Raw genomic sequence first — 72,089 nt, 5'->3', positions numbered from 1 at the left:
AACTTCTAGAAATGATAAACAAATTTCAGGATGTGAAAGGACACAGAATCACCCTCCACAAATCAGCAGCGTTTAATACATGAGCAACAAACATACAAAGGAGATTAGGGACACAAGGACATGCACAATATCCTTAAAGGATCTAGGAATAAAACAAATCAAGGAAGCACAGGACCTCTGAAGAAAGAGAGTAGCAAATGGAAAGATACTCATCCCATTCTCATGTCTAGACGTTAAAATGACCATTCTTCCAAGAACTATTTACACATATGAAATCCCACTCAATATCCTGATCTCATTCCTTATAAAGGTTTTAAAAAAACTACCTTGAAATTCATATGGAGCCATAAAAGACACCAGATAGGCAATGCAATCATGTGAAATAAGGACCAATGTTGGAAGCATTTAAACTCCAGACCTTGTGATACATTACAGAGAGAAGTCAGACAAACACTGCCCCTGCCCTTGAGGACCCCAGGGAGGCAGGCCAGACACCACTACAAAGAACAGTATGTGATACAGAGGGAGGAGAGCTAGAAAAATGGAGAAGGGCATGAGCTATGGAGAGAGGTAGAACTGGAGACTGATGGTCGGAGGAATGGTAATCAGCATCCTGGAGTTTATGCAGATGGAGACCGGAACCACTGAACCTGCCATCTGGCCATGAGATCCCCCTGACTCTGGGCAACAACAAAGGTCGCAGATGAAGGAAGCTTCACTCTTCTGGATTAGACCTCCTTAAAAGACCGCTGTGGACTGAAATGCCACTGTAAGTCATGTTAGTGTCACAGGTACAGGCTGCTTCCCTGGGCTGTGTTGAAGCCTACGTGGACATACACAGTCTGTACTGCTGCCTGATGCCTTGGTAATGCCCTCGGGCTTAGCTGCTCGGGTCACCAAGTTGAAATGAGTTACTTGTGTAATTGCCTGAGGCCATGCAGAGGCTGGTGACCCATGCAGCAACTAAGGACCATGAGTGGGTCAGTAGTCCCCTATAAAACACAGGGCCTTATTGATGTCTATACCCCATGTTACCACCCAAGCCCATGAGAACCCTGTGGCCTGGGCTAGCACCTGGATTCATATCCATGTGAATGGGGGAACTCGCCCAACTCCTGGTGGGAGAACTGGCCCTGCCTTTGTCGCTGCAAACTGGTGCAGGCATCATGGAAATCGGTGTGAAAATTCTCGGATATGTAAAGTTAAAGCTTCCACACAAACTGTCTTTACCACTCTTTGTCATATGCCCAAAGAACTCACCATCATTCTCCAAAGATACAGCTCAGCCATATTTATTACTGCTCTAGTCGCAATAGCAAGGAAATGGAAGCAACCTAATGGTCCTACAACTGATGAATGGATGACAAAAATGTGGACATATGCACTTTGGAACATTATTCATCTGCAAATAAAAATAAAATCATGAATTTTTCAGGTAAATGGATGGAACTAGAAAAGATCATATTCAATGAATGAGGTAACCCAGTTCCAAAAGACAAATGTCTCGTATTTTCTTTTATTGGAGGTTCCTAGCTCAAATCCTCTGAAGAGGTCCCTGATTAGGTGCTGAGGAGTTCCATCTGGACGGGTGAGTGTGTGCTATCCAGGGGCAGATTGTCCCGGAGGAGAGCACAAACCCCACTCCCCCAGCTCCTTCTGCAGGGCTGTCTTTCTTGCACACGAACTTGCCCCCAAGCCTGCGCTGTTTGCAAGGTCCTTTGCTCAGGAACAGTTTTCTGCTCCTACACTAAGGCTACACACCCAGAACGGTGAGTGCCTGCCTATCGGCCAGGCCTCTAGGACCCCCCGCAAAAGAGCCCGGGCACCTTTACCTTGTGCTGCAAGGAGTCCTGAGCTCTACTCGACCCCGCCCTGTCCCCAAAGTTCACCCTTTTGTTCACGGGTCATTGGACTACCAGGCGTCCATGTTTCGGTGGTGAGGAGTTCCATCTGCACAGAACGGTTCCTGCTTCTACACTGAGGAGATACACCCAGAGAGTCAGTCACAGCAAAGACTGGACCAAGACACCAGGCCTCTCCTGTCTCCATTTGAAGGAAGAGATGGGAAGGCGTCAACGCAAGAATTCCTCTAACAACCTGAAAGGCAACATGACATCACCAGAATCCATGGATCCCAAAATAAGAAGAATTGTACACCCTACAATAGAAGAATTAGAAGAAAGCGACTCAAAAGTGAATTATATGAAAATAATAGAGGACCGTAAACAGGAGGTGAAAAACTGCCATAAACAATTAGAGATTACAAACAAAAAGGAAGAGGAAATGAATAAATTGCTCAAAGATACCCAAGAAAACCAAGAGAAACAAGAAAAAGCAATCAAACAGGTAAGGGAAGCAGTTCAAGACTTGAAGAATGAAATGGAAGTAATGAAGAAAACACAAACAGAGGGAAGGATGGAGATGGAAAATCTGGGTAAATGAACAGGAACTACAGAGACAAGTACTAACAACAGATTACAAGAGATAGAAAAAAGAATGTCAGACACTGAAGATACCATAGAGAAAAAAAAACACATTGATCAAAGAAAACAGCAAAACCAACAAATTCTCATCACAAAACATTCAGGAAATCTGGGATACAATAAAAAGACCAAACCTAAGAGTAATAGGGGTAGAAGAAGGAGAAGTACAGCTCAATGGTCCAGAAAATATATTTAATAAAATTATAGAGGAAAACTTTCCCAACCTAAAGAAAGATATTCCTTTGAAGGTTCAAGAAGCATACAGAACACCGAATAGACTGAACCCCCAAAAAAAAATCTCCTTGGCATATAATAATCAAAACACAAAACATACAGAATAAAGAAAGAATACTAAGAGCTGCAAAGGAAAAAGGTCAAGTTACTTATAAAGGTAAACTTACACCTGACTTCTCTATGGAAACCACGAAGCCAGAAGGTCTGGATAGATGTACTGCAGGAATTAAGAGACCGTGGATGCAAGCCCAGACTACTTTACCCAGCCAAGCTTTCATTCACTATAAATGGAGAAAACAAAATTTTCCAGGATAAAAACAAATTTAAACAATACATAGCCACAAATCCAGCCTTACAGAAAGTAATAGAAGGAAAATCACAACCCAAGGAGTCCAACAATGCCCATAATAACTCAGACATCTAATGACCCTGCACCAGCACAACTCGAAAAAGGGAAACACACAAACTCTAATACCAAAAAAAAGAAAGAAAAAATGACCGGAGTTAACAACCACTGGTCATTAATATCACTTAATGTTAATGGGCTCAATTCACCTATAAAAAGGCACAGGCTAAGAGATTGGATCCAACATTCTACTGTTTACAAGAAACACACCTCAACCACAAAGACAGGCACCTACTCAGAATAAAGGGCTGGGAAAAGGCTTATCAAGCAAATGGACCTAAGAAACAAGCAGGTGTGGCCATACTAATTTCAAACAAAGTTGACGTCAAACTAAAATCAATCAGAAGAGACATTTTTTACACATAAAAGGAACAATTAAACAGGACAAAGTCTCAATCCTGAATATCTATGCCCCTAATATAAAAGCACCCACGTATGTAAAAGAAACATTACTAAAACTCAAGGCAGTCATCAAACCACACACACTAATAGTAGGAGACTTCAACACTCCTCTCTCACCAATGGACAGGTCAATCAGAAAGAAACCTAACAGAGAAATAAGAGGATTAAGGGAGGTAATGAAGCAAATGGACTTAACAGACATCTATAGATTATTCCACCCAAAGAGGAAAGAATATACCTTCTTCTCTGAAGCTCATGGAACCTTCTCGAAAATTGACCACATACTCAGTAACAAAGCAAACTTAAACAGTTACAAAAAATATTAGTAACCACCTGTGTCTTATCGGATCACCATGGAATAAAGTTAGAATTCAACAACAATGCTACCCCCAGAAAGCCTACAAACTCATGGAAACTGGACAGTCAACTACTGAACCACACCTGGATCAAAGAAGAAATAAAGAAAGAAATTAAAGTCTTTCTTGTATACAATGAAAATAAAGACTCGACATACTCAAACCTATAAGACACTATGAAAGCAGTGCTAAGAGGAAAGGCACTAAGTGCCCACTTAAAGAAAACAGAGAAAGCACACATTGAAGACCTAACAGCTCACCTGAAAGCTCTAGGAAAAAAAGAAGCAGACTCACCTAGGAGGAGTAGAAGACTGGACATAATCAAACTGAGGACTGAAATCAACAAAATAGAAATACAGAAAACAATCCAAAGAATCAATGAAACAAAAAGCTGGTTCCTGGAGAAAATCAACAAGATTGATAAACTCCTATCCAAACAAATCAAACGGAGGAGAGAGAATATACAAATTAACAAGATCCAAAATGAAAAGGGAGACATAACCACAGACACAGAGGAAATTCAGAAAATCTTTAGATCTTACTACAAAATCCTGTATGCCACAAAATTGGAAAATGTTAAAGAAATGGTACTTACCTTTTTAGATAAGTACCATATACCAAAGTTAGATCAGGACCAGGTGAACAATCTAAATAGACCTGTTAGTTGTGAAGAATTAGAAGCGGTTATCAAAAACCTCCCTACCAAAAAAAGCCTAGGACCAGATGGTTTCAATGCAGAATTTACCAGAACTTCCAAGAAGACCTAATACCTATACTCCTTAATGTATTTCACAATATAGAAACAGAAAAGTAATTGCCAAATTCCTTCTATGAAGCTACAGTTACCCTGATACCAAAACCACACAAAGACTCAACCAAGAAAGAGAATTACAGGCCAATCTCACTCATGAATATCGACGCAAAAATTCTCATCAAAATATTGGCAAACCGAATCCAAGAACACATTAGAAAAATTATCCATTATGATCAAGTAGGCTTCATCTGCCTGGATATGGGAAGTAGACAAGATTGCTGGCCAAAACTGGGAACTTGGGGATGAGGTGTAATGGGGCTAAAAGGAATTGGGGTGAGAAACGTGAGAAGGGGAGGATTGGGGAAGCTTGGGCGAATGGGATGGTTGGGATAAAGGAAGGGTGGACACGGGAGCAGAGCAATATGTATCCTAATTAAGGGAGCCACCTTGGGTTTGGCAAGAGACTTGACTCTAGAGGGGCTCACAGGTGTCCAGGGAGATGTCCCCAGATAGTACCTTGGACAACTGAGGAGAGGGAACCTGAAATGACCCTATCCTATAGCCATACTGATGAATATCTTGCATATCACCTCTGAACCTTCATCTGGCGATGGATAGAGATAGAGACAGAGACCCAAATAGGAGCACCGAACTGAGCTCTTAAGATCCAAATGAGGAGCAGAAGGAGGGAGAACACGAGCAAGGAAGTCAGGACCCACCCACTGTGACAGTGGAACTGATCTATTGGGAGCTCACCAAGGCCAGCGGGACTGGGACTGAATAAGCACGGGATGAAACCGACCTTTCTGAACCTGGCGGACAATGAAGGCTGATGAGAAGCCAAGAACAATGGCACTAGGTTTTGTTTAATACATAAACTGGCTTTTTGGGAGCCTAGCCTGTTTGGATGCTCACCCTTCTGGACCTGGATAGAAGTGGAGGACTTTGGACTTCCCACAAGGCAGGGAATCTGGATTGCTCTTCATTCTAGAGAGGGAGGGGGAATGGAGTGGGGGGAGGGGGAGGGAAGTGGGGGGAGGGGGCAATGTGTGGGAGGAGGGGGAGGGAAATGGGAAATGGGGAGGAGGCGGAAATTTTTTTTCAACAACTAAAAAAAAATAAAATAAAAAAATCTTCTGAAGAGTATAGTCTATTGTAAATACAGAAAACAGGAAAGTAAGACAGGACGGCTGACAGGATGGGGTGCTGGGGAACAATGGAGAGAAGAATACCAGGTACAAGTAATCTGGTCATGAAAATGGGAAAGGGTGACTCCTTAGGAAGAAGGTGGAGTAAATACATAAGGGGGTAAGAATAGGGTTAAAGGGAAAGGCAGGGAACTTGTGATCTGACAAGTGAAGTGAGAAAAGATGGGCTCTTGGGGAATGAGGAGAAGATGGGAGGGAAAGGGAGAATAGCAAGATACAAGTTATCTAACGGTAAAATGGGAGAGGGGACACTTTAAGAAAAAGAAAGAGAAGTAAATGCAGAATAAAGAGGGTGGTGGACAAAATAACAATATAGATGGCTTTAAAGACCACAAAGAACTGTATTATTAACTATTTGCCTAAAAACATAACACATTCAATCCAGTGTATAAGTATATATGTATTGTTGTAATAAACTTTTCTATTCTGGGCCAATAGTGCTCCTGCCAAAAGCCAAAGACATCCTAAAAAAATATCAAACATAAAAAAAAATATCAAACATGAAAAGCCCTCCTTTGAGGTGTTGACCAAGGATTTCTAAGTGACTACCAACAGTAACCTCTTGCTACTGTCCTTGGTTACTTCCCAAAAGTGAAAATCTGGTCTCTACTGCTGAAGATACTGTGCACTTCAGAACCAGGGCCCAGAGACCACTGAACTGGAACTCACCTGAGGGCTCCTCCTTAAGGACTAGCTTTCATGGTACCAGAGAGCACCACGTGATCTTCCAAAGGAACAACACGACCAATAGTTCTACCCAGCTTTGATGCTATAAACCACATCAGTGACCATATCAGCATGGCAGGATAACCCTAAGATGTAGCTATGCCTTGCATTGCCTGTCAGAAACCAACAGGTCTCTGATTAAACTTAAGACCCTCTCAACAAGATGGAGACCACGCCTGGAAATGGAAGCCTAGATAACTCCTCAATGTGAGTGTAGTCATTCAGGGTTATTGGAGGAGAATCTACAACCACAAATTTACTAAACCAGGATAATTGCTAACAGCATTTGCACTAAATATACACACATGTAAGTGTAGTTTTCACTCACATCAAGGAAACTTATATTTGTAGTAAATATAGATTACTCTATTGATGGGGGTCCCATATGCCTTATCAACAGTTGTAACTGGCAACACTAAACAATGCTATTTGTTACAAATCAAGATTCATTAGGTACTACTGAACTAAATGTCTTGGATATCCTTATATTCGTCTCATATAAAGATGACTCATCATCTAACTCTTCACCTCGTAGCCTTCTGCCTCTAACAATTGCCACCTTACACATGGCTCTTCTGACCCAATGCTTTTGGCACTAATGCTAGGAAAGGCATAAAGCCGCAGATTAATGGATGTAAAGGGGTTCCTGACTCTAATTAAATCATGTTTCAGTGAAAGTTTTACCTAACAATTATTCTTTGAGGTTTCTAAGAACATTTCCAAATTTCCTAAATCAGAAACTTTTAAATAAATTCTATAAATCTTTCATTTGACCTATATTTTTATGATTCAGCTACACCATCAACTAGTTCAAAAATTGATTTAACTGAGCCAGTACTTTGAATGAATAAACATGTTAAATGGGAAAAAAGTAGAAAACTTGAACATGGGGATAAATTACGTGAGAATGCCATGAGAAACTCAAATACTCATAAGGACATTGATGCCAGTGTCTTAACCCAACTTTCTAGTCCTCTGTTTTAAAGTTAAGCAGAGATCGGACATGCCATATATTTCCATAGCAATACAACATGTTCCCACCAATTAAAGACCACTGAAAACGGCAGGTGGGCTGAGGACACAGATCATTTGGTACACTACTTTCTCAAAAACTGTTTTGACATGGATTCAGAAAATCATATGATTTCTGTTCCAGAGTTCATTTACTTGATATACTTATGGACTTGCCATATCTCTATAATAAAACAGACTTGATTTGTCAATGATCTTTTTAACATATTATCTGACTTGATTTGAAAGTGTTTTATTGATAATTTCTCCATGTTTGCTTCTTAGGGCAAACTAGCTTACAACTTTTTGCTGTGGTTGTTGTTGATATATCTGACTTTGATATCAAGAAATACTGGCTTCTTAGAAAGAGTTTAGCAGTGTTCTTTCCCTTTCTCATCTGTGAAACCAGTCTGTGAAATATTGGTGTTAGCTCTTCCTTAAAGGTCTGGCAAAATTTATCAGTGAATCTGTGTGAACATGGACATTTTTGGCTGTAAGTTTTTTACCTTCCTTTGATATCTACTCATATGCTAGAGGCCTATTTGGTTATCACATCTTAATTGAATTTTGGGCCCTCTTCTGGTGTAGAAACACATCCACTTCTTATACACTTCCCAGTTTAGGGGACTATAAGTTGTTAAAATGTGGACAAATAGGAATTTTAATAATTTTACTAATTCTTTGAGAATTTCATTTATTTTGATCATATTCACTAGCCTCTACCTATTCCTTCTGGATTACAACCACATTACAACATTAGCCTCATGTTCTCTTTAACCACAGTATTTGCACTTCCCAAATACTCTTGGGTGTGGGGCCTAACCTGAATTGTGTTTGACTTACCCAGGGTCTTACCTATAAAGAATATTAACTTTCCTTCCCTCTGTCAGTTGTCAATAGTTCCTTATTTAGGGGTAGGTCTTTAAGCCAACACTTTCCCACAGATTAGGATTTCATTTGACTTGTTCTTGCACAGGTCTTGTGCAGGCTGTCACAACTGGTGTGAGCTTGTATGTGCAGCTTCCCTGTGTATCCAGAATGTACTTCCTTCTTGTGGTCACTTACAATCTATGGCTCTACAATCTTTCTGTCCTGTCTTCCCTGATACCTCCAAATCTTGGGGCAGAAAGTGTAAGATAAATGTCCCGCTTAGGACTGAGCATGCCACTGTCTCCATTCCCCGTACAATGACTACTTGTGGTTCTCTGTGTTAATTATCATCTGCTTCAGGAAGAAAATTCCCTGATGATAGCGACCTTATTCCTCTGAATCCTCATGAGCTGGGCCTCTACAATCTGTATTACTTTTCACACTGCCCTCTTCCAGGCTCCTACTAGAATGGGTTGTTAAGCACTGCTTATAGCATTCAAATATTTTTCTATTCCAAAGTTCCAAAGTCTTCCATGTCCTCAAAAATCAAAAATGATCAGGTTCCTTACACCAGTACCCAACTCCTGGTACCCAAATCTGTATTCACTGTGTTTCTGTTCCTCTCTCTCTCTCTCTGTCTCTCTGTCTCTGTCTCTCTCTCTCTCTCTCTCTCTCTCTCTCTCTCTCTCTCTCTCTCTCTCTCTCTCTCTCTCTCTCTCTCCAGAGATTTTAAGTGTTCATTGTAGAGGTCTTTCACCTCCTTGGTTAGATTTATTCCTAGATGTTCTATCTTCTTTGATGTTGGGAATGAGAGTGTGGCCATGATCTCTTTATTAACATGTATGTTGTTGGTATATAGAAAGGCTACTGATTTTTGTAAGTTTATTTTAAATACCATAGGTATAATCTAACGCTCAGAGGACATCTCAGAAGAGGGAGAAGAAAGATTGTAAAAGCCTGAAGACCAGTCTGTCTGCCGTTAGAGTGTATCTTTGTTATTAGGAAAAAAATCTACAACCATAGCATCTTAATGATACAGTTACCTAAACAGAACCTACAGAATGGAAATGCCAGTTCATGTAACAATGTGAATGCATAAAATATTAACAAGACTTCACCTATAGATGAAGAGCTATAGGCAATTAGTAATTGCTAAAAGAGAGAAAACATCAGTCTTCTTCAAAAATAAGCCCCCAGTTGGTTATCCAAAACCAAGCGATGATCCAAAAAAAAAAAAACCACATGAGCAACACTAATAGACTCTGCAGATCGCATTTATATATCCACAGCTATGTATATAGGTCACAATAATAATTTAAGGAAAATATAGTTGGGGATTAGAGATGGACATGGAAAGAATTAGGGGAAGGAGTGAGGTATGGATATATATGATAAAATAAGGATATTAAATTCTCAAATAATTAGTAAAAATACTATATTTTTTGGAAAAGAGGAAAGCACAGGTTACCTTAGTGTCAGACAAGCACAGACAAATCTGAAGCCCAGCTGTGAGTATTAGATGAATGCAATTCTTCTTCTCAGGGTGGAAAGATTTTTTTTATTGACTGTATAATAAGCACTTACAGGAGTTATAAGCAGTGTTGTTGGGTGATCAATCAACTAATCAATTATATTATTAATTTGCTTTTAATTAAACTTCTGTAAGAAGCTTGAAACACAAAATATATCACCTTGAACACAAAAAAAGGAAGCATAAATTAAGGCATGCCCCTAAGGAAAGCGAGTGACAAGCAGAGAGCTGTCCCCTGACACTACTCTTCCAGAATCAGTAAATGGATCCTCAAGGGCCTGGAGAAATGATCAACAGACAGGCTCTACTTATAACCCTACACCCTCAGGGAAGGAGCTTAAGGGTCCTCCTTCCCATTGCCATAGCTCATTCTTTTTTCTTTACAAAAAGAAGAAGAAGAAAAACATTGCCATACTCTAAGGAAATAAGAATAAAAAGACAAATTTCTAAGATATTTCAACTTGGATTTCCTTTTCTGATACAGGTAATAAAGTAATATAGTCTTAGAAAATAAAGTATTAATGTAGTTGTAGAATCTAATAGCTTCTATCCACAGTCGTCTGAATTTCTGACATAAAACCAATGTTTCTTTAGCTTCTACTGGTGGGGACTCTGACCAAGAACCTTCCATGGCCTTTTAGATTGCCACAATCATGTCACATTGTGGCTAAGGACATGGTGTTGTGTTCTTATGGCTAATAAAGAAAACCCTTAGCTTCAGGGGTTTTTCTACTAAACATAACTGTGTACTATTAGTCTCAATATGAATAATTATGCTTTTTAAACATCTTTTTAACAAATAGTTACACACATTACAGACATGGCATCCCCTGCTGTGTTTGTACAGGTGAACAAGAGGACACAGTGATTCTGTGACATGACTCTGGATTTGCTATGGGGATGATAGACTTTGGCAATAAGACTTTGAAAAATTAAAATATGCAGTCAATGCTTTTCTTTCCACTGTGTAACAGCCTCACTCATTCATTTAGACTTTACTTCTTTTCTGTGGTTGACTAATTAACAAGGAAAAAAGTCCCCCAAAGAGATACTTAATGTTCCAAATATCCCGAGTTCTTAAATATGATGTCATTCATATCTGTGCTCACAATATCTTTAGACAGTGAAAGGGAATCTGCCAGACTTGTGGAAAGAGTGTGTGAGAGCATCTGTGTGTATGTGTCTCTGTGTATCTGTGCTCGTCTGTGTTTGTCTGTGAATCTGTGTGTGTGTGTGTGTGTGTGTGTGTGTGTGTGTGTGTATTGCTACGGATGCACACTGGTGCCTTGTATACGTTAAGCAAGTACTCTCCACCAAGCTAATCTTCCCCAACCCTAATCTTTTTTATTAATTAGTTCAACATGCATTTAATCACTCCAGCTCAGATCCGTGGTGAGTAAACATCTTCGTCATAGAAAAGCTAAGCAATATAAGCTAAGTAACAACGTGGGCTGACTAAATCAATGTTGGCTAACACAGAATGACTTGCATATCCCATTTCTAAGAAAGTTCTGTAAGAACTAACAGTCTTGTTCTGAAAAGGAACAGGTTGACTCAAAGTCCAAACATGTTTGCGCTTTTGGTTTTTAAACATTATGATGCTATTTAGAAAATTGAAACACAGAAAGGCAAACATAGAGATAAGGGTGCTACTGAAGAAGCAGGAGGGAAAGGGTGAACATGTGAGTTTAGAAAATGACAGTGGGGAAAAAGAGACGAACACAAGTCCTGTTTTCACAATAGAAACAGCAGGACATTGATAGATTTCCTGAGAGAGTCAATAAGGAGAAAGGCATGTAACATTACAATAAGTGTGGGTTCTTGCCCATTAAAGTATTAAAAGAAATACTGAAAATATTTTTTTTTAATTTTTTTTATTGATAAAAGGAGAATAAAGAAAAAAAACAAATTTCCACCTCCTCCCAGCCTCCCATTTCCCTCCCCCTCCTCCCACTCTTCTCCCCCTCCTCCCACCCTTCTCCCCTTCCCCCCACTCCTCTCCCCCTCCCTCTCCGGTCCAAAGAGCAGTCAGGGTTCCCTGCCCTGTGGTTAAGTCCTAGGTCCTCCCCCCTCCGTCCATATCTAGGAAGGTGAACATCCAGTCTGGCTAGCACATTGCGTAGGATCAAAACCGCGTGCCATTGTCCTTGGCGTCTCATCAGCCCTCATTGTTCGCCATGTTCCGAGAGTCCAGTTTTATCCCATGCTTTTTTGGTAACAGTCCAGCTGGCCTTGGTGAGCTCCCAGTAGATCAGCTCCACTGTCTCAGTGGGTGGGTGCACCCCTCGTGGTCCCGACTTCTTTGCTCATGTTCTCCCTCCTTCTGCTCCTCATTGGGACCTTGGGAGCTCAGTCCAGTGCTCCAGTGTGGGTCTCTGTCTCTATCTCCATCCATCACCAGATGAAGGTTCTAGGATGATATGCAAGATATTCGTCAGTATTGCTATAGGATAGGGTCATTTCAGGTTCCCTATCCTCAGCTGCCCAGGGAACTAACTGGGGACCTCAGCTTGGGCACCTGGGAGCCCCTCTAGGGTCAAGTCTCCTGCCCACCCTAAAGTGGGACCCTTAACTAAGAATTGTGGTTCCGTGCTCCCCTATCCAACCTTCCTTTATCCCGATCCTCCTGTTTCCCCAAGTTCCCCCTCCTTCCCTTCTACCTTTTCTCTCCCCATCTCCCCTAACCCCCATCCCACCCCACCCCCAAGACCCCACTTTTCTCCCCGGCAATTTTGTCTACTTCCCTTATCCAAGAGGATGCTCTATCACATGTCAAAAGCATTTGTTCAACTATGTTCATAGCAGTATTATTTGTAATAGCCAGAACCTGGAAACAACCTAGATGCCCTTCAATGGAAGAATGGATGAAGAAAGTATGGAATATATACACATTAGAGTACTACGCTGCGGTAAAAAACAATGACTTCTCGAATTTTGCATGCAAATGGATGGAAATAGAAAACACTATCCTGAGTGAGGTATCCCAGACCCAAAAAGATGAACATGGGATGTACTCACTCATAATTGGTTTCTAGCCATACATAGGGGTCACGGAGTCTACAATAGGCGAATCTAAAGAAGCTAAGTAAGAAGGTGAACCCAAGGAAAAACATATAGTTATCCTCCTGAAAATATTTTTAAATTGTTAGCAAAGCAATTCGTCAAACTATAACTTTTTAGAATATGCTGGAAATTATGCTGCAAGTACCTTGACTAAATATTCAATCATTTGACTTTCAAAGTATTGATTGACTTATCCTGAGTTAATGTTTAACCTGCAAACATAAAAAAATTGATTTAGCCTTATGAATTTTAGAAACAGGATGTTCTGTTCATATGTTATAGCAAGTTTCCCCTTACCTCGGCTCTCCATTCCTTAGCACTCCCATTCAAGAAGCAGAAAGCAGGCAAATGATTTCTTTAAAAAATATTCTTCATCCTGGATAAGAATGGCATAATACAAAGTATAATAGAATTTTTATACTTGTTTTAAATTTACCTTCTAAGGCAATACAGTTTGACAGTTGAAACATTATCTCAGCCTCTAATTATATGTCCTTAAAATCTGAGTGGAAACGACATCCAGCAAACATAACGTAACACAGGGGACAGAACTGTTCTTCCCACGACAAAGGCACTAAAATGAATAAAAACATAAATTAAGATATAAATGGATAAAATATTGGGAAATTTTACTAGTCCCGGAGTCCCGCTGTCCCTAAAGTCAGATAAAATCCAGAAGTGGATAAAGATCAGAGAGAAAAATCTTTCATGTGAATTTTATTAGTTCCAAAATATTGATAAGTTTACTAATCACATTTTTAAAAATTACATTGACGTCCTTCTCTCCTGGTAGTTTGTCTTTCATCTGAAGGCTTACTGTTTTGAAATTTTCGTATAGAATATTGTTAGACTCCTTATATAATTACATCAACATTAAAAGGAAAAATTGTTGTTGAATTATATTATATGGCAAACAATCAAAGGAAGGTATTTTCATATCCTTTGTGCATGCTCTATTTATAAAGTTTAACCAAGTTCAACATCTAAGTTTAGTATTACTAAGCAAAGAGAGTTGGGGCCATTTAATTTAGAGAAACATAAAGCCATTTTGTGGGAGGATAACCATCCACAGTCACTTTGCCTTGAGATACTCCCAAGCATTAATTAGGAGAGAAAGGAGGACAAGGAGGAGGAGGAGGAAGAGAAATAAGAAGAGGAGGAGAAAAAGAGCAAGAAGAGGAAGGGGAGAAAGAGAATGAAATCATCTTCAGGTTTTCAAGGTATTTAAATTAATATTATAGCAAAAGTTACAGAATCCACCTTTCACATGACTGGGCTGGGAGCAGAACTTTGCTGACTTATATTCATAACACAAAGAATCGAATATCTACTTCAGACAATAAAATTAACGCTGATTCTATATTTCAGTTACATGTACTCTTGATGGCTGGAAACATGCTTAACAGAAGTAAAATGCAGCTATTTTGCGTAATTGTCTTAATTAAATGTCTTAATTCCAAAATTGATAGATTGCATTATCAGATAACACGAATCAACATATCAGAAAAGAATATTCATCAAAAAGTTTCTATTCCACATCCACACAATATCAGTCACTGTGAGTTGTGTTCTTGTCCCACAGCCCTCTCCCTCATTGGTTTTTTTTTTTCTGAGTTCTTGTTGCAGGTTTTTTAACAGGCAAAATGTAGATGATTCCAAATGACTTAGAAACAATTAACTTCTCAACGGAATTGAGAAACCCATGGCAACGTTTCCTTATTTATTTATTTATCTTTATTTTATTTTTTTTAATTGAAAAAAAATTTCCGCCTCCTCCCAGCCGCCCATTTCCCTCCCCCTCCTCCCACTCCTCTCTTCATCCCCCCACTCCTCTCTCCCTCCCTCTCCAGTCTGAAGAGCAGTCAGGGTTCCCTCCATCCAGGTCTAGGAAGGTGAGCATCCAAACTGGCTAGGCTCCCACAAAGCCAGAACATGAAGTAGGATCAAAACCCAGTGCCATTGTCCTTGGCTTCTCATCAGCCCTCATTGTTCGCCATGTTCAGAGAGTCCGGTTTTATCCCATGCTTTTTCAGTCCCAGTCCAGCTGGCCTTGGTGAGCTCCCAATAGATCAGCTCCACTGTCTCAGTGGGTAGGTGCACCCCTCGTGGTCCCGACTTCCTTGCTCATGTTCTCCCTCCTTCTGCTCCTCATTGGGACCTTGGGAGCTCAGTCCAGTGCTCCAATGTGGGTCTCTGTCTCTATCTCCATCCATCACCAGATGAAGGTTGTATGGTGATATGCAAGCCATTTCAGGCTCCCTATCCTCAGCTGCCCAAGGAACTAACTGGGGACATTGCCCTGGGCACCTGTGAGCCCCATTGTGCCCTTAAGTAATCTTCTTTGAGAATGGGCTGTATGCAAGAAGTGGGGTTAAGAAGCATCTACTTTAATAAACGGGTGCATATGAGTACCCAGATGGTGAAGAAGCAAGCACAGGACCTGCATGGGGACCCTCTGTGTTTACACTATAGCTCTTAGCTTAGTGTTACTATGGGACTCTTGACTTGGAGAAAGAATAGGATTCTGGCTTTTGCCTGCTCTTGGCACACTTTTCCTCCAGTTAAGTTGCTGTGTCCTACTTCAAAATGAGAGTTTTTGTTTCATCTTATTATATTTTATTTTGTCATGCTTGGCTGTTATTTATTAGAAGCCTGTCCTTTTCTAATGATAGACAGAAAGAGAGAGGATCCAGAGGAAAGGTAATGTGAGAGGAACTGGGAAGAGTAGAGGGAGAGAAAATTATAGTAAGGATATATTGTATGAGAAAATAATTTATTGTCAATAAAAGAAAATGGATTTAAAGATTTTTTTAGAAAACCTAGTTTAAATCATAATACTGATTACAGGCTGATCTCCATAGATACTAAACTTCCCAGAGAGGCTGTAAGATTAAATATGCACTAAAGTTGTCCTCTAAAACATCTGGTGGACAGTTTTCATGATCATTTAGTGAATAATCTTTGTTGAAAGCAAAACATGTTTAATGTGGTCATCTACCTGAAAAAAGTTAGTACTACCAAAAAGAGAGCCACCCAATGTAGCAAAGAAAGAAAAAGAAAATTTGTTAAAGCACAGACTCTAACATCGCTCAGGCTGAGGTAGAGCCTTTCACACTAGAGAGGGACAGCGATAGAATTCACATAAACCAGGGGGAGTGGTAGAATATCAGTTCAGTGATGTGTACTCTAAAGATGTGTGACAAAAGAGTCATTAGTCCTGGAAAAGAACTAAATATTCATCCCCCATAGGGTGATTTTAACAAGTGATACTTTATTCCTGTAAGATATAGAGCCATGAAAATATCATAAAGTTACTGAGCAAAAGATACCATCCAAAAGACCAACAGGGTGATTTTATTTGTGGGAAGAACAGAAGCGGGGAAAATGAAGAACAACTTTTTTAAAGTAACAGCTTTTAAATGGTATTAAATTATCAGGAAAGAGGAAAAAATTGTCATAAACAAACACATGACAGCAGTAGGGGATAGTCTATGTATTTACAGTTGTGTTTTCTTTATGATTTACTAAATTAAATATTAGTTACATCTTGTACCTAGTTCACTCATTACACAAAAAGAAAACTTCTGTGACTTTGTATTAATGTTCTCTGACATCATTGGTCTTCTACAAACCAAAACTATGCCAAACATGAGGCTTCAGGTTTAAACAAAACAGTGACAATGGATAAGTAAATGTTTGCATTTCCCAAAGATGACAAACACATTTCTTCATGCTAATTTCTCTTTAAACTGTCATTTGACAGTTTCTAGTGACTTTACAGCTCACCGACAGATGAAAACCCTCAGCAGCCCCAGCAACTCCAGCACCATCTCTGGCTTCATCCTCCTGGGATTCCCCTGCCCCAGGGAAGGGCAGATCCTCCTATTTGTGCTATTCTTTGTTGTCTACCTCCTCACACTCATGGGCAATGCTTCCATCATCTGTGCTGTGTGCTGGGATCAGAGACTCCACACCCCCATGTACCTCCTGCTGGCCAACTTCTCCTTCCTGGAGATCTGGTATGTCACCTCCACAGTTCCCAACATGCTGGCCAACTTCCTCTCTGACACCAAGGTCATCTCCTTCTCTGGGTGCTTCCTGCAGTTCTATTTCTTCTTCTCCTTGGGTTCTACAGAATGCTTTTTCCTGGCAGTTATGGCCTTTGATCGCTACCTTGCCATCTGCAGGCCTCTACACTATCCTGCTCTTATGACTGGGCGCCTCTGTAACATCCTGGTGATCAGTTGCTGGGTGCTTGGTTTCCTCTGGTTCCCCGTTCCCATCATCATCATCTCCCAGATGTCCTTCTGTGGGTCCAGGATTATAGACCATTTCCTATGTGACCCTGGCCCTCTCTTGGCCCTCAGCTGTGTGAGAGATTCTTTAATAGAGTTGACTAGTTCCACCTTAAGTTCCCTACTTTTATTTGTCCCATTTTTCTTTATCATGGGGTCTTATGCTTTGGTTATGAGAGCTGTGTTGAGGGTTCCTTCAGCGGCTGGACGAAGGAAGGCCTTCTCCACTTGTGGGTCCCATTTGACTGTGGTTTCTCTTTTCTATGGATCGGTGATGGTCATGTACGTGAGCCCAACATCTGAACATACAGCTGGAAAGCAGAAACTTGTGACTCTGTTTTATTCTGTAGTTACTCCACTCATTAATCCTGTGATCTACAGTCTGAGGAACAAAGATATGAAATGTGCAATGAAGAAATTACTGAAAATATAAAACCTGTGCTCTTGTTTTAAAAGACCATCTCATCTTGTCTTATTGACTAAAAACAAAATTCACCAATCATGGTGGTACAGATCTGTAATTCCAGCACTCTAGAGGCTGATGCAGGAGAATTGCCAGTTAGAGGCTAGCTTAATGTCTGTAATGTGAATTTATCTCAAAAATAAAGTGAAGCCAGGCAGTGGTGGCACACACCTTTAATCCCAGAATTCGGGAGGCAGAAGCAGGCAGATCTCTGTGAGTTCGAGGCCAACCTGGTCTACAAAAGCTAGTTCCAGGACAGACTCCAAAGCAACAGAGATACCCTGTCTCTAAACCCCTCCAAAAAAAGTGAAAAGAAAAAAACATAAAGAAAAGAAGCTAATTTCACTTGGGAAATTATTATTTTTTATTTCCTAGAATATGTAAGACTATAAGGGGTCACTAGTATGTCCTCAATCTCCATGATTACTAATGATAAACTACCAATTTAAGAAGCCTGGTTTGTTAGGAAAATGAAAGTATCTCCACAAAGACAGAAAATACTAGAGCAATTTTGTTTCTGAATAAGAATTAAGCCATAATGTGCATCAGAAACAGCTCACTGAATGACTGTAAACACGGAAAGACATCAATGTGCTGCATACCTCTTATCTAGACAAGCAATAATTAGTCCTCTAAGGGATTTAACAACACAGTCTGTGAGCAGAGACTGCCCTACAGTCAGCTGCACTTAGTCTTTGCCATTTCCAATAGCAGTAGACCAAAGCCTTCAGACAAACTTAAAGTTTTCCACCACCTTTTCTACAACAGCAAGTTACCTTTACACTTTTAGCTAAACTTGACTTGTCTTACTCTTCTAAAAAAAAGACTATCACAATAATATTAAATAATAAACAAAAGATTAATATCTTTGAAATATATAAATGGCCAAAACAGTTAGAAAAGGTGCCCTGGTCCAACAGAAAAGATTCAGATACCTAAAATATTTTATTTTAGTTGAAAGAAAAAAATAAAAATAAAAACAGTAAATTTATCACAGAGCCACACAACAAAACTAGCATGGTACTAGTACAGAGATGGGTATCTAGACAGATGGCACAGAACAGAATCCAGAGTTGGAGCCTTGGACCTAGTCAGAAAAGACAGTCTCTCCAACAAATTGATACTAGGAAAACTGAATTTCCATGTAAGAGAATAAAACGGGATCCTATTTCTCACCCTGTTTAAAAGCCAACTTAAAATTAATCAAGGACCTTAATGTATAACCCAACACTCTGAAGCAGAGGGAAACATAGGGAAATATTTCATAGTGAAGAAATAGGACAGTACTTCCTGGATAGGATTCCAAGAGTGCATGAGATAAGGTCAAGAGTTTGCCACGTCCCAACCCCTTTATCTACTGAGATTTCTGACAAAGCAGATATCAAGTCAGCCTTAATCAGAAGAGACAAAAATGTGCTGCATGCTAACAATTAGGACCATACAATAAGAGTTGGCACACCCAGGAAACTCATTCTATGGTGAATGAAACCCAGACAAGATGGATAAGAGCACAGAAAATAAGGAAGGGTACAGATGAATTTCCCTACTGATCATAGACCCCCAACCTCAAGACTCATAATCTTATCTTCAAAGACTGAAGTCACACTAGAAAACTTTTACATCTAAGAAACATTTAAAGCACAGTATCAAGATGCAAAAATGAATATACAAAGATTAGTATCTTTTCCAAACACCAACAAATTTGATAAGAAAGAAGCCAATAATACTACTAATAATAATAATTCCATTTACAATATCCTCTTTCAAAAGTACCCTGGAATAAGAAGTAAAACCCTCTCTAATAAAAATTATAAAATAGTGGGAAAAATTGAAGAGGATATTATATGAAGAAAAATGTTCCATCTTTATAGATAGGCAGAATTAATATTATTAAAATGGTAATATCATAAGAAGTGATATACTGGATCAATAAAAATGGAGGAGGAGTGGATATGGGAGCAGGGAAGTATATATCTTAATTAAGGGAGCCATTTGAGGGTTGGCAAGAGACTGGACACTAGGTTCCCAGGTGTCCAAGGGGATGTCCCCAGCTTGTTCCTTGAGCAGCTGAGGAGAGGGCGCCTGAACTGGCCCAATCCTATAGCCACTCTGATGAATATCTTGCACATCACCATAGAACCTTCATCTGGTGATGGATGGAGATAGAGACAGAGACCCACATTGGAGCACTGGACTGAGCTCCCAAGGTCCAAATGAGGAGCAGAAGGAGGGAGAACATGAGCAAGGAAGTCAAGACCGCAAGGGGGGCACCCACCCACTGAGACGGTGGGGTTGATCTAATGGGAACTCACCAAAGCCAGCTGGACTGGGATTGATGGAGCATATGATCAAGCTGGATTTTCTGAACGTGCCTGACGTGGAGGGCTGACTGAGAAGTCAAGAACAATGGCATTGGGTTTTGATCTGCTCCATGTACTAGCTTTGTGGGAACTTAGTCTGTTTGGATCCTTACCTTCCTAGACCTGGATGGAGGAGGGAGGACCTTGGACTTCCTACATGCAGGGAACCCTGACAGCTCTTTGGACTGGAGAGGGAGGGGCAGGGGGAGGGGGAAGGGAGGGAAATGGGAGGCGGGGAGGAGGTGAAAATTTGTAATAATAATAATAATAATAATAATATCTTTTAAAAAAGAAAATCTCCAATAAAATTACAATGATATTTTTATTTTTTATTTAACATAATTTCTTTATTGGATCTTTTGAAATTTCACATCATGCACCCCAATTCCATCCTCTTCTCAGTCCCTTCATACCTTTCCCTGAACCCTGAAGAACCATCCCAAAAGAAAATTTTTTAAGATCAAAACAAGCAAGAACAAACAAACAAACAACAACAACAACAAAACCTCTTTGCTCCTCCATCTTTCCCACCTCCCCAACACCTTCTCGTTCTTCCTGGTGGCATTGGGAGCCTCTGGTTTCTGCTCCTCCACATTACTGGATCTTCACTGAAACTCCTCACAGATATCCTACGGCTTCTCAAAGTTATGGAGATCCTGCAGGTATTGTTCCACAGGACCAGTCCCTTCACAACCTCCAGCAAGTCCTAAATGGAGTAGATGTTAGGGTGGGCCAACCTAAGACCCAGCTGTGGGCCTAGGTGGCTGAGCTCCTCAGTCCAGGCTACTAGGACTGTTCCATTCAAGTGAGGGGCAGAGTCAGCTTCCCTGTGCCCAAGCCATCAGGGTCAGTTTTGTCTCGTCTGTGGTGAGGAGTGGGGCACCTCTTCTAAGTGCAGGAGGCCAGCTCTCCCATGAGGGTCTACACTTAAAGATGTGTCCCTGCCTAAGGTGCCTTCTGATTGGTTTAATAAAGAGTTGACTGGCCAATAGTAAGACAGGAAAGAATGGGTATGTGTTTAGGGGAAAGCGGAAAGAAGAGGAAAGAAGAATGTAGGACTGCAGGAGACACTAGAGAGATGCTGAAGCAGTCAGACATATAGCACAGAGTAGAAGTAACCAAATCACGGTAGGATTGGTAAGTCACATGCTCGGTAGGTGGCAGGTTAATTTAAGTTAAAAGAGCTAGTGGGACCAGCCTAAGCTAATGACCAAGCGTTCATAGTTAATAAGAAGTCTCTGTGCCATCATTATTTGTGAGCTGGCGGCCAGTGAAAAGCTTGCTACAACTGGGGCCAGCTCTCTTGCTACAGTGTCCAGAGAAGGGCTGTAAATGGCAGGGCCAGCTCAGTATGCCCTCTGATTTCATCATGCATGGTTCCTAAGAACCCCCGAGGTGACATTGGCCACAGGCCCTGGCCCTTAGCAACAACTTGGGAAAAGGCGACATCCTGGGTGGATGCACAGGCCACTCAGATCAGTATGGTGGCAACATGGCTGAGAGACTTCTACATAGACCCCTGCTGTCGAAGGACCACAGACACAGAAATTGTCCTCCACAGCAGCCCAAGTCTCACAAAGTGTGAGCTCTCAGTTACTTCTCCAGAACTCTGCCTGTCTGCCTGTCTGCCTGCCACATGCTCCCTGCCATGATTGTTATGGCAAACTGTAAGCCCAAAATAAACTTTTGGTTCTGTACATTTCCTTGGTCCTGGTGTCCAACCTCAGTGACAGAAAAGTAATTAAGACAGAAATTGGTGCTAGGGAATGGGCTCTTGCTGTGACACATCTGACCATACTGGTTTTGGATGAATGTGGAAGACTTTCATACTTTGGACTAGAAAATTGGTTAAATGCAATAAGTATGGATAATCCAACCTAGTAGAAGTTTGGAAGACAGAAGTGCTAAGAGCCTCATGGACTGTGGACGCCTGGCTCAAGAGATTCTGAAGAACAATAACAGAAACTGGGCTAGAAACCATTCCGTGATATTTTGCTAAAGAATCAAAAGGAATAGAGGCCATAAATTTGAAAAATATCAAGCAATAGTATATGAGAGGGTTTGGAGGAAGGAAGAAACAGAGAAATAATGTGGTTATAATAACAAATAATAAAAGAAATAATTTCTTTAAAAGAATATGACTGCCTTTTGTCATGTCCTAAAAAATATTCCTGGGGCAAAATTGAAAAATAATGGATTAGTTTCCTTGATATTGACTCTGTTGCATGGATACTGGGAACCACTATTATGCAGATCTATCATGAAAATGAAAAAAAATGGAGCAAAAGAAATGCAAAATGTGCAGAATGAGGACAAAAATAGGCACCAGAAACTTAGTGCTAGTGCCAAAGTGTGTGCTTAATGAGATGAGATTAAAGACAAGTCTTTTCCGAAGAAGAATGGAGGAAGGCAAAATTCCACAGAGGAAAATTTACAGCTTTACAAAGGAAGGCCTGAGAAATTTCTGTGTCTAAAAGGCAACTACAATAGAAGCTGTGTGGATGATTCAAGGGGGAGTCCCAGATTCATCCCAGCTAAACTTGGAAGTAACACCTATGTGGTTCTGACTTTAGAGTCATGAAGGATGCAGGAGTAAAGTTGTTTCAGAACCTTCCTCCACACGTTACAGGGGTCATTGTGTAAACCTATAAAATAAAGCCTGGATTATATTTGATTATATTTGAAATCCCAGGGTGTTGGAGGTTCCATTGCCACAGGATGTCCGCCACATAGACCTTCACAAGGAGTGGAACCAGCACATGAGAAAGAAGTGTGTTATAGTCGGCAAAGCTGGAATATTAGAACCATCTAATCTTCTTGACATTAAACATATAACTACAGAATTTGGAGTTTGTCCTGCTAGGTTTCAGTTCCTCTTTGGTCCAGCATGTACTCACTATATTCTTATTTCTCCCTTTTGGAATGGTGTGTTCATTCTGTGCCATTGTATGTTAAAAGTATATAATTTACTTTTGATACTGATTTTAAAGGGGGTTAGTTTTAAGAGATTGCCTTGGAACTCAGGGGAGAACTTAGATTTTGTGCTTTTAAACTATGTTGACCCGGATTTTAACCCACAAACCTATGAACACCTGATTTTCGATAAAGGAGCTAAAAGTATTCAATGGAAGAAAGAAAGCATCTTCAACAAATGGTGCTGGCAGAACTGGTTGTCAACCTGTAGAAGAATGAAAATAGATCCATATCTATCGCCATGCAGAAAACTCAAGTTCAAATGGATTAAAGACCTCAATATCAGGCTGAACACACTGAACCTGATAGAAGAGAAAGTGGGAAGTACTCTACAACATATGGGCACAGGAGATCACTTCCTATGTAAAACCCCATCAGCACAGACATTAAGGACAACATGGAATAAATGGGACATCCTGAAACTGAGAAGCTTCTGTAAAGTAAAGGACACTGTCACTAAGACAAAAAGGCAACCCACTGACTAGAAGAAGATCTTCACCAACCCTGCAACAGACAAAGGTCTGATCTCCAAAATATATAAAGAACTAATGAAACTAGACTTTAAAATGCTAATTAACCCAATTAAAAAATGGGGCACTGAACTGAACAGAGAATTCTCAAAAGAAGAAGTTCAAGTGGCCAAAATACACTTAAGGTCATGCTCAACATTCTTGGCGATCAGGGAAATGCAAATCAAAACAACTTTGAGATATCATCTTACACCTGTCAGAATGGCTAAAATCAAAAACACCAAGGATAGCCTTTGCTGGAGAGGTTGTGGAGTAAGGGGCACACTCATCCATTGCTGGTGGGAATGAAACTTGTGCGACGACTTTGAAAATCAGTGTGGCAGTTTCTCAGGAAATTCGGGATCAGCCTACCCCTGAACCCAGCAATACCACTCTTGAGAATATACCCAAGAGATGCCCTATCATACTACAAAAGGGTTTGTTCAACTATGTTCATAGCAACATTATTTGTAATCGCCAGAACCTGGAAACAACCTAGATGCCCTTCAATGGAAGAATGGATGAAGAAAGTGTGGAATATATACATAATAGAGTACTACTCAGCGGTAAAAAAACAATGACATCTTGAATTTTGCATGCAAATGGATGGAAATAGAAAACACTATCCTGAGTGAGGTAACCCTGACCCAAAAAATTGAACATGGGATGTACTCACTCATAATTGGTTTCTAGCCATAAATAAAGGACATTGAGCCTATAATTTGTGATCCTAGAGAAGCTAAATAAGAAGGTGAACCCAAAGAAAAACATATAGTCATCCTCCTGGATATTGGAAGGAGACAAGATTGCCCGGCAAAAATTGGGAACTTGGGGGTGGGGTGGGATGGGAGTAAGGGGAAATGGGGAGAGACAAGTGAGAAGAGGAGGATGGGGGGAGCTTGGGGGAATGGGATGATTGGGATTAAGGAAGGGTGGATATGGGAGCAGGGAAGTATATATCCTAATTAAGGGAGCCATCTTAGGGTTAGCAAGAGACTTGATTCTAGAGGGGCTCCCAGGTGTCCAGAGAGATGTCCCCAGTTAGTTCCTTGGGCAGTTGAGGAGAGGGAGCCTGAAATGGCCCTATCCTATAGCCATACTGATGAATATTTTGCATATTACCATCGAATCTTCATCTGGCAATGGATGGAGATAGAGACAGAGACCCACATTGGAGCACGACTGAGCTTCCAAGGTCCAAATGAGGAGCAGAAGGAGGGAGAACATGAGCAAGGAGGTCAGGACCACGAGGGGTGCACCCACCCACTGTGACAGTGGAACTGATCTATTGGGAGCTCACCAAGGCCAGCTGGACTGGGACTGAAAAAGCATGGGATAAAACTGGCCTCTCTGAACATGGTGGACAATGAGGGCTGATGAGAAGCCAAGGACAATGGCACTAGTTTTCGATCCTACTGCATAAATTGGCTTTGTAGCAGCCTAGCCTGTTTGGATTCTCACCTTCCTAGACCTGGATGGAGGGGGGAGGACCTTGGACTTCCCACAGGCCAGGGAGCCCTGATGACTCTTTCAGACTGGAGAGGGAGAGGGAAATGAGTGGAGGGTGGGGGAGAGGAGTGGGGGAAGGAGGAGAGGAGTGGGAGGAGGAGGAGGGAAATGGGAGCCAGGGAGTAGGCAGAAATTTTTTCATTTAATAAAAAGAAAAAGATAAAAGAAAGCATCTTCAACAAATGGTGCTGCCATGACTGGATGTCAACATTTAGAAGACTGAAAATAGATCCATGTTTATCACTATGTACAGAACTCAAGTCCAAGTGGGTCAAAGACCTCAATATAAATCCAGGCACACTGAACCTAAGAGAAGAGAACGTGGGAAGTAACCTTGAACACATTGGTATAGGAGTTCATTTCCTAAATAGAACACCATTAGCATAGATACAAATAGCAACAATCCATAAATGGAACCTCCTGAAATTGAAAAGCTTTTAAGGCAAAGGACATGGTCAATAAGATGAAAAGCAGCCTACTGAATGTGAAAAGATCTTCACCAACCCCACATTTGACTGAGGACTGATCTCCAATATATACAAAGAAACTAGATGTCAAAATGACATTTAACCCAATTTAGAATGGGGTACAGATCTAAACAGAGAATTCTCCACAGAAGAACCTCAAATGGTTGAAAGACATTTAAGGAATTGTTCGACATCCTTAGTCACCAGGGAAATACAAATCAAAATGACTCTGAGATTCCATCTTACACCTGTCAGAATGACTAAGATCAAAAATACTTATAATAGCTTATGTTGGAGAGGATGTGGAGTAAAGGGAACACTCCTCCACTGCTGGTGGGAGTACAAACTTGCACCAGCCACTTTGGAAATCAACATAGCAATTTTTCAGAAAATTGGGAATTAATCTACCTCAAGACCCAGCAATACCATTTTGGTGCATATAGCCAAGGGATATTCAATCATACCACAAGGACTCAACTATATTCATAGCAGCATTATTTATAATAACCAGAACCTAGAAACAACCTAGATGCCCCTCAACCGAAGAATGGATAAAGAAAATATGGTACATTTACAAAATGGAGTATTATTCAGCTGTAAGAAACACTGACATCATGAAATTTGTAGGCAAATGGATGAACCTAGAAAATACCATCCTGAGTTTGGTAACCCAATCTCAGAAAGGTTAACATAGTATGTACTCACTCATAAGTGGATACTAGATATAAAGCAAAGGATAACCAGAATACAACCCACAGCTCTAGAGAAACTAGGTAAAGACTGATCCTAAGAGGGGCATATATGAATTACTCTGGGAAGGGGAAATAGATGGATCTCCTGGGTAAATTGGAGAGGGGAGCATGAACGGATAGTAATTTAGAACTAGGACTTCTGCATGTCGGTGACAGTTTTGTGGCTTGGTCTGTTTATGAGGCCCCAGCAGTAGGACCAGGATCTATCCCTGGTGCATGAGTTGACTTTTTTTTTAGCCCATTCCCACTGGTGGGATATCTTGCTCAGCTTTGATGTGGGGGAGGAACTTGGTCCTGCCTCAACTTGATGGGCCAGGCTTTGTTGAGTCCCCATGGAAGGCCTTACCCTTTCAGAGGAGTAGTTGGGAGTAGGGTGGAGGGAGGTGGGTATTGTAGGAGGCTGCTTGTTTGTTCTTGGCAGCTCAGACCAAGAAATAATCACACAGAAACTATATTATTTAAATCACTACTTGGCCTATTAGCTTTAGCTTCTTATTGACTAGCTCTTATATCTTAATTTAACCCCTTTCTATTAATCTGTGTATCACCATGTGGCTGTGGCTTACTGACAAGGTTCTATCAGGCATGGAGCTACATGACTTCTCTTGACTCCACCTACTCTCTCTATATATATATAGCCTCACAATTTTCTGTTACGCCTTTGGCCAAGAGCAGCTTCTTTATTCATTAACCAATATAAGCAATACATATACAGAAGGACCTCCCAGACCACTTTACCTTTTCTGTTTATAAAAAGGAAAGTTTTAAATTTAGCATAGTAAAATTACATATAACAAAAGAGTTATCTAGAAAGAATTATAGTTACAATATTTATTTTTTACTTTACCCTTTATCATAACTAAGGAAAACTATAACTGTAACTATCTATTTTTAAATTCCATCAAAGACTCCAGATGGAATCTTAGGTAAGATATAATATTACCTAAGTTAACAGATGTGCATTGCAAGCAACTTCTAAAAGCCTTGAATTGACAGAGACATCTCACTGCCTAGAAAGTCACCCAAATGTTCTTCTCTAACACTGGAGCATCCTATCTTCAGTCTACAGGCCCATAATATCCAGCAAACTTTTCCACAAAGCAGGAAGTTTCGAACACAGTTCTACATATATTGGCAGTTTTCAGTCACATTTTTCTGTGTCCTGCTGAATGTCTAGCAGACACTTTCATGAATCAGGAACTCTGAAGAATCATCTCACCTTTAGGCAAGTTCAGCAGTCATTTCTCTGTGGGTCCTGCAAGTCCAGTTAATACAGCATAGCACCAAGCATTCCAGACAAGAGCAATTTCTTGCCCAAATAGCTAACCAACACCACAAGGAGCCTTTTTGTTGTCCATCATCCTCTTGAAGTAGATTGGTGCTACCAGGAGCAGATGTGTGTCATTGTCATGAAAAGTTCTAACTTCTAAAAATATTTTAAATGCCATATTCTGAAGGTCTCTGAAAGATTTGAACAACACCTATCTAATTGAAATATATCTATACATCTAGAAAACCTGACATTACTACAAGCTTGACTATTATAAACAATTACCTATAAACCTATATTTCTTAATTATAAATTACATTTTAAATGAGCTGCATAAACTCCTTACCTTAATAAAGAGCAGAAGTATACATGTAACAAAATTTATCTTAATTTGTATTAATAAACCAAGATCCAAACCAACAAATAAGCCTATATACTACAGATACCATCTTATCCAGAGAATAGCTCTGGTGAGTGACTGATAAACTTAATAATTGCCTCTCAAAAGACCTCCAGGAAAATAAGAGTCAACAAAATGAATGACTTCCTCTGCACCTGGGTGAAAATGAGAACCAGAAATTAGGACACAATGCCCAGAGGGCAGAGTGAGCAAGGGAATAAGGAGTAGAGAGCTCTGTTCTCAAATAGTTCTCCAGAATAAAAGAGCACAGAGCATGCCCTGCCTAACATCCCAGGATCCTGCAGAAAATTCTCCGCTGATCTTCAGACAACATGTTTTGCACTTTCTCTTCCAGTTGGCTGTTACAAAGTCAGCTACCTCTGTCCTCAGATAATCCTGGAAGAAGTTGTTTAAGATGCTTCTCTTGATAATGTCTCTTCTCAGTCGTGAAAGAAGGTAATGTAATGGTTAGCTAAGGAAAATGGTAAAATATAGTTGATGAATCTATGGCCCTAAAAACAGTTCACGCTTCACTTTGTGAGAGTCTATGAGGTGTGAGATACGGGCGTGTGCCTCCACCTTGTCTATTCACCGCCTCGCTCAGCATACCTCACAGTAACCCTTTCTGGAAGGCATTACTATATTACTGGATATTAGGAGAAATTAATAGAGGTAAATAAGTGCTTTGTAGAATGTTCCTATTTAATTGTCATATCCATGCTGGTGTCTGTCCTTCCACTACAGCACAGCCGTTAGAGGACACAGGTGGACACTCTCCAGATTCTAATTTTATGTAAGTACAATAGGAGTGCTTACTGGATGTCAGGCACTTGACAAAATGTATCTATCTAATTCTCAAAACACACTACAGGGAAAACAAAAAACAAAAAAAAACACACTACAGGGGCAGGATGGCCACTCTCCAATGTCAAGAAGAGGGAACCAATGTATGAAGGAGGCAAAACTTGTCTAACACATACAGCACAGGCTTCGAACCCAAATTATCTAGCTTTGGTATTAGTGCCTTTCTACCAATCCTCCTCAGACCAAAGAGGCCATGGAATATGCTGACATACTTTATTGTCAGAACTGTATATGAAATTATCTAGTGAAAATGACAGTTTAATGTTCTACTTTGTTTCCATGACTTAGCTTTCAAAAGAAAGAAAGAAACCATAAAGTCCCACCCAGAGTATTAAATTATTGCCCAGAAACCCACACAGCCCTGAAATCCTGTCTTCATGTCTAATTTCTTAGGTCACAACACAAAGTGGCTGGGACCAGAAAAAACTGATCAGTTTACAACAATAGGTTAGCAGAGGAAACTGTTGGTATATTTAAGTATAAAATCAAGTAACAGCAGGCTAATGAAGACATTCTTTTCTCAACTCATGTCATATTTATTAACATTAAATACTTTCACAAATTTCCCATTTCCAAGGACAGTTTATAAGGTTTATCCTTGGGAAATTACTCTGAGAGGGAGCTGCTCTAAACAACGTACCAGATTGCACATTGTCAAAACAAAAACGCAGCTCCCACCTCACTGCACATAAGAAATAGTCTACTCCACATGAGTACACATAGCTGAGAAACACAAATGCAGGTCTCCCAAAAGGACATATTACACACTAAAAACAATTACATAATGTTTTAATAATTGTATCATAAAAAAGTCATAAATTGAGACATTTAGCAAACACACTTTCATCAGATGCTATGTGCATGTAAAAGCTGAATAATTTTTGTCCCATAGCATTAGAAAAATTCATGTTTGGTAACATGGGATTGAGAGCAAGGGAAACAGTCTTTCAGAGAGAGAAATAATAAATCCAGTAAGGAATTAGCCTTTGAATTATATAAAATTTACCAGCTTTTATGATCTGGTTCTAATTACTCTTTTATTCCACCCTGATAATTTGACATATTATTTACCTGTGTTATATGTGGAATATTATATCTAAAGTTGAAATAGTAAAGAATATAGTATGGTCTATAGACGTAAAGATAACAGTGGAAGACATTTTGACTGACAAATCATACTCTTTGATTAAATTGTATATTTCTACCTTTGTCTACAGTTATCTGTACTATATAAAATATTTTGATGTTTAAAGAGCCTGAAATAATTTGTTATCCTTTAGTTCTACTTTGCCTTCAAATTCATAAACTCATAAAGAGTTACTGGTCTAATTCTAAGGGAGATTTAGCATAATATCTAAGTTATTGTAATTCTTATTTGTTATTGATAATTTTAAGTATCCTGTTATGTTGGTGGTATACCAGGTATTTGGGGATATTTCAGAAGAATTCAGATAATCATACAAAATTGTCACAACTCATGAAGCAAGGATATACAGACTTATAAATCAAGATTGCCTAGACTTTTGCAACATAAATAAATTTACCTATTACTTTCTCATTAGAAAGGGTAACTGGACTTATTTTGCATTGTTGTTCAATTGTCCTTGCTAGCAAATATTATTATTGAAGTTGTTACTAACAAAAGTATTAAATATTCACTTAAGAAAAACATATGAGTTCTCAAGAAAAGAATGGTCAACATTGCCAATGGAGACTGTACAAAAGAGTTAAACAAACCTGTGAGTATTTCTAAATCAAAGTTACTCTGAGATAAGTCTGCATGTGTCATAGTGTTTTACAAAGCCTTGACTCTTTTGGGGTTTCAGCCACGTTTAACTCAAACAATTTTAACTCACTTTTGTTGTTTTTAATCGTGTGTGTGTTGGGAGATGTGCATCTGAGTGCAGGTTGTTACAGAGGCTGGAAGTGATGGGTTCTCCTGAGGCAGCAGGTAAAGGTGATGCAGAGCCATCTCTCCTACCCCCTCAGATTCACATTTATAGGAGCAATCTGATTGGTTGGACCCAGTTAATATTCTTCTTTATTATGGAAAGTTTGATTTCATTGATAAGAATTTGGATTTAAGAAATATTCCCAAAATTGGATTCATCTTGGTAGATTTTAAATGTCTTTGTCAATTTAGAAATGAGATTTTATTCAAGTTACTTCAAATAATAAGAAAAGGTAGTCAAAACTTGAAACTTTTAAAATATTAAAATGGGTTAAGTAATATGAAAGCACATAATTAGGACAAAAATATCATTGGTGAAAGAACATATACTCATTTATAGATTTATTAAATGTAATGTTATATAGGGCTGAAAAGATGGTTCCATAGCTGAAAGAGCTTGCTGCCAAGCCTGATGACCTGGGGCTGATCCCTGGGGATCTAAATGGAGAAAGGAAAAAGACAACTCATAAAAGTTATGCTCTGATATTCACATGTGTACTGTAGCACGGATGTACTCACACATGGACACTTGCATGCTCATATGTGTATTTACACATAAGTAAATACAGTAATGTAAATTAGAAAACAAAAGTATCATCATTTTTATCAGTTAGGAGCAAAACAAAGAAAATTCAAAATATTTTAGACAGTTTTTTTTGTTTTTTTTTAATTTATTTATTTATTAAAGATTTCTGTCTCTTCCCCGCCACCGCCTCCCATTTCCCTCCCCCTCCCCCAATTAAGTCCCCCCCCAGCCCGAAAAGCAATCAGGGTTCCCTGTCCTGTGGGAAGTCCAAGGAACCCCCACCTACATCCAGGTCTAGTAAGGTGAGCATCCAAACTGCCTAGGCTCCCACAAAGCCAGTACATGCAGTAGGATCAAAAACCCATTGCCATTGTTCTTGAGTTCTCAGTAGTATAAAAGCATTTAAGAATTAAAATAAGAGTTAGTAGAAATGTTGTAAGAGAAGCTTCAACTGTTGGGGTGTTCAGCTGTTGATGGACTTGAAAAAGAATATCACCCAGCTTTACTGAAGTTTATGTAGATATGATATGAAGGCATTGACATAAGTTTATCAAAGAAATACAAATCTAAGGGGTTTTCTCCTGAAATTTCGTAGTGTAGGAAGTGGTTATATGAGCCATAGAGGATTGTTACTGTTACTTGAAGAAAATCTTAAATGTGAGGTATTTTATAATCAATGAAATCGCCTTATGTTAAATTTTATTCATTTAGTTCTTTGATACCCAACAGATCACTGTGGAATTCCTGCAACAAATGCAGAACTTTTATGTTTTATGGCCTCTTATATCAGCACATGCCTTTCTGTAGGTCCTGTATTCCTGTGTTTTATTCTTTTTTTTATTTTTTTATTGATAAAAGGAGAATAAAAAAAAACAAATTTCCACCTCCTCCCAGCCTCCCATTTCCCTCCCCCTCCTCCCACCCTTCTCCCCCTCCTCCCACCCTTCTCCCCCTCCCCCCACTCCTCTCCCCCTCCCTCTCCAGTCCAAAGAGCAGTCAGGGTTCCTGCCCTGTGGTAAGTCCTAGGTCCTCCCCCCTCCGTCCATATCTAGGAAGGTGAACATCCAAACTGGCTAGGCTCCCACCAAGCCAGCACATTGCATAGGATCAAAACCGCGTGCCATTGTCCTTGGCGTCTCATCAGCCCTCATTGTTCGCCATGTTCCGAGAGTCCAGTTTTATCCCATGTTATTTCAGTAACAGTCCAGCTGGCCTTGGGTGAGCTCCCAGTAGATCAGCTCCAAAGTCTCAGTGGGTGGGTGAACCCCTCGTGGTCCCGACTTCTTTGCTCATGTTCTCCCTCCTTCTGCTCCTCATTGGGACCTTGGGATCTCAGTCCAGTGCTCCTGTGTGGGTCTCTGTCTCTATCTCCATCCATCAACAGATGAAGGTTCTATGGTGATATGCAAGATATTCGTCAGTATTGCTCTAGGATAGGGTCATTTCAGGTTCCCTATCCTCAGCTGCCCAAGGAACTCACTGGGGGACCTCAGCTTGGGCACCTGGGAGCCCCTCTAGGGTCAGGTCTCTTGCCAACCCTAAAGTGGCTCCCTTAACTAAGAATTGTGGTTCCGAGCAACCCTATCCAACCGTCCTTTATCCCGATCCTCCTGTTTCCCCAAGTCCCCCCCTCCTTCCCTTCTACCTTTTCTCTCCTCATCTCCCCTTACCCCCATCCCACCCCACCCCCAAGATGCCAATTTTCTCCCCGGCAATTTTGTCTACTTCCCTTAGCCAAGAGGATAACTATATGTTTTTCCTTGGGTTCACCTTCTTACTTAGCTTCTTTAGGTTCACCTATTGTAGACTCCGTGACCCCTATTTATGGCTAGAAACCAATTATGAGTGAATACATCCCATGTTCATCTTTTTGGGTCTGGGATACCTCACTCAGGATTGTTGGGTGAATTCTTGCATTGGCATCTCCCCATCTCTTCCTCCCAATACTCTCCTATGGATCTTCTTTTACAGGATCAGGTCTTCTTGCCCACTGATGTACCTTCCCAGTGATGTTACTCCCCAGTGATGTGTCTCCTGGTGTCCAGATCGGATCTCCTTGCTGCTTGGTTAGCTCACAAACAAAGGGCCCACCCTGCTTGCTGCAGGCAGGCTATGGAGACAAAGGAGCTACCGCCCTCCCCTTTGCCCTCTGCTTCAGGTTTGGTACCAGCACCCAAGCAGGCTGATCTGGGAGGTGCTATGCCGCCAAAGAAGGGAGGGATGGAGGGAGACAGGGGGTGGGGGAATCTGGATGTAAGCTGGATGGGATAGGAAGAGAGAGGAGGTATCGGGCAGTATAGCCCCTGTAGGATGACCAGGAAGTGTAGGCAGGCTGTTCCCGGGTGCTGCAGCACTCACTCACCACAATGATGTTTCACTAGGTGCCCAGATCGAAACTCCATGCTGCTTGGTTAGCTCGCAAACAAAGGGCCCACCCTGCTTGCTGCAGGCAGGCTATGGGGACAAAGGAGACTGTGTTTTATTCTTATAGACCACCAAGTAGTCACTGTGTGAGGAATATCCAGTGTTTTCCAGAAGAGACAGATCTTGGATTCCAACTAATTACAAAACAGTATTAGAGTAAACTCACCAAACTTCGGGCAGTTCTGACTGTACCATCAGTTATTCACTTAACTATAAATATAGAAGTTGGAAGATCAGACACATGCTGAAATTTTGTATAATTTGCAAAATTTGACAAATATGTTTAAGTATTTAAAGTATTTATTAGTTTGTTATTTTGGAGTTTCATACATGCCTATAATGCATTCTTTTCACACTCAGTGCCCCACCTTCTTTTATCCCTTCTCCCTAACAACCTCCTTCTCATCAACAGTCCTCTGCCACCATCATGTGTTTCTGCTGTGTGGCTCACTGGGTTTAACCAGGGCCACCACTGTGGGGATGAGAGCAGAGCTATTGACTGGAACATGAGCTCCATCACCGAGACAAAGAATTTCCCTTCTTCATAATGAGTACATGATATGCAAACTATTCTGCTTCCTGTTTGGGCAGAATTTAACACCCTCAGCTATTTCTAGAATATTCAACCATTTCTGGTGCTTTACAGCTCACAGACAGATGAAAACCCTCAGCAGAGCAAGTAACTCCAGCACCATCTCTGGCTTCATCCTCCTGGGTTTCCCCTGCCCAAGAGAAGGGCAGATCCTCCTCTTTGTGCTATTCTTTGTTGTCTACCTCCTCACACTCATGGGCAATGCTTCCATCATCTGTGCTGTGCGCTGGGATCAGAAACTCCACACCCCCATGTACCTCCTGCTGGCCAACTTCTCCTTCCTGGAGATCTGGTATGTCACCTCCACGGTCCCCAACATGCTGGCCAACTTCCTCTCTGACACCAAGGTCATCTCCTTCTCTGGGTGCTTCCTGCAGTTCTATTTCTTCTTCTCCTTGGGTTCTACAGAATGCTTTTTCCTGGCAGTTATGGCCTTTGATCGCTACCTTGCCATCTGCAGGCCTCTACACTATCCTGCTCTTATGACTGGGCGCCTCTGTAACATCCTGGTGATCAGTTGCTGGGTGCTTGGTTTCCTCTGGTTCCCCGTTCCCATCATCATCATCTCCCAGATGTCCTTCTGTGGGTCCAGGATTATAGACCACTTCCTATGTGACCCTGGTCCTCTGTTAGCCCTTACCTGTTCCAGAGCCCCACTGATGGAATTTTTCTGGGCAATACTAAGTTCTCTGCTCCTCTTTGTTCCTTTTCTCTGCATCATGGGATCTTATATATTGGTCTTGCGAGCTGTGTTCAGATTTCCTTCAAGAGATGGAAGAAGAAAGGCTTTGTCCACTTGTGGACCCCATGTGACAGTAGTTTCACTCTTTTATGGCTCAGTGATGGTCATGTATCTGAGCCCAACATCTGAGCATGAAGCTGGAATGCAGAAACTTGTGACTCTGTTTTATTCCGTGGTTACTCCACTCATTAATCCTGTGATCTACAGTCTGAGAAACAAAGATATGAAACATTCCTTACAGAAGTTTTTGAAAACATAAAATTTTAAATTTAACTAAACAAAATGCATTTGAGTGTGTATCTATACTGTAGAATATTATTCAACCATAAAAGTAATTAAATTGTTTAACTTAGAGCAAGGTGGATAAAATTGGAGAATATTGTGTTAAATAAAATAAGCAGTCATGGGAACTCAAATACTGCATCCTCTCAATTATGTGTAGAAAGTTTGAAATAATGACTAGGATAATTGTTACCAGAAAGGAAAGCAGAAAGAATATGGTTAATGTTTACAAGGGGTACAGTTGGGTAGTTACTAAAATTCTGTGTTTGATAATGAAATAAGATAAATATGTCTGATATGTGTTAATTCTGTTTCATGCAAGGCAGCCAAAATGTGAATGTTTCCAACATAAAAATTCAATAAACATTTGAAATGATACTGATGACAATTACCTTGAGATAATATGCATTGTATTCATATACTGAATGCTACCCTGTATCTCTTGATTATGTACAATTATTGGATCAATTAAGATAAAAATGTGGGTACAGGCATATTGGAACATGACCACATTCCCAGAACCTGGGAAATGGGACAGGAGGATTAGAATTTCAAGATATTTTGGCTCCATAGCAAGATCATGTTTCATTAACAAAATAGAAGAACATGTTGGCACAAACTGTGATATTTACATTTCCTGTTGCTATGGCAAACACCATAACCAAAAGCAATTTAGGAAGGAAAGGGATTACTTGGTGTACAGATTGTAATCCATCAAACAAGAGAGCCAAGACAGGATCTTAAGGGAGGAAACTGGAGTCAGAAACTGAATCAGAGACCATGAAGGAGTATGCTTACTGTCTTGCTTTCCATGGCGTGCTCAGCTTGTTTTCTTCTGAAACCCAAGACCACCTGCCCAGGGGTAGCACCACCCACAATGGGAATGGCCCTCCAATATCAATCATTAATTACAAAAATGTGGCACAGACATGCCCAGGGGACAGTTCAATGGAAGTTAATCCTCAGTGACTCTAATTTATGTCAAGTTGACAAAAACTAGACAATACACATGATCCCCTGTCAACTTGACACACGGTTACTATTAAATAACATGTACTATGTTTGTCCCTAAGCCCTCATATTAATATAATGTTATAAAATACAGTCCAATGTTTAAAACTCCCACATTATTTTAAATTTTCAAAGTTTTAAAAATTCCGTGATCCATAGTCCACAACCCAAGAGAAGTTAAATAACAATGAGAACCCTAAGAGAAACATATATAGATCCCCATGGGAAGGGGAAATAGACAAGATCTCCTGAGAAAACTGGGAACATGGGAGTGGGGGAGAAAAGAGGGCAGAAGGGGAGAAGAATGGAAAAGGGGGAGGGGAGAGGAAAACTTGAGGGAATGGGATAGTGAAGATGGCAGAAGTACAGAGATGGGGAGCAAGTAAAGAGATATCCTGATTGAGGGAGTCATGAAGCAGCTAGCAAGAAACCTGGTGATGGAGGAGAGTTACGTTCATTGGTTAATAAAGAAACTGACTTGGCCCTTTTGATAGGACAGCAGCATAGATAGGCAGAGTAGACAAAACAGAATGCTGGGAGAAAGAAGCCGAGTCAGGCAGTCGCCATGATTCTCCTGCTCCAGACAGACGCAGGTTAAGATCTTTCCTAGTAAGCCATCTTGTGGTGTTACACAGATTATTAGAAATGGGTTAGATCAATATGTAAGAGCTAGCCAATAAGAGGTTAAAAATAATGGGTCAAGCAGTGTTTAAAAGAATACAGTTTCTGTGTAATTATTTCAGGTAAAGCTAGCGGGGTGGCGGGAAGCAGCCCTGCCACTCCTATTTCAACAGAGTGATACCCAACGTGATAACAAACGCCACACAAAACCTGAGGGAGCTTAATTTTAAACAGAGAAAAAACAGAGTTTAATGCACATTTTTGCTGTTTGTTTGTGGCATGCCGTAGAGAGATTTCCTTATTCAGCAACAGCAGCAGAAAAAAAGCTGTCATTTTAAAGCACAGCTTCCTGGGGCTGTGCAGCCAGTGCAAACTCTGGCTTTAAAGCATTTCAATGGCTTTTATGGGACTGGATGTTTGTGTCCCCACTTGGGATTGGAAGGAGAGTGCTCTGAGACTGTACTGATGGCTCAGTACTCCCCGCCTGCACCTGGGCAGAAGGCAGAATCAGGCTTAGGCAAGCGGGAGAGCATGGGGATTCCTGCCGCCATATGCAGAGATGTTTTCAGACTGCGCAGTGCTCTGCTTGTCAGATTTGGCTGTAACTTGTATGAAAAGAGTTTCTGTGCTGCACGCTCAGTCTCAGAATTAAACTGCTGAGTGTGGCTCCAATATGGACTTGCTGTGTGCCTGGAACTGTGCACAGCTCAGGCGCACCAAATGGATCTGATGCAGGAGCTGGCTGCTCCATGCTACATTGTGCTGACCTCAGGCGGGAACCATCTAAATTACCATAATAACAGCACAATTAAGGTTTAGACTGGCAATAAACAGGCAGTATTGTAGTACTTCTACCTGGTGCTGGGAGAAAGAAGCTGAGTCAGGCAGTCGCCATGATTCTCCTGCTCCAGACAGACGCAGGTTAAGATCTTTTCTGGTAAGCCACCTTGTGTTACACAGATTATTAGAAATGGGTTAGATCAATATGTAAGAGCTAGCCAATAAGAGGTTAAAACTAATAGGCCAAGCAGTGTTGAAAGAATACAGTTTCTGTGTAATTATTTCGGGTAAAGCTAGCCAGGTGGCAGGAAGCAACCCTTCCACTCCTATTTCAACAACCTGGCACTAGGGAAATTCCCAGGAATCCATAAGGATGACCCCAGCTAAGACTTTAAGCAATAGTGGAGAGGGTGCCCAAACTGGCTTTGCCCAGTAGTTAGATTAATGACTATCTTAAATGTCCTCATAGAACCTTCATCCAGCAACTGATGGAAACAGAGGCAAGGCAGAGACCCTCAGAGGAGCACTGGGCTGAGCTCCCAAAGTCCAGCTGAAGAGTAGGAGGAGTAAAAATATGAGCAAAGAGGTTAAGACCATCATGGGGACACCCACTGAAACAGTTTATCTGAGCTAAGGGGAAATCACCAACTCCAGCAGACAGGGAAGGAACCAGCATAGGATCAAACTAGACCTTCTGAATGTGAATGACAGTGGTATGGCTGGGGCAGACTACGGGACACTGACAGTGGGAACAGGATTTATTCCTACTGTATGTACTGGCTTCTCTAAAACCCATTTACTTGGATGAATACCTTGCTCAGCCTACATATAGTAGGGAGGACCTTGGTTCTTCCTCAGAGCAATGTGCTTTACCCTCTCTGAGGAGTAGATGGGGTGGTGGGGTAGAGGGAACGGTGGAGGGCATGGGAGGAGGAGAGGAAGTGGGAACTGGGATTGGTATGTAAAATGAAAAAAGATAGCTTGTTTTTGTTTTTATTTTTGTTTTTTTAAATAAAAGAAAAGAATTGGAAGCAGAAAAAAATAAAAATTCATCAGCTCTTTAAAATATCCAAAGACTCTTGATGATAGGCCCCTATAAAAAACAAAAATAAATTTCATGCTTTTTTTATTTTCCTTTTGGGAATTTTATACATGACGACTGTATTCACGTTACTTACATCCTACCCGCTCCCCTTTGAAACTCTTCTCATGCCTCCCACTCCCTCATAAATCCATGCTCTCTCATGCTTTAATTATTATTACACATGTAGACCACACACACACACACACACACACACACACACCTGATGAGTCCAAATAGTGTTGTTCGGGTCGGGAACGGTTCCTACTTCTACACTGAAGAGATATACCCAGAGAGTCAATCACAGCAAAGACTGGACCAAGAGACCAGGCCTCTCCTGGCTCCATTTGAAGGAAGAGATGAGAAGGCGCCAATACAAGAATTCCTCCAACAACCTGAAAGGCAACATAACACCACCAGAAACCAGGGATCCCGAAATAAGAAGAATTGTACACCCTACTCCTGAAGAAATAGAAGAAATCGACTCAAAAGTTAACTATATGAAAATAATAGAGGACCTTAAACAGGAGGTGAAAAACTGCCATAAACAATTAGAGATTACAAACAAAAAGGTAGAGGAAATGAATAAATTGCTCAAAGACATGCAAGAAAACCAAGAGAAACAAGAAAAAGCAATCAAACAGGTTAGGGAAGCGGTTCAAGACATGAAGAATGAAATGGAAGCAATGAAGAAAGCACAAACCGAGGGAAGAATGGAGATGGAAAATCTGGGTAAATGAACAGGAACGACAGAGACAGGTACTAACAACAGATTACAAGAGATAGAAGAGAGAATATCAGACACTGAAGATACCATAGAGAAAATAAACACACTGATCAAAGAAAACAGCAAAACCAACAAATTCTCATCACAAAACATTCAGGAAATTTGGGACACAATAAAAAGACCAAACCTAAGAATAATTGGAGTAGAAGAAGGAGAAGGAGTGCAGCTCAACGGTCCAGAAAATATTTTTAATAAAATTATAGAAGAAAACTTTCCCAACCTGAAGAAGGATGTACATATGAAGGTTCAAGAAGCATATAGAACACCAAATAGGCTGCATCAAAAAAAAACATCCCCTCGCCATATAATAATCAAAACACAAAATATACAGAATAAAGAAAGAATATTAAGAGCCGCAAATGAAAAAGGCCAAGTTACTTATGAAGGTAAACCTATGAGACTTACACCTGACTTCTCTATGGAAACCATGAAAGCCAGAAGGTCCTGGATAGATGTACTTCAAAAACTAAAAGACCAAGGATGCAAGCCCAGACTACTATATCCAGCCAAGCTTTCATTCACTATCAATGGAAAAACAAAATTTTCCAGGATAAAAACAAATTTAAACAATACGTAGCCACAAATCCAGCCTTACAGAAAGTAATTGAAGGAAAATCACTAACCAAGGAGTCCAACAATGACCACAATAACTCAGACATCTAGAGACCCTTCACCAGTGCAACTCAAAAAAGGAAAACACACAAACCCTACTACTAAAAAAGTGACCGGAGTTAACAACCACTGATCATTAATATCACTTAATGTCAATGGGCTCAACTCACCTATAAAAAGGCACAGGCTAAGAGATTGGATACGAAAACAGGATCCAACATTCTGCTGTCTACAAGAAACACACCTCAACCACAAAGACAGGCACCTACTCAGAGTAAAGGGCTGGGAAAAGGCTTATCAAGCAAATGCTTGTTAAGAAACAAGCAGGTGTGGCCATACTAATTTCTAACAAAGTTGACTTCAAACTTAAATCGATCAGAAGAGATGGAGAGAGACATTTTATACTCATAACAGGAACAATTCATAAGAAAGAAGTCTCAATCCTGAATATCTATGCCCCTAATATAAAAGCACCCACGTATGTAAAAGAAACATTGCTGAAATTCAAGGCAGCCATCAAACCGCACACACTAATAGTAGGAGACTTCAACACTCCTCTCTCACCAATGGACAGGTCAATCAGAAAGAACCTAACAGAGAAATTAGAGAATTAATGGAGGTAATGAAGCAAATGGACTTAACAGACATCTATAGATTATTCCACCCAAAGAGGAAAGAATATACCTTCTTCTCTGCAGCTCATGGAACCTTCGCGAAAATTGACCACATACTCGGTAACAAAGCTAACTTACACAGTTACAAAAAAATATTAGTAACCACCTGTGTCTTATCAGATCACCATGGATTAAAGTTAGAATTCAACAAGAAGGCTACCCCCAGAAAGCCTACAAACTCATGGAAACTGCACAGTCAACTACTGAACCATACCTGGATTAAGGAAGAAATAAAGAAAGAAATTAAAGTCTTCCTTGAATTCAATGAAAATAAAGAAACAACATACTCGAACTTATGGGATGCTATGAAAGCAGTCCTAAGAGGAAAGTTCATAGCACTAAGTACCCACTTAAAGAAAACAGAGAAAGCACATATTGGAGACTTAACAGCCCACCTGAAAGCTCTAGAAAAAAAAGAAGCAGACTCACCTAGGAGGAGTAGAAGACTGGAAATAATCAAACTGAGGGCTGAAATCAACAAAATAGAAACACAGAAAACAATCCAAAGAATCAATGAATCAAAAAGCTGGTTCCTGGAGAAAATCAACAAGATTGACAAACCCCTATCCAAACTAGTCAAACGGCAGAGAGAAAATTTGCAAATTAATAAGATCAGAAATGAAAAGGGGGACATAACCACTCACACAGAGGAAATTCAGAGAGTCATTAGATCTTACTACAAAAGCCTGTATGCCACAATACTGGAAAATGTAAAAGAAATGGACACTTTTTTAGATAAATACCATTTGCCAAAATTAAACCAGGACCAGGTGAACAATCTAAACAGACCTGTCAGTCGCGAAGAATTAGAAGCTGTTATCAAAAACCTCCCTACCAAAAAAAGCCCAGGGCCAGATGGTTTCAATGTGGAATTCTACCAGAACTTCGAAGAAGACCTAATACCTATACTCCTCAACGTATTCCACAATATAGAAACAGAAGGGTCATTACCAAATTCTTTTTATGAAGCTACAGTTACCCTGATACCAAAACCACACAAAGACTCAATCAGGAAAGAGAATTACGGCCAATCTCACTCATGAATATCGACGCAAAAATCCTCAACAAAATACTGGCAAACCGAATCCAAGAACACATTAGAAAAATTATCCATTATGATCAAGTAGGCTTCATTCCTGAGATGCAGGGCTGGTTCAACATACAAAAATCTATCAATGTAATCCAGCATATAAATAAACTGAAAGAAATAAACCATATGATCATTTCATTAGATGCTGAAAAAGCATTTGACAAAATTCAACATCCATTTATGTTAAAAGTCTTGGAGAGATTAGGGATACAAGGGTCATACCTAAATATAATAAAAGCTATTTACAGCAAGCCGACAGCTAACATCAAATTAAATGGAGAGAAAATCAAAGCCATCCTGCTTAACTCAGGAACACGACAAGGCTGTCCACTCTCTCCATACCTCTTCAATATAGTGCTTGAAGTTCTAGCAATAGCAATAAGACAACATAATGGGATCAAGGGGATTCGAATTGGAAAGAAAGAAGTTAAACTTTCGTTATTTGCAGATGATATGATAGTGTACATAAGCGACCCCCAAAACTCCACCAAAGAACTCTTACAGCTGATAAACAGCTTTAGTAATGTGGCAGGATACAAGATCAACTCCAAAAAATCAGTCGCCCTCTTATACACAAAGGATATGGAAGCAGAGAGGGAAATCAGAGAAGCTTCTCCATTCACGATAGCCACAAACAGCATAAAATATCTTGGGGTAAATCTAACCAAGGAAGTGAAAGATCTATTTGACAAGAACTTTAAGGCATTGAAGAAAGAAATTGAAGAGGATACCAATAAATGGATGTACCTCCCTTTCTCTTGGATTGGGAGGATCAACATAGTAAAAATGGCAATTCTACCAAAGGCAATTTATAGATTCAATGCAATCCCCATTAAGATCCCATCAAAATTCTTCACAGACCTGGAGAGGACAATAATCAACTTTATATGGAAAAACAAAAAACCCAGGATAGCCAAAACAATCCTATACAATAAAGGATCTTCTGGAGGCATTACCATCCCTGACTTCAAAGTCTATTACAGAGCTGCAGTAATGAAAACAGGGTGGTACTGGCATAAAAACAGAGAAGTCTACCAATGGAATCGTATAGAAGACCCGGATTTTATCTCACAAACCTTTAAACACCTCATTTTCGATAAAGGAGCTAAAAGTATACAATGGAAGACAGAAAGCATCTTCAACAAATGGTGCTGGCACGACTGGATATCAACCTGTAGATGAATGAAAATAGACCCATATCTATCACCGTGCACAAAACTCAAGTCCAAATGGATTAAAGATCTCAATATCAGCCCGAAAACAATGAACCTGATAGAAGAGAAAGTGGGAAATACCCTACAACAGATGGGCACAGGTGATCGCTTCTTAGGTATAACCCCAGAAGCACAGACATTAAGGGCAACATTGAATAAATGGGACCTACTTAAACTGAGAAGCTTCTGTAAAGCAAAGAACACTGTCACTAAGACACAAAGGCAACCTACTGACTGGGAGAAGATCTTCACCAACCCCGCAACAGACAAAGGTCTGATCTCCAAAATATATAGAGAACTCAAGAAACTAGACTTTAAAATGCTAATTAACCCAATTCAAAAATGGGGCACTGAACTGAACAGAGAATTCTCAACAGAAGAAGTTCAAATGGCCAAAAGACACTTAAGGTCATGCTCAACTTCCTTAGCAATCAGGGAAATGCAAATCAAAACAACTTTGAGATATCATCTTACACCTGTCAGAATGGCTAAAGTCAAAAACACCAAGGATAGCCTTTGCTGGAGAGGCTGTGGAGGAAGGGGTACCCTCATCCATTGCTGGTGGGAATGTAATCTTGTGCAACCACTGTGGAAGTCAGTGTTTCGGTTTCTCAGGAAAGTCGGGATCAACCTACCCCTGGACCCAGCAATACCACTCTTGGGAATATACCCAAGAGATGCTCTATCATATGACAAAAGCATTTGTTCAACTATGTTCATAGCAGTATTATTTGTAATAGCCAGAACCTGGAAACAACCTAGATGCCCTTCAATAGAAGAATGGATGAAGAAATTATGGAATATATACACACTAGAGTACTACGCTGCGGTAAAAAACAATGACTTCTCAAATTTTGCATGCAAATGGATGGAAATAGAAAACACTATCCTGAGTGAGGTATCCCAGACCCAAAAAGATGAACATGGGATGTACTCACTCATAATTGGTTTCTAGCCATAAATAGGGGTCACGGAGTCTACAATAGGTGAACCTAAAGAAGCTAAGTAAGAAGGTGAACCCAAGGAAAAACATATAGTTATCCTCTTGGCTAAGGGAAGTAGACAAAATTGCCGGGGAGAAAATTGGGATTTTGGGGTTGGGGTGGGATGGGGGTAAGGGGAGATGGGGAGAGAAAAGGTAGAAGGGAAGGAGGGGGGGACTTGGGGAAACAGGAGGATTGGGATAAAGGAAGGTTGGATAGGGGAGCTCGGAACCACAATTCTTAGTTAAGGGAGCCACTTTAGGGTGGGCAAGAGACCTTACCCTAGAGGGGCTCCCAGGTGCCCAAGCTGAGGTCCCCAGTTAGTTCCTTGGGCAGCTGCGGATAGGGAACCTGAAATGACCCTATCCTAGAGCAATACTGACGAATATGTTGCATATCATCCTAGAACCTTCATCTGGTGATGGATGGAGATAGAGACAGAGACCCACACTGGAGCAATGGACTGAGATCCTAAGGTCCCATTGAGGAGCAGAAGGAGGGAGAACATGAGCAAAGAAGTCGGGACCACGAGGGGTGCACCCACCCACTGAGACAGTGGAGCTGATCTACTGGGAGCTCACCAAGGCCAGCTGGACTGTTACCAAAATAGCATGGGATAAAACTGGACTCTCTGAACATGGCGAACAATGAGGGCTGATGAGACGCCAAGGACAATGGCACGGGGTTTTGATCCTACTTAATGTGCTGGCTTGGTGGGAGCCTAGCCAGTTTGGATGTTCACCTTCCTTGATATGGACGGGGGTGGGGGGGCAGGACCTAGTACTTACCACTGGGCAGGGAACCTTGACTGCTCTTTGGACTGGAGAGGGAGGAGGAGAGGAGTGGGGGGAGGGGGAGAAGGGTGGGAGAAGGGGTAGAAGAGTGGGAGGAGGGGGAGGGAAATGGGAGGCTCGGAGGAGGTGGAAATTTTTTTTATTCCCCTTTTATCAATAAAAAAAAAGAAAGAAAAAAAGATTATATTCAGTATAGATAGATAATCTTCAACCTCTTCAAAGAGCTGTAGAAAATGGCCTTTAATCTAACTTAGAGTTCTGTGGTAGTGAGACACAATTGCTCCTAGCTACTCCGATCTATTCTGAGAGAATGTTGAGCACCAAAGACACTCCACCTGGAGCCTTTCTTCTTGGCAGAACTGGCCTTTGGGCAAAGAAATGCCCATACCTCAACCACTGATAGAGATACATAGTATCAATAAATAGATAAAACAGGATTGTCATATCCTGCCAAGACAGGATAAGATAATTCTGAAAAGTTTTTTGCCTTTGAAAATTGTATGTCAGTCACGTTAGGCCTTAGCCAAAGTTGGTTGCCTCAACATTGCAAATGAGACTTTGGATGATTGCCCAGGTAGTAAGTTGTCTCTGTCATTTGTTGCACATTTTGGAAGTTTCTTGATTGCACCTCCTGTTTACTCAAGTAATATTGTTTCCCTTCTCAGATCTTCGATGGAGTTGAAGATTAGATCATTGTAGTTACCTTCCTCATGATTTAGGCAAGCTTAATTTCAATGCAATATTTAGACTCCTTGAAATAGAATGTTTAGTAAAACTTTTGTTATGTGTTCCTTGCTTAACATTGTTTGTTGCTTGTAATTTTGTATTTGGTATCTGTTCCTATTGTATATAGTTGTATTAGGTTTAGATTGATCTTGTTTAGACAAAAGGGGGAGATGATTGGGAAGCTCTGTCAACCAATCACATCTAATTAAGGCGTGGCTACCTGGAGCCCAGGAAGAAACACTGGGAGGACCTTAACTAGATGTGATTGGTTGACAGAGCTTCCCCATCAGAGATCAGAGAGGATGTGAGCTGGCTTAGATAGTAAGGGGCTGACCCTTTGACTAGCGACAACACATTGGAAAGCTCGCCCTTCACTTTGGGCAGTACAGCAGAGACCACACTGTTGATGAGAGCACAGGGAGACAACTGTGAGAATGTGACTGGGGAGACCTATCCCCTGCATGTTGGCATGAGCTGGGTAGAGATGCCCTCCATCTGCCACATCCCATTAATGTTTAAGGCAGGAAGTGGAGCTGATCCTGAAGTAACAAGAGTAGTAGAGCTTTCCCTGATTTCCACAACCTGCAACCCTTGGGAGAGTAGGCCCTGTATATTGCCAGGGCAGCACAACAGAGCCAACTCAGATGGAAGAGGGGTGAGTGACCCAGCCCTGAGGTTGTGAGCATGGATAAGACCTCCCTATTTCCCATCTGTCTTGTGGTGACATGGACAGGAAAATGAAGCTCTCCCCCACATATACCCATCAGTGAAGGTAGCAGGAGGGAGAGCTGGCCCTGTGGTCATAAACGTGGTAGAGCTATCCCTGACCTGCACCAGCTACAACATTCCCTAGGAAACCACAATAGAGCCAAACCTGTGAGTACAGATATGGATAAGCCAGCCCTGAAGCTGTAACCTTAGAAAAGTTATCCAAATTTCACACCTAGCAGACCAAACCCATAGCTGCCCAGCATCAGACCCAAGGACACTGGGCCCACCCCATCATCCAATCCATCTATGATCTGCTGGAGCACATGAAGGGACCTGACCTGTAGACCTAAAACCTCAGGATCTCCATAACACAGGCCAACAATAGGATCTCCCTAGTGAGGGCCCAGCATCAATAGAGTTTTAGGAACCAGAGGCCTCCAACCAGACCAATGATTCTTTGCAAGTAAAAGACTTATCTTTCCTTGCAAGTAAAGATAAATGAACAAAGGGGTTCCCGGTGTAACTCACTGTGTAACACTGAAGATTACATGACAAGATTTTTAAATTTATCCCTTTTGTTTTATTTTATTTTTCTTTTTTCTCTTAAAGTTTGTTTTATTTTGATGGTGTGCTGGGGGAGAGGGTAGATGCAAAGGGACAGGGAAATGAATATAATCAAGATACTGTATGTGAAAGACACATAGAATAAAAAAGAGAGACAGAGAGACCTCTAAGAGACTAAGACCCAACAAAATGAATGAGTTCCTCTGCTTCTGGGTGAAAATGAGAATCAGAAATTAGGACACAATGCCCAGAGGACAGAGTGAGCAAGGGAATAAGAAGTAGAGAGTTCTGTTCTCAAATAGTTCTCCAGAATAAAAGAGCACAGAGCATGCCCAGGATCCTGCAGAAAATTCTCCGCTGATCTTCAGACAACATGTTTTGCACTTTCTCTTCCAGTTGGCTGTTACAAAGTCAGCTACCTCTGTCCTCAGATAATCCTGGAAAAAGCTGTTTAAGATGCTTCTCTTGATAGTGTCTCTTCTGAGTCGTGAAAGAAGGTAATGTAATGGTTAGCTAAGGAAAATGGTAAAATATAGTTGATGAATATATGGCCCTAAAAACAGTTTACACTTCACTTTGTGGGAGTCTATGAGGTGTGAGATACAAGCGTGTGCCTCCACCTTGTCTATTCACCGCCTCACTCAGCACCCTTCACAGTAACCCTTTCTGGAAGGCATTACTATATCACTGGATATTAGGAGAAATTAATAGAGGTAAATAAGTGCTTTGTAGAATGTTCCTATTTAATTGTCATATACATGCTGGCGTCTGTCCCTCCACAACAGCACAGCCATTAGAGGACACAGGTGGACACTCTCCAGATTCTAATTTTATGTAAGTACAATAGGAGTGCTTACTGGATGTCAGGCACTTGACAAAATGTATCTATCTAATTCTCAAAATACACTACAGGGGCAGGACTGCCACTCTCCAATGTCAAGGAGAGGGAACCAATGTATAAAGGAGTCATAACTTGTCTAACACATACAGCACAGGGGCTGTCCTCAAACTCAAATGGTCTAGCTTTCCAGGGGGTGACTTATCACACACCATTTTCAGGTCAGTGAGGCCATGGAGTATGCTGACATACTTTATTGTCTAGACTGGATGCGAAGCTAACTAGTGAAAATGCACAGCTAAATGTTCTACTTTGTTTCTGTGGCTTAGCTTCAGGGGAAAGAAAATAACAATGAAACACACCCGGGATGGTAAATTATTACCCAGAAGTCCACACAGCCCTGAAATCCTACTTTCATGTCCCATTTCCGAGGTCACAACACAAAGTGGACAAAGACAAAAATCAAGTAACAGCAGTCTACTGAAACCATTCTTTCCTAAGCTCAAATTTAATTTTGTCATCATTGAAAACTCTCACAAATTTCCCATTTCCCAGAACAATTTTTAAGGTTTATCCTTTGGAAACTACCCTGAGAGAGAGCTGCTCTAAACAACGCACCATATTGCTCATTGTCAATACAAAAACATAGCTCCCACCTCACTGCACATAAGAAATAGTTTACTCCACATGAGTACACATAGCCTAGAAACACAAATGCAGATCTCCAAAAGGACATGTTACACAATGAAAATATTTACATGATATTTTATTGATTGTATCACAAAGAAAGTGATAAATTGAGACATTTAGCAAATACATTATTATCAGATGTTATGTGCATGTAAAAGCTAAATAATTTCTGATAAACATGGGGCTGAGAAGTCAGGAAAACAATTTTCAGGATAGAAAAACAGTAAATCCACTAAGGAATTAGTGACTGAATTATATCCTTTACCAGCCTTCTCTTTTATTCCACACTGTGAACTGGACACAACATTTACCTGTTACATAATGGGAATACTATATCTAAAGTTGAAAAAGACACAAACACAGTTCATTCTAATAAGTACAGACCACAGTGGAGGAAAACAGGTATTTTGGCTGGCCAATCATTTTCTTTGACTAGATTGCGTATTTCCCCCTTTGTCTACAGTTATATATACTATTGAAAAACATTGTTTGAAATAATTTATTATCCTTTATTTCTAGTTTACCTTCTGACAAATGTGATTCCATATTTATAAATCTCTAAAGGAAATTTACCATGATATCTAAGATATTGTAATTTTTATTTGTTATCAACAATTTTAAATGTCCTGTTATGTTGGTTGTACAATAAATATTTGGGAATATTTCAGAGAAATTTAGATAATAGTACAATACAACTTTAAAATACTTAGTAAAATTGTCTTTTCCCATGAAACAAGGATAGAAACAAAAACCAGACTTATAAATGAGGATTCTGTGGGCTTTTGCAAAATAATTTAGTCATAGTATTTTTTAATTAGAAAGAGAAATTGGACTCTGATAGCTTTGATATGTACTATCAAATATTATTATTAAAGTTTTTAATAACAGAAGTTCTAACTATTCACTTAAGCAAAAATATGGCTCTCAAGTTATGAAATATGGTGAACATTGTCAATGGAGACTGTACAAAAGAGTTAAACAAACCTGGGAGTATTTCTAGGTCAAAGTTACTCTGAGATAAGTCTGAGTGTGTCACAGTGTTTTTCAAAGCCTTGACTCTTTTGGGGTTTCTGCTGCATTTATCTCAGACAATTTTAACTCACTTTTGTTGTTTTTAATCGTGTGTGTGTTGGGAGATGTGCATCTGAGTGCAGGTTGTTACAGAGACTGGAAGTGTTGGGTTCTCCTGAGGCTACAGGTAGAGGTGATGCTGAGCCATCTCTCCTACCCCCTCAGATTCACATTTATAGGAGCAATCTGATTGGTTGGACCCAATTAATATTCTTCCTTCTTTCTTAATAGAACATTCATTTAGTTTTATCTCTAAGAATTTCAATATAATAAAGAGATACCTTCAATCATGGAATTCCTTTTGGAAGATTTTAGATGTCTTTGTAAATTTAAAAACTAGAATTTTATTCAAGTTAATTCAAATGATAAAAAGGCTAGTGAAAACTTGAAAATTTTAAAGTATCAAAATGGATTAATTGAGATTAAGGCACATAATTATGACAAAAATATCATTGGTGAAAGAACATCATATCCTCATTTGGAGCTTTATTACATATAAATATATACAGAGCTGGCAAGATGGTCCCATGGGTAAGAGTGCTTGATGCCAAGTCTGGTGACCTTTGTTGGATCCCTGAAAACCTAAATGGTAGTGGAGGAGAGTCGACTCGTGTATGTTGTTTCAGATCTCCACATGTCCATTGCATCATGTATGTACTCAGACATGGTCACATGCATGCGGATATGTGTACACACACATAAGTAAATACATAAATGTAAATTTGAAAACAAAACTAGTATTATGTTTGTCAATTAGAAGCATGTCCAAGAAAATTCAAAATGTTATAGATAATCTTTTAAAATTCTAAAAGCAAAAGTATTTAAGAATGATAACGCAATGAGAGACAGTAGAAATGCTGCAGCAGGATCTTGACTTTAGCTACCTAGGGCTAAACCGTCAAGGTAACTGAAGATGGACATCACCAGTTTTGCTGAAGTTTACGTGGGTTTGACATGAAGACACTGGCACAGTTTAAGGTAGGGAATATGGATCTAGGAGATTTTCTCCAAGTTTTGTAGAATTGGAAGTAGCTAGATGAATTGTAGAGGATCATATTGACAAGAGTCTTAGGTGAGGGGTATTATTCAACCAATGAAATCACCTTGTGTAGATTCTTATTCATTTAGTTTTTTGTCTCCTAAAAGTCTTTGAAACTTCCAAAACCAATTCTAAAGTTTTAATTACATTTCAAGGTCCTTTATATTAGTAAATGTCTCCCTATAAATGCAAAGGGATGTCCTGTATTCCTGCTTTTTATTTTTATAAAAAAAACAAAGTAGTTATTTTATGAGAAAATATCTAGCATTTCCCAATAGAGACAGATTTTAGGTTTCAACTAATTATGGGACTGTCTTTTGCGAAAGTAGCCAAAAATGTCAGACAGTTCTGAAAAGTAGCATCATTTATTTATTTAACTATAAATATAGGAGTTGGAAGATCAGAGACATGCTGAAATTTTGTATAATTTACAAAATTTTACAAATATGTTTAAATATATAATAAATATACAATTTATTACTTTATGATTTTGGAGTTCCATACATGCATATAATGCATTCTGTTCACACTCAGTGCCCCACCCTGTTTTATTGCCCTTTCTCCCTAACAGCCACCTTCTTATCAACCACTATCATATGCTTCTACTGTGTGGTTCACTGGGTTTAACCAGGGCCACCAATGTGGGGACGAATGTAGTTATTGACTGAAACATGAGCTCCATCATTGAAGATGATGAATTGCTCTCTCTGACACTGAGTTGATAATGATCCAATGATTCTTTCCTGTTTGGGCAAAAATTATTTTACACTGTCAGCTATTTCAAGGATATTCAGCTGATTCTCATGCCTTTACAGCTCACAAACAGATGAAAACTCTCAGCAGATCCAATAACTCCAGCACCATCTCTGGCTTCATCCTCCTGGGTTTCCCCTGCCCAAGAGAAGGACAGATCCTCCTCTTTGTGCTATTCTTTGTTGTCTACCTCCTCACACTCATGGGCAATGCTTCCATCATCTGTGCTGTGCGCTGGGATCAGAAACTCCACACCCCCATGTACCTCCTGCTGGCCAACTTCTCCTTCCTGGAGATCTGGTATGTCACCTCCACAGTTCCCAACATGTTGGCCAACTTCCTCTCTGACACCAAGGTCATCTCCTTCTCTGGGTGCTTCCTGCAGTTCTATTTCTTCTTCTCCTTGGGTTCTACAGAATGCTTTTTCCTGGCAGTTATGGCCTTTGATCGCTACCTTGCCATCTGCAGGCCTCTACACTATCCTGCTCTTATGACTGGGCGCCTCTGTAACATCCTGGTGATCAGTTGCTGGGTGCTTGGTTTCCTCTGGTTCCCCGTTCCCATCATCATCATCTCCCAGATGTCCTTCTGTGGGTCCAGGATGATAGACCATTTCCTATGTGACCCTGGTCCTCTGTTAGCCCTTACCTGTTCCAGAGCCCCACTGATGGAATTTTTCTGGACAGTAATAACTTCTCTGCTCCTCTTTATTCCTTTTCTCTACATCATGGGATCTTATATGTTGGTTCTACACGCCGTGTTTAGAGTTCCTTCAAGAGATGGACGAAGAAAGGCCTTGTCCACTTGTGGGCCCCATGTGACTGTGGTTTCTCTTTTCTATGGCTCAGTGATGATCATGTATCTGAGCCCAACATCTGAGCATGAAGCAGGAATGCAGAAACTTGTGACTCTGCTTTATTCTGTGGTTACTCCACTAATTAATCCTATGATTTATAGTCTGAGAAACAAAGATATGAAGCATGCAATGAGGAAGCTTTTGAAAACTTGAAAATACACATTCAATGAAGTATGTGTATACTGTAGAATATTATTCAACCACAGGAATGATTGCGTTGTCTAATTTACAGCAACATGGATAAAATGGGAGAACATTGTGTTAAGTAGAAAGAGTCAGGCATAGGAAGTCAAATACTGCATGTTATCATTTAAGTGTAGAAAGTTTGGAATCATGCATAGCACTAGGAAGTGTGAGGAAATGCGACATGGTCAATGTTTACAAGGGGTGCAGTTGCGTAGTTGCTCAACGGCTGTGTTTGATAGTAGAATAAGATAAATAATTCTGAAATGTGTTATTCTGTTTCATGCAAAATGGCTGAGATTTTGAATGTTCCCAACATATAAGATGCAATAAACATTTGAAATGAGACTGATGACAATTACCTTGAAGTAATATGCCTGTATTCATATACTGAATGCTACCCTGTACCTCACAAATATGCACAATTATTGGAGCAATTAAAATAAAAATGTGGATGCAAGCATATTAGAATATGCTATAATTGGGGGTAGGCGCTTTGTTTGCAAGCTGCCCAACCAGCACAGAGGCCTGATCTCTCGGCCCCAGGAGAACCAGCATTGGGGTGAGTTTCTGGCCCGCGGTGCCAGCCTGGGACGGGGAGCTCGGGGGTTCCTCGGCCCCCTGTCCTTCTTGGGCTCTCTGCAGGGCCTCTACTCCCTGGGTGCTGCCTCATTCTTCCTGGCCCACCCAGCTTCCATCCAGAGCCCTCCCCACTTCGACTCCACTGCCCTCTTTCGGCGATTGGCATCACCCAGCCCAGCCTCTCTGGGCGCTGGGTCCGAGTCCTCGGGGCGCCTGGGTGGGCTGCAGTTCCTTTGTTTCTCTAGCCTGCCTGCACCAAGCGGGGTAGGCGCTTTGTTTGCTAGCTGCCCAACAAGCAGGGAGGCTTGATCTCTCAGCGACAGGAGAGCCAACATTGGGAAGGCCGCGTTGGGTAGGCAAGGAGACCTGATCCGGTAAAAGAAGATCCATAAGGGAGCATTTGGAAGAAGAGATGGGCAGACGCCAAGGCAAGAATTCGCCCAACAAGCTGAAAAGCAACCTGAAGCCACCAGAAACCAGCGACCTCACAACGGAAGGACATGAACACCTTAATCAAGAAGGAGAAAAGATTGACTTCATGAAAGTGATTGATGCCCTTAAACAGCATGTAAAAAACGCCCTTATAGAAATGGATGAGAAATATAACAGAAAGTTTGAAGAATTGAATAAATCAGTGAATGATACCCTAGAAAACCAAGGAAAAACAATCAAACAGATAATGGAAACAGTTCAAGACTTGAAAACTGAAATGGAGGCAAAGAAGAAAACACAAACAGAGGGCCTGCTGGACATGGAAAATCTAGGTAAACGAATAGAGACTACAGAAACAAGCATAACCAGCAGAATACAAGAGATAGAGGAAAGAATCTCAGATTCTGAGGATAATATAGAGAAAATAAACACACTGATCAAAGAAAACAGCAAGTCCAACAAACTCTCATCACAAAACATTCAGGAAATATGGGACACAATAAAAAGACCAAACCTAAGAATAATAGGAGTAGAAGAAAGAGAAGAAGTGCAGCTCAATGGTCCAGAAAATATATTTAATAAAATTATAGAAGAAAACTTTCCCAACCTAAAGAAAGATATACCTATGAAGGTGCAAGAAGCATACAGAACACCAAATAGGCTGGATCAAAAAAAAACATCCCATTGCCATAAAATTATCAAAACACAAAGCATACAGGATAAGGAAAAAATATTAAGAGCGGCAAAGGAAAAGGGCCAAATTACTTACAAAGGTAAACCTATCAGACTTACACCTGACTTCTCCATGGAAACCATGAAAGCCAGAAGGTCCTGGATAGATGTACTGCAGAAACTGAGAGACCATGGATGCAAGCCCAGATTACTATACCCAGCCAAGCTTTCGTTCACTATAAATGGAGAAAACAAAATTTTCCAGGATAAAAACAAATTTAAACAATACGCAGCCACAAATCCAGCCTTACAGGAAGTAATTGAAGGAAAATCACTAACCAAGGAGTCCAACAATGACCACAATAACTCAGACATCTAGAGACCCTTCACCAACACAAATCAAAGAAGGGAAACACACAAACTCTACGACTAAAAAAAATTACCAGAGTTAACAACCACTGGTCATTAATATCACTTAATGTCAATGGACTCAACTCACCTATAAAAAGGCACAGGCTAAGAGATTGGATACGAAAACAGGATCCAACATTCTGCTGTTTACAAGAAACACACCTCAACCACAAACACAGGAACCTACTCAGAGTAAAGGGCTGGAAAAAGGCTTATCAAGCAAATGGACCTAAGAAACAAGCAGGTGTGGCCATACTAATCTCTAACAAAGTTGACTTCAAACTTAAATCAATCAGAAGAGATGGAGAGGGGCATTTTATATTCATAACAGGAACAGTTCATCAGGATGAAGTCTCAATCCTGAACATCTATGCCCCTAATATAAAAGCACCCACGTACATAAAAGAAACATTGCTAAAATTCAAGGCAGCCATCAAACCGCACACACTAATAGTAGGAGACTTCAACACTCCTCTCTCACCAATGGACAGGTCAATCAGACAGAAACCTAACAGAGAAATAAGGGAATTAATGGAGGTAATGAAGCAAATGGACTTAACAGACATCTATAGAACATTCCACCCAAAGAGGAAAGAATATACCTTCTTCTCTGCAGCTCATGGAACCTTCTCGAAAATCGACCACATAGTCGGTAATAAAGCAAACATCCACAGTTACAAAAAAATATTAGTAACCACCTGTGTCTTATCAGATCACCATGGATTAAAGTTAGAATTCAACAAAAATGCTGCCCCCTGAAAGCCTACAAAGTCATGGAAACTGAACAGCCAACTACTGAACCATACCTGGATTAAGGAAGAAATAAAGAAAGAAATTAAAGTCTTCCTTGAATTCAATGAAAATAAAGAAACAACATACTCAAACTTATGGGACACTATGAAAGCAGTCCTAAGAGGAAAGTTCATAGCACTAAGTGCCCACTCAAAGAAAACAGAGAAAGCTCACATTGGAGACTTAACAGTCCACCTGAAAGCTCTAGAAAAAAAGAAGCAGACTCACCTAGGAGGAGTAGAAGACTGGAAATAATCAAACTGAGGGCTGAAATCAACAAAATAGAAACACAGAAAACAATCCAAAGAATCAATGAATCAAAAAGCTGGTTCCTGGAGAAAATCAACAAGATTGACAAACCCCTATCCAAACTAGTCAAACGGCAGAGAGAAAATTTGCAAATTAATAAGATCAGAAATGAAAAGGGGGACATGACCACAGACACAGAGGAAATTCAGGGAGTCATTAGATCTTACTACAAAAGCCTGTATGCCACAAAACTGGAAAATGTAAAAGAAATGGACACTTTTTTAGATAAATACCATTTACCAAAATTAAACCAGGACCAGGTGAACAATATAACAGACCTGTCAGTCGTGAAGAATTAGAAGCTGTTATCAAAAACCTCCCTACCAAAAAAAGCCCAGGGCCAGATGGTTTCAATGCAGAATTCTACCAGAACTTCCAAGAAGACCTAATACCTATACTCCTCAACGTATTCCACAATATAGAAACAGAAGGGTCATTACCAAATTCCTTTTATGAAGCTACAGGCATTTCAAGGAATTTTCTGAAAGTAGAATCATGAAAAATAGAAATATATCAGAAGAATGAGTGGAGGCTCTCAAAAATAGTATTTAGTAAACAACTATTTAAAGATCAAAACTGGCTTTGATTCTAATTCTAAATTAGATCGTACATAAAGAAGAGTATGTAGTCAAACAGAAATTCATCTGGAGACAGATAATGATAGATCATAAACATCCTGTCTTCAGTAGTAGACTAATAACTTCACGTCAGCTTCCTTCTAAGAAAAGGACTGTGATAAAGCAATAGGAGAATAAGACATTTCCAAAGATCAGGTTCCTCTGGGCCACATCCTTTTTGTTAAGGAGTGCAGTTACTTATCGGTGTATTTACACTGACCCATTTGGAAAACACGGCTGTTTTCCTTATTATCCCAATCTCATAATGTCAGATAAGAAGATTAATTTCAACCCGTGGACAAGAACCGCAGTGTGAGCCTATTTTACTTTCAGACCTTTCTATTGGGGCATATACAGAAACAAAACAGGTGGTTTGCAAGCTCTTTGGGGGTGTCAAATGACCCTTTTCCAGGGGTCACCAAAAACATTGGAAAACATATATATTTACTTTATAATTAATAACAGTAGCAGAGTTACTGTTATGAGGTAGCAGCAAAACTAATTTTATGGTAAGGGGTCATGATAGCGTGAGGAAATGTATTAAAGGACCACAACATTAGGAGGCTGAGCACCACTAACTTAAAAATTTAATTGTACTTTATAATATTAATTACATATTTATACTCATTGTGGAATTTAACAAAAACTAACTTCTGAGCTATATTCATTTATATTAATTATCATACTTAGGTGACAGTGATTAAATATTGGTAAATCTACAATAATGAAAAATAAGAATTCCCTCCAGGAAGAAAACAAAAACTACTTTATTCTCCCCAAATAAGCAATCTTTTGTACTGATTGAGAAAAATTATTCTCCTTGACACATATATCCCTTCGTTAAAGAAGCTTTCTTTGCTAATTAGTATTTCTAATAAAATTTCCCATGAGAACAATAAGATTAATATGCACAAATACAAGGAGGAACATGTTCATATTTCACATTAACTAAATTATAAAGTGATATCTATATACAATATAAACTGATACACTCATCTACAAACCCATCTTGTCTTTATATAATTTTTTCAAACCAATGCTCTTTGTGAAGCCTAGTACTCCTTCTCTTTGATACTTCAAAGGTAAATCTCTACTATTTTTTTTATTAAAAATTTCCCACCGCCTCCTATTTCCCTCCCCCTCCCTTCACTCCCCCTTCCCTTCCCTCTCCAGTCCAAAGAGCTGTCAGGGTTCCCTGCCCTGTAGGAAGTCCAAGGTCCTCCCCCCTCCATCCAGGTCTAGGAAGGTGAACATCCAAACTGGCTAGGCTCCCACAAAACCAGTCCATGCAGTAGAATCAAAACCCAGTGCCATTGTCCTTGACTTCTCAGTCAGCCCTCATTGTCAGCCATGTTTAGAGAGTCTGCTTCTTTTCTTTCATTTAAATGTTCAGAAAATTTGCCATTTTTCCTCTATCTTGATCAAGTGTTGATTCTCTAAACAAATCTCAATGATCAATTTCACCAACTACATTAAATTTTTGCTAACCAAAAGTTATAAGCATTTTGGTTACAGAAAAAGTATAAGTTGATACAGCAATATTTTATTATAAATGATCTGATTTTATGTTTCTAGCTCATGCCTACATTTATAACTTTAAGAATATACATTGCAATTTACTTTTCTCATCCCATTCTGCTTATATTTCTCTAGTATAAACTCAATTATGCAAAAAGGTGTTGTATCAGTGTAACAATAATATTGATATGGAATCTGTTGATCATTCCACTTATTTTCAAAATATGAACTCTGAATAATAAGTCTTGGTCCCTTTGCTTGCAATATTGTTCCTTCCTCGCTATGGCTGGACTCCAGTGTTTAGCTGTGGATCTCTACATCTGCTTCCATCAATTACTGGATAAAGATTTTGTGATGACAATTAAGGTAGTCATCAATGGAAAACCCACAAAACTGCTGATCTGAGTTAGTGGGAGCTCACTGACTCCGGGAAGACAGTTGAGGAACCTGCATAAGACTGAACTAAGCTCTCTGAAAATGGGTGACCATTTTGTGACTTGGGCAGTTTGTGGAGCCACAAGCAGTGGAACCAGTATTTTTTTTCATGATTTAATTTATTTATTTATTTATTGAAAAAAAATTTCCGCCTCCTCCCAGCCGCCCATTTCCCTCCCTCTCCTCCCACTCCTTTCCCCCTTCCCCCACTCCTCTCCCCCTCCCTCTCCAGTCTGAAGAGCCGTCAGGGTTCCCTGCCCCGTGGAAAATCCAAGGTCCTTCCCCCTCCATCCTGGTCTAGGAAGGTGAACATCCAAACTGGCTAGGCTCCCACAAAGCCAGCACATTAAGTAGGATCAAAACCCCGTGCCATTGTCCTTGGCTTCTCATCAGCCCTCATTGTTCGCCATGTTCAGAGAGTCCGGTTTTATCCCATGCTTTTTCAGTCACAGTCCAGCTGGCCTTGGTGAGCTCCCAATAGATCAGCCCCACTGTCTCCGTGGGTGGGTGCACCCCTTGTGGTCCTGACTTCTTTGCTCATGTTCTCTCCCAATGTCCCAATGAAGAGCAGATGGAACCAGTATTTTTACATAGTGCATGAACTTGCTCATTGGAGCCTATTCCCTATGGATGGATACCTTCTTTAGTCTAGATACCATAGGGAGGGCACTGGTCATACCTCAAGTGATGTGACCAACTTTGTTGACTCCCCATGGGAGGCCTCTCCCTCTCTGAGGAGTGGATGGGGAGTGGAGTGGGGGAAGGTGGGGGAAATGGGAGGATGGGAGGGAGAGGGAACTGGGATTGGTATGTAAAGTAAGATTGTGTTAAAAATAAAATAAAAATGAAAGATAAAAAGTCAAAAAAAAAGAATATGCTATAATCCCAGAATTTGGGAAGTTGGGACAGAAGGATAAGAATTTCAAGGGCCTTTGAGCTGTGACTCTTCTCAAGGTCCAAAGCAGGAGCAGAAGGAGAGAGAGCACAAGCAAGGAACTCAGGACCACGAGGGGTGCACCCACACACTGAGACAATGGGGATGTTCTATCGGGAACTCACCAAGGCCAGCTGGCCTGGGTCCGAAAAAACCTGGGATAAAACCAGACTCGCTGAACATAGAGGACAATGAGGACTACTGAGAACTCAAGAACAGTGGCAATGGGTTTTTGATCCTACTGCACGTACTGGCTTTGTGGGAGCCTAGGCAGTTTGGATGCTCACATTACTAGACCTGGATGGAGGTGGGTGGTCCTTGGACTTCCCACAGGGCAGGGAACCATGATAGCTCTTTGGGCTGATGAGGGAGGGGGACTTGGTTGTGGGAGGGGGAGGGAAATTGGAGGTGGTGGCGGGGAAGAGACAGAAATCTTTAATAAATAAATAAACGGGAAAAAACAAAGAAAAAGAAAGAAAAAAGAAAACAAAACAAAACCTAAAAAAAAATTAAAAAAAAAGATATTCATCAGTATGGCTATAGGATAGGGTCATTTCAGGTTCCTTATCCTCAGCTGCCCAAGGAGCTAACTGGGGACATCGCCCTGGGCACCCCTCTAGGTTCAAGTCTCTTGCCAACCCTAAGATGGCTCCCTTAATTAAGTTATGTGATTCCCTGCTCCTCTATCCAACCTTCCTTTCTCCCAATCATCCCTTTTCCCCAAGTTTCACCCATTCTCCCCTTCTTACTTTTCTCTCCCCATCTCCCCTTACCCCCATCCTACCCCACCCCCAAGTTCCCAATTTTTTGCCCAGCAATCCAAGACAAGATCTTAAGGGAGGAAACTGGAGTCAGAAACTGAATCAGAGACCATGAAGGAGTATGTTTACTGTCTTGCTTTTCTTGGCGTGCTCAGCTTGCTTTCTTCTGAAACCCATGACCACCTGCCCAGGGGTAGCACCACCCACAATGGGAATGGCCCTCCAATATCAATCATTAATCACAAAAATGTGAAACAGACATACCCATAGGCCAGTTCAATGGAAGTTAATCATCAGTGACTCTAATTTATATCAAGTTGACAAAAACTAGACACATGATCCCCTGTCAACTTGACACACAGTAACTATTAAAAACATTTACTTTATTTATTCTTAAACCCTCATGTTAATATAATAATATAAAATACATTCTGAACTTTTAAAATCCCCATATTATTTTAAATTTTAAAATATTTTAAAAGTTCAGTGCCTCTTTAAATTATCCAGACTGGAGCCTTGGCTCTGCTTGCACATGGAGGAGGTAAGTGCCTGGGCTCCTGGTTGAATGACCCTGCTCTATGAGCCATGTCCCCTGATTGTACATCCTTAGTCCCATGCCCACCCACTGAAGCTCCAGAGATCTGGCAGCAGCCTCCCCACACTGCCAAGCATCTCTACCACATCAGTGACCACCAGTGCCCTGGATTTACCTGTACCTAAAGGTGAGTGTCTGGGCTCTTGCCTGGACAGCCCTGCTTTCTAGTCCCTAGGCCCTGAGGACAAATCCCATGCCCCCACACACACACTGAAGCCCCAGAGACCTAGCATAAGCCTCCCCCAAACCCCTACCTCATCAGCGACCACCCAAGTCCCAGCATGCACCTGGTGGAACAATCTCCAGACACATCTGCACCTGAAGGAAGAGTGATCACCTAAGCCACAGGTATCACTGGTATGGAGGAAGAGGGACCTCTTGAAGAACAGGCCTCACCTGCACCCATTTGAGGAAGAGATGGACAGACAACATAATGAGCAATATGGTACCACCAGAAACTAGTGGTTCTACATCAGCAAGATCTGAACATCCCAATGCAGATGAAGCAGAATAAAATGACCTTAAAATAGTTTTATGAAGATGATAGAGGCCCTGAAATAGGAAATGAAAAATTCCCATAAAAAAGTAGAGGAATAAACAGCAAAAAATTGGAAGAACTCAACAAATCCCTTAAAGAAAGCAAAAAAAAATTAAGAAAAAAAAAACAAACAGGTGAAGAAAAAGGTTCAAGACTTGAAAACTGAAATAAAAGCAATAAAGGAAACACAAACCAAAGGAATTCTGAAAATGTAAAATTTAGGTAAATGATCAGGAACTGCAGATGCAAGCATAACCAACAGAATACAAGAAATGAAAGGGAGAATTTCACAGGTTGAAGGTACGATAGAGGAAATAGATTCATCGATCAAAGAAAATGTTAAATCCAACCATTTTTTAACACAAAATATTCAAGAAATCTGGTACACCATGAAAAGACAAAACCTAAGAATGATAGGGATAGAAGAAAGAGAAGAACTCCAGCTCAAAAGCACAGAAAATATATTCAACAAAATCATAGAAGAAAACTTTCCCAACCTAAAGAAGGACATGCCTATGAAAGCACAAAAAACTTGGAGAACACAAAATAGACTGGACCAAAAGAAGTCCCCTTACCACATAATAATCAAAACACTATAAATACAAAATCATCATCATTCATGCCCCAGCAGTGCTTAAGTTCACATGAGCACCCTGCTTATAAAGGATCTCCAGTTGTTCCTGTCCTGGCCAGTCCTAGATGCTTGTGTTATACTCAAAGTTCCATAGTCTTCCTTTATGATGTTGATTCAATGTTTTTGGGGCCTCTTTCCTTTTTGCCTTATCCCATGTACTTCTCCAAGCAGTGCTATCTTCAAGTATCTGTTATCATTCATTCTCATAACATGGCTGAAATATCTCAAGTGCCATTGATGTATCCTGTAATTTTACTTCCTTCTGTAGATGGAGATGTTTCTTAAATGTCACTGTTGCACAGCCTATCTCTTTGTGTGACACTTAGAATCCTCCTGAGACATGCTACCTCAAACACATTCATCCACTGTTCTGAGGAGCATTTCATTGTCCAGGTTTTGGAATTGCAAAGAAGCAACTCAAGACAAGTGTCTCACATACTTGTAATTTTGTTGTCGTCATGATGTTTCTTGCTGAACAAACTTTTCCTGGTGCCTGGTCACTATCCATGTCCACCTCTTGGTTTCTGAAATAGATCCCTCCTTGAAACTGAGGTTTCCTCCAGAATAGACAAAGGTGACTGTTTGCTTGAGGTTCTGATTCGTTATTAAAAAGTTAAAATCCTTGAGTGCCCTTACAGTGTATTGTATCTCAGTCTTCATGATGTTTACTCACATACCAAGGTCTTCATTGACTTCCACCACTCCGTTATTATAGCCTGCAGCTTGTTTGGACTTTCAGCAAGTAGTGCTGTATTGTCAACAAAACATAAGTTATTGATTCGCACACCTACCTCCTCATCTTCCAGGGCTCTTGTTATTCTTAATTCCAGAGCTATATTATGAGTAGTGGTGAGAAGATGCATCCCTACAATGCTCCTATGATTATCTTAACTGATCACTTAGTTATTCACAGCCTTTTTTCTTTTTTATTGTTTTTATTGCACTATACATTTTTCTCTGCTCCCCTCCCTTCTTTTCACTGCCCCTTCTACACTCTCCCATGACCCTAATGCTCCCAGTTTACTCAGGAGATTTCATATTCTTCTCCTTCCTATTGAGATGCATTTATGTCTCTCTTTGGGTTCTCTTTGTTGTCTAGGTTCTCTGGGGTTGTGGATTGTAGGCTGGTTTCCTTTACTTTATGTGTAAAAGTCACTTATGAGTGAGTACATATTATATTTGTCTTTCTGGGTCTAGATTACCTCACTCAGTATGGTTTTGTCTAGATTTGCATTTGCCTGAAAATTTCAAGATGTCATTATTTTTTACCACAATATAGTATTTCATTGTGTAAATGTACCACATTTTTTATTGTCCATTCTTCGGTCAGTGGCATTTAGCTTATTTACAGGTTCTGGCTACTACAAATAATGCTGTTGTGAACATAGGTAAGCACATGTCCTTGTGGTATGAATGAACTTCCTTTGTGTATATACCCAGAAGTGGTATTGCTGGGTCTCGAGGTAGATTGCTTCCTAATTTTCTGAGAATTCACCATATTGATTTACAAAGTAGATTATATGTTTGCACTCCTACCTATTACAAAGAGCAGGACCCCTTGTTTGTCCCAGCCTCCCAGCTAGCTTACAACCGAAATAACCACACAGAACCTGTATTAATTAAAACACTGCTTGGCCATTAGCTCTAACTTCTTATTGGCTAACTCTTACATACTAGTTTAACCCATCTCCATTAATCTGTGTATCACCATGTGGCAGTGGCTTACCAGAGATTCTAACCAGAGTCCATCTCCAGTAAAGGATCCATGGCTTCTCTCACTCTGCCATTCTTCCTCCCAGCATTCAGTTCTGTTTTCCCTGCCTACCTAAGTTCTGCCCTATCAAAAGGCCAAGACAGTCTCTTTATTCATTACCACTGAAAGCAACACATAAACAGAAGGACCTCCAACACCACCTACCGGCAATGGAGGAGTGTTCCTCTTGCCCCACATTCTCTCCAGTATAAGCTGTCATCAGTGTTTTTGATCTTGGCCATTCGAACAGGTGTAAGGTAGAATCTCAGAGTTGTTTTGATTTGCATTTCTCTGATGTGTAAGGATGTTAAGCATCTTCTTGTCTTTCAGCCATTTGAGATATGTCTGTTGAGAGTTCTCTGTTTAGGTCTATATCCCATTTTTTATTATATTATTTGTTCTGATAATGTTAAGTTTCTTGAGCTCTTTGTATATTTTGGAGATCAGACCTCTGTCTAATGTGGGCTTGGAGAAGTTCTTTTCCCATTCTGTAGGCTGCTGTTTTGTCTTGTTGACCATCTCCTTCTGTAAACAAAAGCTTTTCAGTTTCAGGAGGTTCCTCCCATTTGTTAATGGTTTCTATCAATGTCTGTGCTACTGGTACTATATTTAGGAAGTGGTCTCCTGTGCCAATGCATTCAAGTGTACTTCCCACTTTCTCTTCTATGAGGTTCAATTTGGGATGTTTTATATTGAGGTCTTTGATCCATTTGAACTTCAGTTTGTGCATGGTGATAGATATGGGTTTATTCTCATTGTTCTACACATTGATATTCTGTTATGCTAGCAGCATTTGTTGAAAATGCTTTCTTTTTATGTTTTAATTTTTGCTTCTTTGTCAAAAAGTCAGGTATTCATAGGTGTGGAATGATATCCAAATCTTCTATTTGAATCCATTGGTCCTCCTATCTGTTTTTATGCCAATACCAGGCTATATTCATTACTGTAGCTCTATAGTAGAGTTTGAAGTCAGGAATGGTGGTGCTTCCAGAAGCTTCTTCACTATACAGGCTGTCCTGGGCTTTTTGTTTTTCCATATGAAGTTGAGTATGTTCTTTAGAGGTCTGTAGAGAATTTTGATGGGCATTGCATTGAATATGTAGATTACTTTTGGTAAGATTGCCATTTTTACTATGTTAATTCTACCTACCCAAGAGCATGGGAGATCTTTTCAATCTTCTGGTGTCTTCTTCAGTTTCTTTCTTCAAAGACTTAAAGTTCTTTTCCTACAGGTCTTTCAGTTGTTTGGTTAGAGTTACACAGATATTTTATGTTATTTATGGCTATTGTGAAGGGTGATTGTTGCGGGAGGTCCTCCCGCTCCTCCAACCTATAGCTGCTGAGACACCAGCCCGTTGGGGCGTGGTCTCTCTCCCTTTAAAAAAGCGGCCACTTCCCTCTTCTCGCTCTCTTCACTTCCTGCTCCGCTGGAGACTAGACTCCTTTCCTGGTTGCATAGAGGGCTGTTGCTTGGGACAGTGATCTGTAAGATTTTTCCCCTTTAAATAAATACCACCCTATTAATCGTAATCCCAAACTGGTGTGGCATTGTTTGTGACTTATGCCTTCAGGTGATGTTTCTCTGATTTCTTTTGCAGCCCATTTATCATCTGTATAAAGGAGGCTACTAATTTTTGTGAACTAATCTTGTATCCTGCTACATTACTGAAGGTGTTTATAAGTTGTAGAAGTTCCCTGGTAGAATTTTTGGGATCACTTATATATACTATTATATCATGAGCAAATAGTGAGAGTTTGACTTCTTTTCCAATTTGTATCTCCTTGATCTCCTTTTGTTGTCTTTTTACTCTAGCTAGAACTTCAAGTACTATATTGAATAGATATGAAGAGAGTGGACAACCTTGTCTTGTTCCTGAATTTAGTTGTATTACTTTGAGTTTCTGTTTGGAGGAGGGTGCCCCTTGCTCATTCCACCCACCCAGAACCAAAATAATCACATAGAAACGATATTATTTAAATGGTTTAAATCACTGCTTGGTCCATTATCTTTAGCTTTTTATTGGCTAACTCCTACATCTTAATTTGACCCATCTCCATTAATCTGTGCCTCACCACAAGGTTGGGGCCTACCTCCAAAGTTTCAGCACATGTATCTCCAGATGTGGCTTTCTTCCTCCCAGCATTCCATTGAGTTTTCCCCACCTAGCTCTGTTCCCTTATATCTCTGTTATAGGCCCAAAGCAGTTCCTTTATTCATTAGCCAATAAAAGCAACACATAGACAGAAGGACCTCCAATACTAAGTTTAGTTTGATGTTGGCTATTGACTTGCTATACGCTACTTTTATTATGTTTAGGTATGTTCCTTGTATTCCTGCTCTCTCCAAGACTTTTATCATGAATGGGTATTGTATTTTGTCAAAAACTTTTTCAACATATAATTAAATGATTGTGTGGTTTTGTCTTTCAGTTTGTTTATATGGTGGATTACATTGACAGATTTTTATATGTTGAACCATCCCTGCATCTCTGGGATAAAGTCTATTTGGTCATGGTGTACAATTTTCTGATGTGTTCTTGGGTTCGATTTGCTATTATTTTATTGAGTATTTTTGCATCAATGTTCATGAGTGAGATTGGTCTGTAATTCTCTTTCTTAATAATGTCTTTCTGTGGGTTGAGTATCATAGATAGGCTTATAAAAAGAGTTTGGCAAAGTTCTTTCTATTTCAATTGTTGTAGAACAATTTGAGGAGTATTGGTATCAGTTCTTTGAAAATCTTGTAGAATTCTGCACTGAAACCATCTGATCCTGAACTTATTTTGGTTGGTAGACTTTTGATGACTGTTTCTATTTCTTTAGCAGCTATAAGTCTATTTAATTTGCTTCTCTGGTCTTGATTTAATTTTGATAAGAGATATTTATCTAGAAAACTGTCCATTTCCTTGAAATTTTCCAGTTACTTTTAGAATACAGGTTTTTGAAGTATGACCTGATGATTCTCTGGATTTCCTCCATGTCTGTTATTATGTCCCCCTTTTTATTCCTAATTTTGTTAAATTGGATATTCTCTCTCTGCCTTTTGGTTAGTTTAGATAAAGGTTTTGTCTATTTTGTTGATTCTCTCGAAGAACCAACTCTTTGACTCATTAATTCTTTGTATTGTTTTCTTGTTTCTATTTTGTTTATTTCAACTCTCAATTGATTATTTCCTGTCATCTTATCCTCCTTGGTGAGTTTGCTTCTTTTTGTTCTAGAGCTTTCAGATGTTCTATTAACTCATTGGTATGAAGTTTTTCCAGCTTCTTTATATGTAGGCATTTAGTGTTATGAACTTTCTTCTTAACACTGCTTTCATTGTATTCTGTAAGTTTTGGTATGTTTTGTGGTCATTTTCTTTGAATTTTAGGAAGTCTTTAATTTTTTTCTTTATTTTTTCCTTGACTCATTGTGATTCAGGTGAGCATTGTTCAATTTTCATGTTTGTGGGCTTTCTGAAATTATTGTTTCTGTTGAATTCTAACTTTAAACCATTGGTGATCTGGTAAGAAACATAGGGTTATTCTGATTTTTTTTGTATCTGTTGAGGTTTTCTTTGTTACTGAGTATGTGGTCAATTTTTGGAAGGGTTCCATGAGGTGATAAGAAGTTATATTCTTTTATGTTTGGATGGAATGTTCTATAGAAATCTATTAAGATAATTGTGTCATAACATTTGTTATTTACTTCATTTTTCTTTTAAGTTTCTGTCTGATAGACCGGTCCAGTGGTGAGAGTCAGGTGTTAAAGACTCCCCCTATTAGTGTGGGGGGCTTAATTTGTGACTTAAGCTTTAGTAGTGTTTCTTTTACATGTGAGGGTACCCTTGTATTTGGGACATAGATGTTCAGAATTGAGATTTCCTCTTCATATAGTTTTACTGTGATAAATATGAAATGTCTTTTTGTCTCTTTTGACTGACTTTTAATTTGAAGTCTATTTTGTTAGATATTAGCATAGCTATACCATGTTGTTTCTTAGATCCATGTGATTAGAAAACCTTTTCTTAACCCTTTACACTGAAGTGATGTCTGTCTTTGAAGTTGAAGTGTGTTTCTTGTATGTATCAGGAAGGATTCTGTTTTCATATCCAATCTGTTAGCATGTATCTTTTTGTAGGTGAGTTGAGTACATTTATATTGAGAGATATTGATGACCAGTGATTGCTAGTTCCTGTTATTTTAGTTTTTGTTGCTGGTGATATTATTGTGTGTGTGTTTTCCCTTTTTGGGGATTTGTTACTGTGAGATCATCTATTGTCTGTGTTTTGTGGGTGTAGCTGACTTCCTTGGGTTGGAGCTTTCCTTCTAGTACAATCTGTAGGGCTAGATTTGTGGATAGGTATTAAATCTGGTTCAGTCATGGAATATCTTGTTTTCTCCATCTATGGTGATTGAAAGTTTTATTGAATATAGTAGTCTGGGCTGGCGTCCATGGATGTTTAATGTCTGCATAACACTTGACCAGGAATTTCTGTCTTTCCAAGTTCCAATTGAGAGTCTGGTGTAATTCTAATAGGTCTGCCTTTATATGTTACTTGGCCTTTTTCCTTTGCAGCTCTTTTTTTTTAAGATTTTATTTATTTATTATGTATACAACAGTCTGCCTCCATGTATGCCTGCAGGCCAGACAAGGGCACCAGATCTCATTACAGAAGGCTGTGAGCCACCATGTGGTTGCTGGGAATTGAACTCAGGTCCTCTGGAAGAACAGTCAGTACTGTTAACCGCTGAGCCATCTCTCCAGCCCCTTCTTTGCAGCTCTTAATATTCTTTCTTTATTCTGTATATTTAGTGTTTTTATTATGTGGTGAAGTTATTTTTTTGGTCCAGTTTGTTTGGTGTTTTGTAAGCCTCTGGTATTTTTATAGGCATGTCCTTCTTTAGGCTGGGAAAGTTTTCTTCTATGATTATGATGAGCATATTTTCTGTGCCTTTGAATTGGACTTCTTCTCCTTCTATCCTTTTTATCCTTAGGATTAGTCTTTTCATGGTGTCTCAGATTTCCTGGATGTTTTGTATTAAGAATTTGTTAGATTTCACCTTTTCTATTACCAATGAGTCTATTTCCTCTATCATATCTTCAACACCTGAGATTTTCTCTTCCATCTCTTGTATTCTGCTTGCACTTGTGGTTCCTGATCATTTACCAATACTTTTCATTTCCAGAATTCCCTCAGTTTATGGTTTCTTTATTGTCTGTATTTTGGTTTTCAAGCCTTATTTGTTTCTTTCACCTGTTTGATTGTTTTTCTTGATTTTCTTTAAGGATTTTGCTGATTTCTTCCAATTTTTGTTTGTCTTTTCCTCTACTTCTTCAATCCTCTTTAAGGGATTCAAACATTTCCCTAAAGTCATTTTTTTCCAGTTCCAAAGTCTTCATTGTTTTAGAAAAGATGATTCATTCTCTGGAATGAAGACTTGTGCCCAGGGATCCATCAGTAATGCTGAGAACTATCATCTCTACTCATATACCCAGTCATGAGCACAAGACGTGTAGTCAACCAATTCTTCAGGCTTAAACCATAGACTCATCTCTTTCTCTGCGCTTTGCACTGAATCACTGCCATGAATGATGTTCCTGCCAACTTGAATGCAAAAATCCCCTCAAATGGTGCCTGGCTGAGAATCAGCTGGATTGGTCTCTCCCAGCATCATTCGGCCTGTCTTCACCACATTGAGCCCCTCCCAGACCATGGCCACCACGGGCCCCGAGTTCATGTACTTCACCAGCCCTGGGAAGAAAGGACGGTCTTTCAGGTCAATGTAGTGCTGCTTCAGGTGTTCCTCAGAAGCCCGAAGGAACTTCATGGCCCCCAGGCGGAACCCCTTCTGCTCGAAGCGCTTGATGATCTCGCCCACCAGGCCGCGCTGCACGCCATCTGGCTTGATGGCAATGAAGGTACGCTCGAGGTTGGCCATGGTCCGAAAGTTAGTTGGCTGGACGGCCGGTGTGGGCGATGAGCGATGGGGAAGAAAGAGCAGAGGGCCCTAAAGTCATTTTTAAGGTCATTTTCTTCTGCTTCATCTGTGTTGGGCTGTTCAAGTCTTATTATAGAACCATTTTTTGTGATGTTGTGTTGCTTTTTGTGTTGTTGAGTATGTTCTCACCTTGTTGTCTACCCAAGTTTTCCTCCAGTTGGTAAAGTCTGTTTCTCTGGTGACCTCCCTACACAGATAGTTGTGGTGCTCTGCTGCCCGTGGATTGCTTCTTCATTTCCTCTTTAGCTTCCTTCTTTCTTCCATCAGGTTGATCATCTCTGCAGTAAGCCATTCTACTAATGTTGCCCTTTTTGCAAAACCAAACATCTCCTTTGAAGCCTCTTGTATGGCTCTTTTGATTTTCTCCCATTTGATTTCTACATTTGTAAAGTGTTGTTTAATGATTTTCCCTCATCTTTTTAAAAAGCAGTTCTCTTATACTCTCTCCATACAGCTGTGTTCATCAGTTGTTTACAATTGATCTTCCAGTTCATCTTGCCTGGTGTGCCTCAGACAATAACACATCCAGTAACTATCAGTTAAAGGGTGGCCATAGCAAGTTGATGATCTAACTCTAGGAAATGATCAGCTGTTTTGGATGCTAGATAGGAGTTTCCTGCTGAGTGGAATTTAGTCAATGTGGTTGTATGTGCACTTGTAAAGAATTCCCATGTCCAGCATCTTGATGATTTGGCTTTCTTGAATTTTGTGTTAGATATACACAAAAAAAAATTGCATAGCAGAGGTTCCCCGCTATTGTTCCTTTGTCAGAATTCATATGTTCCCATGACCCTGTAGTTTATTCTTTCTCCAGATCCCACTCTTGCATTAGAGTCACCCATAGCCATTAGTATATCATTCTTACACACCCTACTGACCTCATTCTGTAGATCTATGTAGAAATTGTTGATGACATCCTCTTCTGCTCTCACTGCTGGTGCATATACCTGTATGATAGTTACTGGATGTGTCATTGTCTGAAATCTGGCGGATATGATTCAGTCACTTACAAGTCTGTGCCAGAGTGTGCATTTTTGGGCCAAACTGGATAGCATGAAAGCTACACCTGCTATGTTTTCCCCTCCACCTGAGCTTATCATCTTGCATCCATTCACTACAAGTTTTCGTGTTCCTGTCCAATGCACTTCTGTCAACCCAATGACATCCCACTTGAAGTGACTGAGCTCATGCATGAGCAAGCCATTTTTCCTGACTGTGTTTAGTGTTCTCAAATTTCAGGTCCCTATTGTAGTGACTCTTTTCAGTGTGATGAAGTGCCTTCCCTTTCCATTTTTTTCAGCTCCCCTCCCCTGTTTTGTCTTTAGGAGAAAAGCATTATTTGTCCTGCACTTAGGACATGGAGGTACTGGGACACTGTCAGATTCTGGGACTTTATCACAGGTGTTTCTGTTGAACTTGTCCATATTGGGTTTCACAGTCTGAGTTGATGAAGCTGACTGACTAGGTCTCTTCCTCTTCATGTGGTAGCCTTTAGCCAAACAGCTGGACCTCTTTCTACCTATATACCAAATTCTCCAGAGGACCTAGCTGGTCCTTTCCAGTCTTGAGTAGGCAGCTACCAGGAAACCAGGAGAATAATGAAAGAATATTAAGAGATGCAAAGGAACAAGCCCAAGGAAATTATAAAGACAGACTTATCAGAAGTACACCTGAATTCTCCATGGAAACTCTGAAATCCAGAAGTTCCTGGATAGACGTTCTGCAGACACTAAGAGACCTCAGATGCCAACACAAACTACTGTACCCAGCAAAACTTTCAATCACCATAGATAAAAAAAAAAAGTATTCCATGGCAAAACCAGATTTAGACAATGCCTATTAAAAAATTTAACCCTATAGAAAATAATAGAATGAAAAAATATAACCCACGGAAGTTAACTATGCCCACAAAAAGACAGTCAATAAATAATTCCACACCAGTGAATTCAAAAGAAGGAAAGCACAAACATAATACCAACAACAACAACAAAACAAAAAATGACAGGAACTAACTGTCATTGATACCTCTTAATGTTAGTGATCTCAATTCACCTATAAAAATATAAACAGACTAACAGAATGAATACAAAAGCAGGATCCATCCTTCTGCTGCATACAAAAAAAAACACACCTCAAATTCAAAGACAGACATACCTCAGAGTAAGGGATTGGGAAAAGAAAGAAGCTGGTGTAGTTTTCTTAATATCTAAAAAACAGACTTTAAAGTAAAATTAATCAAAAGCAATGAAGAAGGACATTTTATATTCATCACAGGAAAAATCCATCAAAATGAAGTCTCAACTATAATTGAGTATCTCTGCCCTGAAATATAAGAACACTCACATTTATAAAAGAAATATTACTAAAGCTTAAATTACATATCACACTCTACAAAGTGGAAGACTTCTCACCACTGCCAGATTGAAACTTAGCAGAGAAAGAAAGGAACTATAAGATATTGTGACTCAAATGGGTTTAACAGACATTTATAGAACTTTCCACCTAAACACAAAAGAATATTCCTCTTCTCAGCACCTCGTGGAACTTTCTCTCCTGGTAACGAAATAAGCATTAACAGATACAAAAAAAAATTGAATAACCCCCTGTATCTTATCAGATCACCA

General features: G+C 40.0%; 3 protein-coding genes and 1 pseudogene across 3 annotated transcripts; 3 read left to right on the top strand and 1 right to left on the bottom strand.

Moving 5' to 3' along the window:
• The first annotated feature begins 16,836 nt into the window (after window positions 1-16,836).
• On the top strand, window positions 16,837-22,161 carry LOC142835868 (olfactory receptor 11G2-like). The gene is made up of 2 exons (XM_075949677.1): window positions 16,837-17,756; window positions 22,146-22,161. The coding sequence occupies exons 1-2, from the start codon at window positions 16,837-16,839 to the stop codon at window positions 22,159-22,161; spliced, it is 936 nt and encodes a 311-aa protein (XP_075805792.1).
• A 12,303-nt stretch (window positions 22,162-34,464) lies between these two features.
• Window positions 34,465-35,400, top strand: LOC142835675 (olfactory receptor 11G2-like). Its single transcript, XM_075949329.1, has one exon. It carries the CDS (start codon window positions 34,465-34,467, stop codon window positions 35,398-35,400), a length of 936 nt encoding a protein of 311 aa, XP_075805444.1.
• A 16,102-nt stretch (window positions 35,401-51,502) lies between these two features.
• LOC142835674 (olfactory receptor 11G2-like) lies at window positions 51,503-52,471 on the top strand. The gene has a single exon (XM_075949328.1). It carries the CDS (start codon window positions 51,536-51,538, stop codon window positions 52,469-52,471), a length of 936 nt encoding a protein of 311 aa, XP_075805443.1. The 5' UTR covers window positions 51,503-51,535.
• A 16,420-nt stretch (window positions 52,472-68,891) lies between these two features.
• Window positions 68,892-69,469, bottom strand: LOC142835582 (nucleoside diphosphate kinase B pseudogene; annotated as a pseudogene).
• Between the last annotated feature and the right edge of the window lie 2,620 nt (window positions 69,470-72,089).

The sequence above is a fragment of the Microtus pennsylvanicus genome, chromosome 15, assembly GCF_037038515.1.
Source record: "Microtus pennsylvanicus isolate mMicPen1 chromosome 15, mMicPen1.hap1, whole genome shotgun sequence".
NCBI lineage: Eukaryota > Metazoa > Chordata > Mammalia > Rodentia > Cricetidae > Microtus > Microtus pennsylvanicus.
Note: the sequence above shows the minus strand (reverse complement) of the source record. Positions and strands in the feature narration are given on the sequence as shown.

Excerpts from the sequence above, each read along its gene's own strand:
- LOC142835868 (XM_075949677.1), top strand. The coding sequence starts at position 16,837 with ATGAAAACCCTCAGCAGCCCCAGCAACTCCAGCACCATCTCTGGCTTC.
- LOC142835675 (XM_075949329.1), top strand. The coding sequence starts at position 34,465 with ATGAAAACCCTCAGCAGAGCAAGTAACTCCAGCACCATCTCTGGCTTC.
- LOC142835674 (XM_075949328.1), top strand. The coding sequence starts at position 51,536 with ATGAAAACTCTCAGCAGATCCAATAACTCCAGCACCATCTCTGGCTTC.